The sequence below is a fragment of the Mirounga angustirostris genome, unplaced genomic scaffold, assembly GCF_029215605.1.
Source record: "Mirounga angustirostris isolate CCGP_5_RB_7025 unplaced genomic scaffold, mMirAng1.0.hap1 SCAF_13, whole genome shotgun sequence".
NCBI lineage: Eukaryota > Metazoa > Chordata > Mammalia > Carnivora > Phocidae > Mirounga > Mirounga angustirostris.
Window position 1 is genome coordinate 21,704,059 of NW_026991721.1, and position 72,089 is coordinate 21,776,147.

Below are 72,089 nucleotides of genomic sequence, written 5' to 3' on the forward strand. Positions count from 1 at the left end.
CTATATTGAAGAACTAAATATGGCTTAGGATTAGTTCTTTATATTTATGCACTGTCCTTAATTAGCAATTGTTCTTGAATCTACACATGAGCTAAATTATCACAAAAATATTTTATGTAATACACTGTAGGTATTATTTAAATTTTTTAAAGATTTTATTTATTTATTTGAGAGAGAATGAGATAGAGAGAGAGCATGAGAGGGAGGAGGGTCAGAGGGAGAAGCAGACTCCCTGCCGAGCAGGGAGCCCGATGCGGGACTCGATCCAGGGACTCCAGGATCATGACCTGAGCCAAAGGCAGTCACTTAACCAACTGAGCCACCCAGGCGCCCCTTATTTAAAATTTATAATTGATGAATTTGAGATTAAAGATCTTATTAGGTTGATAAAACTGCATGATTCATCAGTTAAAATAGGCTAACTTATCTTGAAGTAACTAAGGGTCACAAAATGTAAGTGGTGCAGAACAACTTAAGGTTTATGTCTTCTTTGAATTACACACTCATCTTGGATTAGCCATAGTCTACACCATATCATCTTCAGTTGGGATCCCACTAACGGAGCAACTCCTCCACGGAATAAGCTGGTGAATGAGGAGAAGGAAAAAAATGTGACAAAGACCATTTCCAGGAATAGCACATGGCATCTCTGCCCACATTCCTGTAGCCATATTAATCTCACAGCTGATTTTGAGTTATTCAGGGTCAAACATTATAATCTTCCCTCAGAGGGGCATTTCAAAAAAGAACCAGAGTATTTGCTGTTCAAAAATAAAATCTAGCCAATGAGTAGAAATAGGGGTAGTAGGGTTAGTATCAAGAGCATTTATACTTAATTCAGGTAATTCAGAGTGTTTTGCTTCATTATATGCCTATCTCAATATTTTAAGTATATTATTGTATATCATTTGGCTTTATTAGATGCATTTAATATGTGTCATATGAATTACAAATATATTGGTAAAGTGCACATCAATTTCATCTTACCAATTTTTTTGCATTTAAAATAAAGTGGGGGGATTTCCATTTCTATTCATGAAAGATCATTTGTAATGATAAGTACCCTCCTGCTCTAACAAATAGAAAATTGAACAAAATATATGAAACAGCTGTTTGGGGACACTGGATAACAGCCAGTGCAAGACAACAATCTCAAAGGGAAAATCAACAAATGAGGTGAACCGTACAATTTCTCTAGTTTACTGCCTGGAAGCATTTTCCAGCTTCAGCAAAACATGGGGAAGCCAAGCAGAAACCAGAAGACTCATTAAGATAAAGGTATATAGATAGGTCAGGGAGAACAAGACAAGTAGACTATTTTAGAGAGGGGTCTTTGATTGAAAATCAATATACATGTGTGTCAGAAAGGACACAGTTGGATAAGAAAAAAATGTCAAGGAAATAACAGTTACAGAAGAACTATAACTTGAATAAATTTCAGCATTTACACACATCTGGGAATCATTCAAATCCCTCTAGTAATTACACAACTATGAAACATGGATATTAAAATTATACATACACAAGCACATTCTGAATGTTTAATAAAATGTGAACACAGTGAGGAGTGAGGTGGAATTATTAAAACAGACCCAAAGAGAATATCTAGAGATGTAAAATACATATTTAAAATAAAAATATGCCAAGTGAGATTTAACAACTGACTAGAAATAGCACAAGAAAAGTTTAGTGAACTTGAATATACAGCAGGAGAAATTATTTAAAATGAAATACATTAGGGCGCCTGGGTGGCTCAGTTGGTTAAGCGACTGCCTTCGGCTCAGGTCATGATCCTGGAGTCCCTGGATCGAGTCCCGCATCGGGCTCCCTGCTCGGCAGGGAGTCTGCTTCTCCCTCTGACCCTCCTCCCTCTCATGCTCTCTGTCTCTCATTCTTTCTGTCTCAAATAAATAAAAATAAAATCTTTAAAAATAAATACATAAAAATAAATAAATAAATAAAATGAAATACCTTAAACTGAGTACCAATGACTTGTGAGCCAGTATCAATGGGACTAAAATAAATGTAACTGGAGTCCCAGAAGTAAGAGAAAGTAAATATTAATTAATGGCAAAAAAAATAATAAGAAAATAAAGCAGGAAAGAAGAAATAGAGCATATAGTATAAATAAATGAACAAACTTTGGTGTAAAGTGGCAAACTTGAACCAAAGCATATTGATAATAAAGCACAATCAATCTGTATTCTGTCTACAAGAAACATTAAAGAAAAACGCATATATAGGATAAAAGTAAAATTGGAAAACACACACCATGCAAACACTAATTTAAAAACAACTGGATTGTGTATATTAATATTGAAGTAGACTTCTGAATAAGGATCATTGTAAGCAAGTGGTAAAGAGAGATACTTCATAAGATAAAAAGAATCAATTCATCTAAGAACATTACAATTCTAAATGTGTATGCATCTAATAACAAAGCATCAAGACACATAAAATATGAAACTGAAGGAAAAATGAGAAAAAAAACCTGAATAATATTTTGAGACTTTTCATTAATTGATACGACAAATAGACAAAGAATATGAGTGCATGCATGCCATTATCAACCACTTCTCTTCAAAATTTACAGGAGGTCCTAGCACTGTAATAATAGACAAAATTTATACAAATTGGGGAAAAATAAAACCTTTTTTTAATTTATATACGGTAGCATTGTTTATGCAGAACTATCAATGAAACTACAAAAATCTTATCAGAACTAAAATATGCACTTACCCCTTCAGGATGCAAGGTCAACATTTAAAAAATCAATATTATTTATATATGGTAAGCAACGGTCATGATGAAGCTGAAATAGAAAAAGAAAAGTTGATGTCATTTACAAAAGCATCAAATACTATTTGCAATGGTATCAACATAATGAAATACAGGTAAGTTTAAGAAAATACATGGAAGATTATATCCTGAAAACTGCACATGATTTCTGGGAGAATTTACAGGAAGCCTAACTATATGGAGGAAAACACTGTGTTTATGTATTACAACACCAAAATATTGTAAGATGTCAATTCTCTCCAAAGTGATCTATAAGTTCAACATTATCTTATCTATCTAGAAAGTCAATTTTTTGTGACATATCTTTTAAGATAATTTAATGAAGAAACAATAGTCTTTTCAAACAATGTCACTTGAACAATATGCTATCCAACTCACAGCAATTATAAAATTGTTTAAATGAATTTCAATTTATTGAATTATAAATCTAAATGTTAAAGTTAAAACTAGCATAGTCTAAAAGAAAACCTTATAGGACATCTTATTAATCTTGGGTTAGCCAAAAATACTTAGAGCACCAAAATAACAAACCCTAAAGAAAAAAAATAACTTGAATTTCATCCAAATTGGTAACTTGTACACCTTGTGAAACACTGCAAAGACACCAACAATTTAAAGCACAAAATGGGGGTGAGGGACTTCTGCAAAACATAAATCTGATGAAAGACTATATCCTGAATATATAATGAATCCTTACAACTCAATAAGACAAATAACTAGATAAAAACAGGCAAAATGATTTGAACGGACACTAAACCAAAGAACGAGCAAATAAGTACTTGCAAAAATGTTCAACACCTTTAGCCATCAAATAAATGCAAATTAACACCACAAAGTAATATCAGCTAGAATTGTTAAAATTGAAAAGAATGACAAAACTGAGAGAGGGAGTGATACAACTGTATCTCTTATGTACTCCTTGAGGGGATGAAAAATAGTTCAATCACTTTTTAATCAGTTTGACAGTTTCTTATAAAATTAGACATGTAACTACCAGCAATTCTACTCCCAAGTGTTTACCCAAGAGAAACAACAACAACAAAAATACGTCTACATGAAGATTTGTATAGGAACACTTATAGCACCTTTCTTCATGATAACCGAAATCTAGGAACAACCCTCGTCCATTAACAAGGGAAAAGCTAAACGAACTATGGTAGACCCATGTAAGAATATTCTATCCATCCCAAAAGGAATGGATTATGATATGTGCAACTATATGGATGGATCCCAATATCATTATGATGACCAAAAGAAGCCAGATACAAATCAAATTCATAATGACATCAAGTAGATCTGTGATTGCTGGAACAGGGTATGATTTGCAGGGAAGGGGATGGACACTGAGTGGGAAATTCAGACACACTTTTAACATGAGAGAAATGTTCTGTATCTTCGTGTGTGGTGGTTGTTACACAAGTGTATAAATTTGTCAACATTCTTAAAAATGGATGTACGTTATTTTTCTTCAACTGTATCTGAAAAAAAAGTTGATTAAAAACAAATATTAATAACATGGGATCTAAACAGAAAGCATTTCACTTAGGTATTTAACAGTTGATTTAAGAAATACTTTAGTTCCCTTAGTGAAGGAGAAAAATCACATCACTGCACTTGCTTTTCTTCGCAGGCAGTGCAATTTGATATATTACACCCATTTAACTCATTAAGTCATATTTAGTTAAGCCACATTGTGCAGATGGAAAATTAAGCCACAACCTTCTCCACCCTAGTTTATTTGGCTATTAAAGACAATAGAGGAAATTTAAAATGAATTAAATGTTCTTATTAATCTTTAAGAACAGGATGAACTTGTTTCTTTGCAGCACAAATTCTCAAATTTGTTTTTTTAATACTATGCTACATTGTAAATTTTTCAAGTGAGAATATTATATAGAGCAGTGCTTCTCAAACTTTAATTTGCCTATGAATCAGTGGGGGATTTTATTAAAACATAGATTCTAATGTTATCCTGTATAAATATATACATATTTCTCTCTATTGACCACACTGTGAACTTGGGCATGATTTATACATTCTAATCTTTCTTACAGAAGGTCCCTGACTCATGCCAGTTCCACTTAGGATTTTTTTGACTTTATTTTATTTTTTTTTTTTTTTAAGATTGATTTATTTATTTGAGAGAGCGAGAAAGTACATGAGAGGGGGGAGGGTCAGAGGGAGAAGCAGGCTCCCTGCCGAGCAGGGAGCCCGATGTGGGACTCGATCCAGGGACTCCAGGATCATGACCTGAGCCGAAGGCAGTCGCTCAACCAACTGAGCCACCCAGGCGCCCAGATTTTTTTGACTTTAAAATGGTGCAAAAGCAACAGGGATTCACGAGAAATCATACTTCTAACTTTGAATTTTGATATTTTCCCAGGCTAGTAATATGCAGTATGATCCTCTCTCATGATGCTGGGGAATGGCAACAAGCCTCAGCTTGTAGTCAGCCATGAGATCACAAGGGTAAACAACCAATACACCTAAAACCATTCTGCTTTTTATTTTTAGTAGTGTTCAATAAATTACATGAGATATTCAACCATTGATTATAAAACAGATTTTGTGTTAGGTGGTTTTGCCCAGTTGGGAGCTAAAGTATATGTTCTGTACACGTTTATGGTGGGCAAGACTAAGCTATGATGTTTGGTAGGTTAGGTATATTAAATTCATTTTTGACTAATGATACTGACTTATGATATTTTGACTTAGGATATTTTCAATTTATGACGGGTTTATTGGGGAGGTAACCCCATTGTAAGTCCAGAAAGATCTGTATTCCTGAATTCACATCTTGTTTATTGCCTTTTCTTCTCACCCCAGAGAATTAAACCATGTGGCAGAGGCACTAATAAGCTCACCACATCTTTGACACTGGACACAGAGCTAGACCTAAGTTCCTAGCCTTCCTTGCAGTTATAAGGGTCCTGGTGACTGAGCTCTCATCAGTGGAATGTGAGCAGAAGTGATATGTATTTCACTTCCAGATCATGCATCTAAACAAATTCCTCAGCTCCTTTACGCTTTCTTTTTCCCATTCGCTGTCTGAATGCAGAAAATCCAGCAGAGGACTCCAAAAACCAAGAAGATGATGGAGCCAGGAGATAGGAGGATGCAGGGCTCTGGAATCACCCCTTAATGGAAATGCCCAGGAGACCTAGTGGAATGGGCACATCACATCACCATACGGTTTGATTGTATTGTGTTAAAATACTGAAGTTTTGTCACATTTATTGCAGTTTCTTACATACCTGATCAATAAAAACGATTCACAGTTAGGCAACATATTTTACTTCATTCTGGGTACACAATGGAACACTTCTATATGAACTGGCTTTCTCTGACAGTAATCCAGATTCCTGTTTTTTTGTGACACCAAACAGTTAAACTGGCTTCTGCTCCTGATTACACCTGTTTGATGACTTATTTGTGGACTTTTCCATTTCTTTGCCTAACTGTATAGTTGTAACTTAACAGAAAACTAAAACCATACACTACCATAAACTAAGTTTCTTCTACAACATGGGACAGAACAATGAATTTTTCTTTCTAAATAGTTTTACAACTTTATATTCACACAGTGAATTATGTTCTATGATCTTGTTCACCTAGCTGGTTCTACCATCAATACTGCATGTCCAGTCACATTATAGGAGGAAAGAGAAATCAGGAAAAATATTATTTCTTACTGACAAACTCATTAACCCTTTTTATGATGTAATTTAATATAGCCTAGTATGTATTATAAATAAATTCATCTCAAAAGCTGTCCCTTCCATGTAGGGTTACTATGTTTATTAAATCTAAATACGATGTTACAAAACTCCAGTGTAATTAGAAAATGATCCTGAGCTATTGTTCACACTTACATATTTACAAGCTTACCAAATATCAAGTATCATTCTAGCCTGTTGGATTAAATCATACTCCAATTTAACATCATCCATTACCTTCTTACACAGCATAAATGTACTATCTTTTTCTGTTAATAATTTGTTGGCTTTCACCAACTGCTAGAATCTAAATTCAGGAATTTCTGTTGCTTTTGTTCAGAGTGCCTAGAATAGCTCTCAGTCTATAGTAACAACCTAAAATGCTTGTTGAATGAATAAAGCAATGTTCACATGTTCACATGTAGACTGTATATTTCTCTTTCTAGGTAGGACATTTTTAAACAGCATATTTCTTCATGCTTCCACTTTTTCACCAAATATGTATTTATTTGGGGAAGGTATGTGTTATGGTGAGCGCCGTGAATTGTGTAAGACTGATGAATCACAGACCTGTACCTCTGAAACAAATAATACATTATATGTTAAAAAAAAAAAAAAAGATGGTAGGAAGGGAAAAATGAAGGGGGGGAAATCAGAGGGGAAGATGAACCATGAGAGACGATGGACTCTGAGAAACAAACTGAGGATTCTAGAGGGGAGGGGGGTGGGAGGATGGGTTAGCCTGGTGATAGGTATTAAGGAGGGCATGTTCTGCATGGAGCACTGGGTGTTATACACAAACAATGAATCATGGAACACTACATCTAAAACTAATGAGGTAATGTATGGTGACTAACGCAACATAATAAATGATAAAATTTTTAAAAAATAAAAAAATATGTATTTGGCCTCTTCTACACTGTAGGAAGCATGTTAGGATTGAGGTATATAAAATGGGTAGGCTAGAACACTATGTTCAAAAAGTTCACAATTGGATAATGAAGACACAAGTAAGGAAATAATAGCCAAGTGATAAAAAGGAACTGTGGTAGGTGGAACAGACCTTCAGAGATGTCCACACACTAATCCCCAGAACTTGTGAATATGGTTTGCCTCATGGATAAGGTGAGTTAAAGTTACAGATGGAGTTAAGGTTGCTACCAGCTCAGGTTAAAATAAGGAGAGTATCCTAAGTTATACAGGTCAATCAATGTAATTACAAGGGTCCTTTGTAAGTAAGAGAAGCAGAAGAGTCTGGGTGAGAATAGGAGACAGATGATGGAAACAGAGCGTCAGAGTGATGTGATCTGAGAAAGATTCATTCTAAAATCTTTTTTTTTAACGATTTTTTATTTATTTGACAGAGAAAGACACAGCGAGAGAGGGAACACAAGCAGGGGGAGAGGGAGAAGCAGGCTCCCCGCAGAGCAGGGAGCCTGATGTGGGGCTTGATCCCAGGACCCTGGGATCATGACCTGAGCCAAAGGCAGACACTTAATGACTGAGCCACCCAGGTGCCCTGAGAAAGATTCAATCTACCATTGCTGGCTCGAAGATGGAAGAACAAAGGATTTTGGGCAGCCTCTAGAAGCTGGGAAAGGAAGAACAGGATTTGCCTCTAGAGCTTACAGAGAGGAATGTAGCCATGCTGATCCCTTCATGTTACCCTGGGGTAATCCATTTCAGACTTCTGATCTCCAGAGCTGTCAGATAATATATTTGCATTGCTTTGAGCTACTAAGTTTGTGGTACAGCAGCAATAGAAAACTAATAGAGGAATCATATGTCCTAGCTAGACAGAAAGATAAGAGGAAGGGCCCGAATCTCCATTTTGTTTATCAAGCTCTTGCTCTCATATGTACTAAAATAAATTTTCAAAGAAATAGGAGTCATGGTCTCTGCTCTTGAGGAAAAAAGTTTACAAACTAGTCAGGTTTTCCAATGGGAAAACACGACCATATGGCAGAGATGTTAGAAGCACAAAATTGTGCCAACAGGATAATCAACCATCATTTAAATGGCCAGCCATCCCAGAGAACTGGCAAGGAAGGAGCATCAGTGTAACAGCTGTTGCCATGGCCCCAAATCCTATGATAGTGACTGAAAAAGAAACAAAACAAATGAGCAAATAGAAACCCTCTGAAATCTTGAACTTGTAAAATTGAGAGGGAACATGGTGTAATCAAAGGGAGCATGGAGCTACCTTAGACCATCTGGATACTGATCTCAACTCCACTCCACAATAGGTCTGTGACCTTGGACAAGTTACCTAAGCATCATCTTTTTCCTTTCTCTAAAGTGAAGTTGAACCCTTCTAGCTATCCTCTGGGAACAGGCTGAGATCACTTTCAAAATAAGCCAAATGTCCTTTCTTTACTAATTTTTTTATATAGAAGATATAATCAAGGACAATTTTAGTATCAAAGAAATGTTTACGTGTATGATTTACTTAACAATATTAAAAAATATTCATTGCCTACCTACTTTATGCCAGGTTGCCTTACCACTTTATAAATATATATATTTATACCTGCCCATATATACACATCAGCATACCATATAATTTATCTAGAGAATATGTACTTTTATATAAAAATATATAGAGAGAGAATATATATGGAGAGAATATATTTAACAAAGTACCATAAGAGTTTTATAACTAAGCCAGTGTATTTTGAAGATTCCAAATACATAATTGGAAGAATGAAATAAATTTTGACATGGCCACAGTATTGGTTAAGGTTCCCCAGAGAAACATCACCAATACTATATATATTTATGAATTATAAATATAAATATAAAAATTTAAAATATAAAATATTTATATATATATAATAGGAATATTGTGTGTGTGTGTGTGTGTGTGTATACATTTCATCTCAAATGATTATGGATGGTGAGAAGTCCCAAGATCTATAGTGAGCCAGCTGGACATCCAGGAAAACCAATCGTGTAAATCCAGTCTGAGTTCAAAAGCTTGAGAACCAGGTGAGCTAATGGTATTAAGTTCCAATCCAAAAGCAGTCAGGCTAAAGAGCCAATAAAAACTTATGTTTTAATTTGAGTCCAAGGGCAGGAAAAGACCAATGTCCCAGCTCAAGGCAAGTCAGGCAAGAAAATTCTCTCTTACTTGGGAGGCCATTAGTGACCAAAAGCTATTAATTTCATGGAACTATTAAGGGGTCTCAAGAATACTCAGGCAAGAACTATTCATGGTACAATAATCCTCTTCCATATTGACCCTAACTCTGGTGGCCAATTATCCATAATGATGAAAAACATTTGCTTTATCAGGTGGACCAGATGGTGGAATTCGGAAAGGGTGGATAGGAGATATAGTACCTAAACAGTCTTTGTCAAAATTAGATGTAGCTTTATGAATGGACATTTTTCCAGAGAAGATATACAAATGGCTAACAGACACATGAAAAGATGCTCAACCTCACTCACCAGTAGGGAAATGCAAATCAAAACTACAGTGAGATACCACTTCACACCAGTCAGAATGGCTAAAAATAACAACGCAGGAAACAACAGGTATTGGCAAAGAGGCAGTGAAAGGGGAAGGCTCTTACACTGTTGGTGGGAATGCAAACTGGTGCAGCCACTTTGGAAAACAGTGTGGAGTTTCTGCAAAAAGTTAAAAATAGAACCACCCTATGACCCAGCAATTGCACTACTAGGTATTTACCCAAAAGATACAAAAATAGTGATTTGAAGGGATACATGCACCCTAATGTTTATAGCAGTTTTATCAACAATAGCCAAATTATGGAAAGAGCCCAAATGTCCATCAACAGATGAATAAAGAAGATGTGCTGTGCATTTGAGGAATATATGGAATATTACTCAGCCATCAAAAAGAATGAAATGTTGCCATTTGCAATGAAGTGAATGGAGCTAGAGAGTATTAAGCTGAGTGAAATAATTCAAAGAAAGACAAACACCATATGATTTCACTCATATGTGGAATTTAAGGAACAAAACTGATGAACATGGAGAAAAAACACAATACATGACAGAGTGTTTAATAATGCCATTCAGTAAAGAATAATAATCCTCATGCTTCCAATCAGAATAAAACACTAGTACTGAGGAGCCTTTGAGATATGGATATTTTAAGTACTTGTTATTATTTTACTTAGTTTCTGTAAAAATATGTTCTTTTTTACTTATTGCTTTAGCCAAAGTACAGACACAGGTATGGAGTTACATTTTAAAATTTTTATTCAGAAGACAAGGGAACATATGCTATAATTGAGTGATACTTTAAGCTTTATTAAACTCTATTTAAATTCCATTAGAAGGAAAGCAACAATAGCTAAACTATTTTTATTCATTCATGTTGTCAACAATCACTTGTTGTCAACAACTCATGTTGTCATAATTTCGAAAAAAAAAAATCTGATTTTACCAGAAAAGTACTAGAAAAGCACACTATGCACATATCCTTGCAGAGATGCAGTAAATGCTTATTTATTTTAAAGAGTATTTCCTTTTTCTTAAAGAAAATTTTGGTCCTTGTAAGAGTTGCTATAGTTTTTGATGACCTGCAGTTTTTTATTATGCAATATTCTCATTTCTTCTCCTTTAGAAATGCATCATTTACAACTTGTAATATTTTTAAAGCTACATGTGGGTTTTTTCTTAAGATTTTATTTATTTATTTGACAGAGAGACAGTGAGAGAGGGAGCACATGCAGGGGGAATGGGAGAGGGAGAAGCAGGCTTCCCTCTAAGCAGGGAGCCCAATGCGGGGCTCGATCCCAGAACCCTGGGACCGTGACCTGAGCCGAAGGCAGACGCTTAATGACTGAGCCACCCAGGCACCCCTACATGTGGGGTTTTTTATGTTTAATGCCTCTTTCCCTCCCCCACCCAAGTTTTTATTTAAATTCCAGTTAGTTAACATACAGTGTAATGTTAGTTTCAGGTGTAAAATTTAGTGGTTCATCACTTATATACAACACCCAGTGCTCATCACAAGTGCCCTCCTTAACCCCCATGACCCATTTAACCCACCTCCCCACCCACCCCTCCAGTAACCCTCAGTTTGCTCTCTTTAAAGTTAGCCTTTTTAAAAATATATTATTTTATTTAATAATCACAAAAGTCCTATTGATTAAATATACTGCCACATTTGAAAAGTAATAAATTTATATGAGTTTAAGTATCTGGTGATGGAAATAGGAATGTAAACTCAGATCTGTCTTATTATAAATCTATAGCCTTAAAAATTCACTCTAAGTTTTTAAGTGATGTAACTTTTGAAAGTCTTTGTTTTCTCATCAGCAAAACTGGAATAATAATGGACTTGTAGGTGTGTATATGGGTATGTATGTGCAGGAGGCTAAAGAATATGTAATTAGGGGGGCGGAGCAAGATGGCGGAGGAGTAGGAGACCTGGATTTCGTCTCCTCTCAGGAATTCAGCTGGATAGGGATCAAACCATTCTGAACACCTACAAACTCAACAGGAGATCGAAGAAAAGAATAGCAACAACTCTCTCATCAGAAAAGCGACCACTTTCTGGAAGGTCTTTTCTGATTTGTTTAGAGTATATTTTCTGGGGACTTTATTACTCTGCTAGCATTTTGTTCTCTCATTAATCTATTCTCCTCTGCACAAAATGACAAGATGGAAAAAATCACCTCAACAAAAAGAACAAGAGGTAGTACCAACCGCCAGGGACCTACTCAATACGGACATTAGTACGATGTCAGATCTAGAGTTCAAAATCATCACTTTAAAGATACTAGCTGGGCTTGAAAAAAATATGGAAGCTATTAGAGAAACCCTTTCTGGAGAAGTAAAAGAACTAAAATCTAACCAAGTAGAAATCAAAAAGGCTATCAATGAGGTGCAATCAAAAATGGGGGTGCTCACTGCTAGGATAAATGAGGCAGAAGAGAGAATCAGTCATATAGAAGACCAAATGATGGAAAATAAAGAAGCTGAGAAAAAGAGAGATAAACAACTACAGGATCACGAGGGCAGAATTCGAGAGATAAGTGATAGCATAAGACGAAACAACATTAGAATAATTGGGATCCCAGAAGAAGAAGAAAGAGAGAGAGGGGCAAAAGGTATATTGGAGCAAATTATAGCAGAGAACTTCCCTAATTTGGGGAAGGAAACAGGCATGAAAATCCAGGAAGCACAGAGAACCCCTCTCAAAATCAATAAAAATAAGACAACACCCCGACATCTAATAGTAAAACTTACGAGTCTCATAGACAAAGAGAAAATCCTGAAAGCAGCTCGGGAGAAGAGATATGTAACCTACAATGGTAGAAACATTAGATTGGCAACAGACCTATCCACAGAGACCTGGCAGGCCAGAAAGGACTGGCAGGATATATTCAGAGCACTAAATGAGAAAAATATGCAGCCAAGAATACTCTATCCAGCTAGGCTGTCATTGAAAATAGAAGGAGAGATAAAAACCTTCCAGGACAAACAAAAACTAAAGAAATTTGCAAACACAAAACCAGCCCTACAAGAAATCTTGAAAGGGGTCCTCTAAGCAAAGAGAGAGCCTAAAAGCAACATAGACCAGAAAGGAACACAGACAATATACAGTAACAGTCACCTTACAGGCAATACAATGGAACTAAATTCCTATCTTTCAATAGTTACCCTGAATGTAAATGGGCTAAATGCCCCAATCAAAAGACACAGGCTATCAGATTGGATTAAAAAACAAGACCCATTGATAAGCTGTCTGCAATGGACTCATTTTAGACCCAAACACCCCCATATTGAAAGTGAGGGGGTGGAAAACCATTTACCATGCTAATAGACACCAAAAGAAAGCTGGGGTGGCAATCCTTATGTCAGACAAATTAGATTTTAAACCAAAGACTGTAATAAGAGATGAGGAAAGACATTATTTCCTACTTAAAGGATCTATCCAACAAGAAGATCTAACAATTGTAAATATCTATGCCCCTAACATGGGAGCAGCCAATTATATAAGGCAATTAATAACAAAAGCAAAGAAACACATTGACAACAGTACAATAATAGTGGGGGACTTTAACACCCCCCTCACTGAAATGGGCAGTTCATCTAAGCAAAAGATCAACAAGGAAATAAAGACTTTAAATGACACACTGGACCAAATGGACTTCACAGAACTATTCAAAACATTCCATCCCAAAGCAATGGAATACACATTCTTCTCTAGTCCCCATGGAACATTCTCCAGAATAGATCACATCCTAGGTCATAAATCAGGTCTCAACCGGTACCAAAAGATTGGGATCATTCCCTGCCTATTTTCAGACCACAATGCTTTGAAACTAGAACTCAATCACAAGAAGAAAGTCGGAAAGAACTCAAATACATGGAGGCTAAAGAGCATCCTACTGAAGAATGAATGGGTCAACCAGGAAATTAAAGAAGAATTAAAAAAATACATGGAAACCAATGAAAATGAAAACACAATTATTCAAAATCTTTGGGATGCAGCAAAGGCAGTCCTAAGAGGAAAGTATATAGCAATACAAGCCTTTCTCAAGAAACAAGAAAGGTCTCAAGTACACAACCTAACCCTCCACCTAAAGGAGCTGGAGAAAGAACAGCAAATAAAGCCTAAACCCAGCAGGAGAAGAGAAATAATCAAGATCAGAGCAGAAATCAATGAACTAGGAACTAAAAGAACAGTAGAACAGATCAACGAAACTAGGAGCTGGTTCTTTGAAAGAATTAATAAGATTGATAAACCCCTGGCCAGACTTATCAAAAAGAAAAGAGAAAGGACCCAAATCAACAAAATCATGAATGAAAGAGGAGAGATCACAACCAACACCAAAGAAATACAAACAATGATAAGAACATATTATGAGCAACTCTATGCCAGCAAATTAGATAACCTGGAAGAAATGGATGCATTCCTACAGATGTATCAACTACCAAAACTGAACCAGGAAGAAATAGAAAACCTGAACAGACCTATAACCACTAAGGAAATTGAAGCAGTCATCAAAAATCTCCCAAAAAACAAAAGCCCAGGGCCAGATGGCTTCCCAGGGGAATTCTACTAAACATTTCAAGAAGAATTCATACCTATTCTTTTGAAACTGTTCCAAAAAATAGAAATGGAAGGAAAACTTCCAAACTCATTTTATGAGGCCAGCATTACCTTGATCCCCAAACCAGACAAAGACCCCATCAAAAAGGAGAATTACAGACCAATATCCTTGATGAACATGGATGCAAAAATTCTCACCAAAATACTAGCCAATAGGACCCAACAGTACATTAAAAGGATTATTCACCACGACCAAGTGGGATTTATCCCTGGGCTGCAAGGTTGGTTCAATATTGCAAATCAATCAATGTGATACAATACATTAACAAAAGAAAGAACAAGAATCATATGATCCTCTCAATAGATGCAGAAAAAGCTTTTGACAAAGTACAGCATCCTTTCTTGATCAAAACTCTTCAGAGTATAGGCATAGAGGGTACCTACCTCAATATCATAAAAGCCATCTATGAAAAACCTACAGAGAATATCATTCTCAATGGGGAAAAACTGAGAGCTTTCCCCCTAAGGTCAGGAACGCGGCAGGGATGTCCACTATCACCACTGCTATTCAACATAGTATTGGAAGTCCTAGCCACAGAAATCAGACAACAAAAAGAAATAAAAGGCATCCAAATTGGTAAAGAAGAAGTCAAACTCTCACTCTTTGCAGATGATATGATACCTTATGTGGAAAACCCCAAAGACTCCACCCCAAAACTGCTAGAACTCATACAGGCATTCAGTAAAGTGGCAGGATATAAAATCAATACACAGAAATCAGTGGCATTCCTATACACCAACAACAAGACAGAAGAAAGAGAAATTAAGGAGTCGATCCCATTTACAATTGCACCCAAAACCATAAGATACCTAGGAATAAATCTAACCAAAGAGACAAAAGATCTGTACTCAGAAAACTATAAAATACTCATGAAAGAAATTGAGGAAGACACAAAGAAATGGAAAAACATTCCATGCTCATGGATTGGAAGAACAAATATTGTGAAGATGTCAATGCTACCTAGAGCAATCTACACATTCAATGCAATCCCCATCAAAATACCACCCACTTTTTTCAAAGAAATGGAACAAATAATCCTAAAATTTGTATGGAACCAGAAAAGACCCCGCATAGCCAGAGGAATGTTGAAAAAGAAAAGCAAAGCTGGCGGCATCACAATTCCGGACTTCCAGCTCTATTACAAAGCTGTCATCATCAAGACAGTAGGGTACTGGCACAAAAACAGGCACATAGATTAATGGAACAGAATAGAGAGCCAAGAAATGGACCCTCAACTCTATGGTCAACTCATCTTTGACAAAGCAGGAAAGAATGTCCAATGGAAAAAAGACAGTCTCTTCAACAAATGGTGTTGGGAAAATTGGATAGCCACATGCAGAAGAATGAAACTGGACCATTTCCTTACACCACACACAAAAATAGACTCCAAATGGTTGAAAGACCTCAATGTGAGACAGGAGTCCATCAACATCCTAAAGGAGAACACAGGCAGCAACCTCTTTGACCTCAGCCGAAGCAACTTCTTCCTAGAAACATCACCAAAGGCAAGGGAAGCAAGGGCAAAAATGAACTATTGGGACTTCATCAAGATAAAAAGCTTTTGCAAAGCAAAGGAAACAGTCAACAAAACCAAAAGACAACTGACAGAATGGGAGAAGATATTTGCAAATGACATATCAGATAAAGGGCTAGTATCCAAAATCTATAAAGAACTCATCAAACTCAACACCCAAAGAACAAAGAATCCAATCAAGAAATGGGCAGAAGACATGAACAGACATTTTTCCAAAGAAGACATCCAAATGGCCAACAGACACATGAAAAAGAGCTCAATATCACTCGGCATCAGGGAAATCCAAATCAAAACCTCAATGAGATACCACCTCACACCAGTCAGAATGGCTAAAATTAACAAGTCAGGAAACGACAGATGTTGGCGGGGATGCGGAGAAAGGGGAACCCTCCTACACTGTTGGTGGGAATGCAAGCTGGTGCAGCCACTCTGGAAAACAGTATGGAGGTTCCTCAAAAAGTTGAAAATAGAGCTACCATATGATCCAGCAATTGCACTACTGGGTATTTACCCCAAAGATACAAATGTAGGGATGCGAAGGGGTACATGCACCCCGATGTTTATAGCAGCAATGTCCACGATAGCCAAACTGTGGAAAGAGCCAAAATGTCCATCGACAGATGAATGGATAAAGAAGGGGTGGTATATATATACAATGGAATATTATGCAGCCATCAAAAGGAATGAGATCTTGCCATTTGCAACGACGTGGATGGAACTGAAGGGTATTATGTTGAGTGAAATAAGTCAAACAGAGAAAGACATGTATCATATGATCTCACTGATATGAGGAATTCTTAATCTCAGGAAACAAACTGAGGGTTGCTGGAGTGGGGGGTGGGGTGGGAGGGATGGGGGGAGTGGGTGATAGACACTGGGGAGGGTATGTGCTCTGGTAAGCACTGTGAATTGTGCAAGACTGTTGAATCACAGATCTGTACCTCTGAAACACATAATGCAATATATGTTAAGAAAAAAAGGAAGAGGAAGAAGAAGGTAGCAGGAGGGGAAGAATGAAGCGGAGGAAATCGGAGGGGTAGATGAACCATGAGAGATGATGGACTCTGAAAAACAAACTGAGGGTTCTAGAGGGGAGGGGGGTGGGAGGATGGGTTAGCCTGGTGGTAGGTATTGAGGAGGGCACATTCTGCATGGAGCACTGGGTGTTATGCACAAACAATGAATCATGGAACACTTCATCTAAAACTAATGATGTAATGTATGGGGATTAACATAAGAATAAAAAAATAAATAAATACATAAAAAAAGAATATGTAATTAGATCAAACAGTGTATGAAACCCCACAGTGCGGTTTCTGGCACAACTAGGTACCCCACCCACACTGGCATCTCACCAGAGAATCTTGGACACACACTACCCATCCGGGTCTTAAATTTTTTTATCTCCAGAAATGGAGCAATACACTTTGCTATGTTGAAATGACCAGTACTTGCCATAATGCTATGGAATTCCTGATGATGCATAATGTGTGTGTATATATATATATGTGTGTGTTTTTGTGTGTGTATACACACATATGTACAATATATATGTATAATCCATGTGACAGCCTTTATTAAAATCCTTTATAGTTTTCAGTTTTTAAAGCACCCTGGAAGTGTTTAGTAGTAGTATAATTAATCTTTCATGTTTTATTTTAGTTTTTTAAATAAGCATTAAATATTGAGCTGATACATACTAAGCTAGTTGTCCTGCTTCTTTAAAAATGGCACTTCCAGGATGTATTTTTTAATTTAATTTAATTTTATTATGTTATATTAGTCACCATACAGTACATCATTAATTTGTGATATAGTGTATTTTTTTTTTTTAATGAAGAAAGAGATGATACCTCCATTCCTTTCTAGGCATGAACTGCAGCACCAGTGATTCTAGTATGTGTGGTTCACAAGTAGTCTCTTCAGCTTCATTCAGAAGTGTATTAAAAAAAAAAAAAGGAGCATTCTGTTACTATAAGAATATTAAAGGAGAAATGTCTGTCCCAGCAAAATGGAGGCATTTTTTGCTTTGGTTTTTAAGTTAGTGGTAGGGATTTAAAACCTTTATTATCAAAGACAATAACTTCAGAGTTCTAAGTTCCAATCCAATCAGACACCATTCGACATTGAATCTTTTAAAAAATAGTGTTTTTTTCCTCAAGAATATTAGGTACTATGTTGACACAGACAAATCAGTCTTACCTAATGATAAGTAGGAGCTCAAATATTAGAGTCAATGATTAGATTTTTAAAAAGAATATCAAGTGCTAAGTGCTACAAATAAACATAAAAGATGGACATTCGTGAAAGTAAAATAATCAATTGGTTTAGATTAGGGATTTTGGATCTTCAGAAAAGACATTAATAAGGTCAAAGAATTTTTTGAGATATGCATGGGATAAAGAGTAGGTTTGCATTGTCTTAGCATAAATTGCTAAGGAAAAACAGTACAAAGCTGCTTTATGCTTTAAGTAGAATAACCCTCTTAGATATTAAGTAAAACTCTAGCTCTTAACTTATGAATGAATTATTAAAGCTCCAAACTAAAAGAACTCCAAGAGTCTATTAGAATCCAGGCAAATTGGCATTTAAAGATTTCTGCTGTCATTCTCCAATAGTGACAACTTAAAGACCGATTACTGCTTATTTGTATTCCTTGACATTTCATATACACTGCACTTACCAAATGCATTGCCAAATACTTCTTTAAGCTAACTTCCTTTTCCCAAGCATATATGAAAGTATACCACACATAAACAGAACACAAAACTTAACTGTAAATGCCCATAAATTATCAAAACATGGACACTTCTGAAACCTCAAAATAGGGCAATAAATAAAACATGGCCAGCATCCCAGATGCACCCGATGTCCTGGTCTTACCTCATTCACTACCTCTCCTTCTTCCTATAGGTACTTAAAGGTTAACACAGTAGATTAACTTTCCAGTTTTATGAGACTGAAGCGCTGCCTACTGTGCTAAGGAGGCACCTAACTTAACAATTTTAAATGAACCTTATATAGGATTCTTGGATAGATGATGATAGATAGATAGATAGATGATAGATAGATAGATGATAGATAGATGATAGATGATAGATAGATAGATAGATAGATAGATAGATGATAGATAGATAGATGATAGATAGATGATAGATGATAGATATTACATTATGTATATTTATATTTATATTTATGTTTACATTTTTCCTTATTTATCCTATAGAAATGGTGTCTTGTACCATTCTTCCACAATTAACTTTTCTGTTATGCTTTTGTCTCAAGTACCCCCCAAAAGTATATTTTTTGAGATATGCATAGGTTCAAATATAGTAGATGATTCCAAAATGTCCTACAAGTATTTTCATTAGCCGAAACTTTATATAGACAAGTAATCAGCTATAGAATATTTAGGTACTCCTTTTAACTTTAAACTAGTTTAAGTAGTATGACACAAAGTGGGAAAGTGAAAACATTAGCATAGTAACATTGATAAACAACTCTGTTTACTCCATAAATGTTATAGATACACTCTTTGCACTGAGTACAACTAAGTCTCATGGGTCATAGTCTGATGTTCCAAATCAATGGAGGTATTCTAGGGTTATCTGCCAAGTGTGGATGTTTTTCAATTGGTATAATTTTTGTTCAGATCTAACACTTCTGGGTGCGTATTTTTCCTTTTGAATTTTATCAGCTACATAGGGACTGTGTGGTTGTTAGAACCTACTTCTAGTTTCTGTTTGTTTGCTTCTTTTGTTTGCTCTCTGCTAATGTTCAAAGTAGCTTTCACAGACCTGGGTGCTTTTCTGCCACCTGTAATTACTTCTATTTTGGGCATGTAAATTACTAAACTTACCCTATTGTCTGAGATTTTCTAGCACAGCTGCTTTAAGGTTTGATTTCAAGAGGAAGTACAAGCTGAACCGACTTTCCTTTGGCCATTATACACATATAAGTTGACTGCACATCAACATCAATTACCTATACCTACAGACAGCAAGATCCAGGATGATCTGGTTATGTCTTTCATCATCTTTCACAGAGAAGTCAAGTTTGGGTTCATTTATTTTCAGGGCTTTTCCATCTTCACTGATCAAAGTTCTGGTAGTTTCCCTTTCTTCTTTGTAGCACTTAATTTTTCTTGGTCTTTCCATTATTTTTCCATCTGTCTAAGAGTTTCCAGCGTAGATTCAGGAGTAAACTCAGAGAGGTTATGCCAGAATGCTAGGTCTTCTTTGCTTTCATCTGACTTCTTTTGATTGAGTTCCGTTTCTTGTATTTCTATCATCTGGCGGTCTTTGTTCTCTAAAGATGATAGGATAGTAGTGATATCTGTGTACCAATGCCTGGCAAAGCTTTGTCTGTTTTTATGCTATTTTTGAAGTCCCCTCTGAGCCACATGTTTCTGTCTTTGGCACATTTGAGACAATATGTTTTTTCCGCCTAATTACTGACTAATTCTGCCATTCTTGAATCCCTTCTGAGCTCCCTTTAGGAGGAGTGTCATCCTGCACTTTGTTGAAGAATTGCCACCACCAACCTCCTGCATCATTCAAATTCAGCACTCGAGTTACCCATGCAAAGAGCTCCTTCAGACAGATGCTGTGCTGTGGGGTTTACTGTTGTTCAGCTCTCCAACGAAACATACAGTCAAGCTAAATTTTGTCAGCCCTTCAGATCCTTCCAAATTTTCCATTTTTTTTCAGGGTTGTTAAAAGCTAAATTGAAATATTCGTGTTTCTTGAGTTTGCTAACATTTTAAATTTCCCCAATGGTATTATTTTGAAGGTAGATAATTTTTAAATCCTTACACCATTGGTCAATGTGATCTCTATTTCTTGATGATGCAAGGAGAGTTCCTCCAGGGGGGAAAAATTACACAGTCACTGCATTTGGCATTCTGGCTTTCTGTCTAGTTAAGATCTGTGATCCAGTCTATGGCACCTTTCTGGTTTGTGGGCCTGGGAAGCCTACTGAGACCTCAAAGATCATTGGTAATAATTTATACTTTAATCTTTAATACATAAGAGTTCTGTTTGTGTCATGTCCTTGCCAGAACTTTGTACAGTCAATCCTTTTTTGTTTGTTTGTTTTAATTTTAGCCATTCTGGTGGGTATGCAGTGGTATTTCACTATAATTTTAATTTACACTTCCTTTATGACTACTGATATTGATCTCCTTTCTTATGATTATTGGAAACTGAATGTCTTCTTTTGTCTAGTATCTGTTCAAGTCTCTTAGCCATTGTTCTCTTACCTTTATGTCCTACAGGTTTATAGGGATTTTTTATCAGTTCAGGATATGAGCTCATTGGCAACTACATGTGTGGCAAATGATTTTTCCTACTTTGTTGACTTAAGTATTTTATTGTGAAAATTTTCAAGCATGTAAGTGAAAATTTGCAAAAAGAGCATAATGAACCTATGTCTATCATTATCACAAGAATTATTGTTCCATGGACAATCTAATTTCATCTCTACCTCATCCACTTTCACACACAATTGGATCATTTTGTAGTAGAAATTCCAAGATATATATTTATATATTTTTTACTTGTTAAAAAAAATCAGCTTCCATTTCTAAAAGATCAGAACTAATTTCCAAAATGTAACTAAAACATCCTTATTAGATAAAAGGTATCTAGTGGACAAGATCATTTTATACAGTCTTATTTGTTAATCTTCTCCATTATGAACAGTGCTTTCTTTCTCTTGTTAAATTATTTCCATCCTTGGGCGCCTGGGTGGCTCAGATGGTTAAGCGTCTGCCTTCGGCTCAGGTCATGATCCCAGGGTCCTGGGATCGAGTCCCGCATCGGGCTCCCTGCTCCTTGGGAGCCTGCTTCTCCCTCTGCCTCTCTCTCTCTCTCTCTCTCTGTCTCTCATGAATAAATAAATAAAATCTTTAAAAAAAAAATATTTCCATCCTTTAGGAGTTAAAAAATTTTCCTATAGAATTCTTTAAAAATTTTACTGTTTTTTTTCCTTTTATCTTTGAATTTAAAATCAATCTGGGCTTGATATTCATGTGTTGAAGGCGTCAAGTTTTTTTTTTTATGTATTGATATCTATACAGCAAGCATCTTGACTTTTTTTAATACAGTGCTCTATATTGCTAAATTACTGTATATCAAATTTCTATATATAAGTGAGTCTATTTCTGAATTTTCTATTCTGTTCTCTGTATTTGTCTAACCTAGCAACAATATCACATTCTTTTGATTATTACAGCTTTTAAAATAATTCCTGCTAACTAGTAGACCAGATATTCCAATGATGTACTTCTTGAAAGATATCTTGTCTATTCCTGGACCTTCATACATCTCAATGTATTTTAGAATCAACTCATCAACTTTTACAAATGAAAAACAAAAGCCTTGGGAATTATTAAGATTGCATTTTGTCTATAAATTAATTTGGAAAGAAGTGGAATGCTTATACTAGTCAATCTTGCAATCCATGATCATGTATTATCTGCTATTTATCCATCTATTTTCTTTAATTATTCTCCATATTTTTCCCCAAACAGAAGTCTTGTGTAATGTTTGTTAGATTTATTCCTATCTGCATGATATATCTTTGTGTTTTTATAAATGGTTTTATACGATTTTTATTTGCTTGTTATTATTTTATGGAAATACTAGATTTTTTTCACTACCTTTGTATTGCTTTATCTTGTCTAATTCACTTATATGTATATGCAGATTCTTTTGGATTTTCTATATATTCTACGTGTTCAGTCATATAATCTGTAAAACACCTATTTTGTTCTGACTGTTTTAGCTTATATTGCTTTTTTTCCTGGATCAGGGAGTATTAAAAGGAGGGGTTATTTACTCTATCAGAAGCAGATATGAATGACTATGAGTTCTCTTTTACAAAAACACCTCAAACTTCTAATCCAACTTGATATCAAGAGAAGCATCTAAAAATTTTTGTTTTTCTTTACTCAATTAAAAAAAATAATTTATATTATAAAATAGCTCTATTACCTTTTCTCTAATGGTATTCACTTAATTTAGTTTTCTGTACTGAGGTAGTAAGCATAAACCCCTCTATCTTCTCATTTTTTGACTGTCTCTCTTCACCTATCAACCATTCAGTCTGTAAATGGTTGAATCAAAAACCACTGGTAATAATTTATACTTTAATCTTTAATATCTAAGAGTTCTGTTTGCAATCACAGGAAATAGTCAACCTTCAGGGAGTACTTTCTACATAGTAGAAAATATGACCATCCCGAAGATGTTTATATATATAATATGTATGATATATATGTGATCTCACAGGATGTTTATTTAAAAAAAATCAGTGTAGTTGCCATCATACTCCAATTTTAAAAATAAAATAAAACTGAATGTTGGAGAATTCAAAGTATGTACCCATGGAAACCCAGTAGTAAAGAGTGTATCTCACATAGAAAATATGATTTAGCTAGTCCTCTAGTCTTCGTCAGTTTATATATTCATTGCATGTTTGTTACTGTTGTATAAAATATAGAAGAAAATTCAGCTAATATTTGTTGTTTTAAAGCATGAGATAATATGCCTTTTCCCACAAGATGCAAAGAATAAAATCTGGGCCTTTAAAAATCTTTAAGAATAATAATTTAAAAATCCTGTTAATTATATCTACTTTTTGAAGATGGAAACATTGACACAATGACCTGTATATGTAAAAAGTCTTTTAAATCTAAATTGTTAAAATTTTATGAAGATTTTTATGTTGATGTAATTTATTGAGCAAAACAAACAAAAAACCCCACAAATGATGAGAACTATTATCTTTCCAACAAATGACTTTATTTTTTTTTAAATAGTCTTCTTTAAAAACAAGGATTTAATTCACATAATGAAAACATTTGTTTCAACATTTTACCTTGGGTTCTCCCTTCCTGACATATACCTTGTATTACTGGGCATATAGAAAATTATAAATCCCCTATTATTGAATTCAGCCTTGGCTAAAATACAGAACTGGAAGCCAGAGACTATATAGGCTTCTATATAATACTATTTCTTTGAGAAGACAAATCACTCAACTAAGAAGCGGCATGCAAACTGATCTGTGTTTGCTTCTTGCTTTCCTAATAGTTTATATGTGACTTGAACACTTTCTTTTTTATTCTTTGTGCTTCAGAATTTTGTACCTAGTAACAAACCAATAATCTAGATCAAGGACTAGCAAACTATATGGTCCAGGAACCAAATTTGGCCACAAACCAAGAATGTTATTTACATTCTTAAATTGTTCATTTTATGTTATGTTTTATTTATTTATTTATTTATTTTATTATGTTCAGTTAGGCTAACTGAACATAATAAAATGTTCATTTTAAATGACTATATACTTAAATGATATCCTTGATTCTACCTCTTGGCCCATAAAACTTAAGAAAAACTTTGAGAAAGTGTTTACTAACACTAATCTAGATAATTTCTAAAATGTTTTCTTGATTAAGAGTCTTTGACCCCAAATAAAGATATATTTGGTTCATTATCAGATAGGATTAAGTAAAACAAAACAAAACAAAATCTCTAAGTGTTTCCAATTGGAAGCCAGCTAATAGAAGGAATAGAGCTACAAAAGTGTTAAAAGATTTGGGTTTCCAGATCAGTTAAGCTTCTGGTAGCATTCTGATTATTAGAAACCCAAAGTTATGGGGTTAGTTGTATTCCACCAAATATTTGAAATTTATATATTCATATATTGAACCTTAGACTGTGACTACATTTGGAGATAGGGCCTGTAGGTATGATTAAATTGAAATTAGGTGCTTAGGGTGCGTGCTAATACGATTTGACTGTTGTCCTCAATAGGAAGAAAAATCTGGGCACAAAGAGAGGGACACCAGGGATATGCATACACAGAAGAAAGACCATGTGGATACACAGCGAGATGTGGGCATTTGCAAGTCAAGGACAGAGGCCTTAGGAGACACCAAACCTGCCAAAACCTTGATCTTGGGATTCCAGCCTTCAGGACTGTGAGAAATTACATTTCTGTTGTTTAAGACATCCTGTCTCTGGTACTTTGTTATGGCAGCCCTAGCATATTAATACAAGAAATTCAAGAAACTACAACACAATGAACTCTGGTCCTCTGGGAACAACTGTGTGATTTTCAAGAGGACATCCAAATGTTTCCATCAAAACATAATGTTTGATAAATATGAAGTACATTATCCTGCAAATAACCATATTTGCTTCTCTTCTACTTTTCTCTTATTCTGTGAGCACCTCTTTTTAGTATAACCTAAATTTGAATCTGCTGGCAGAAGAGACTGGGTAATATAGTTTCTAGCACCTATGATTCTGATGAGTGCAAAAAAAGGAAGGTGAACAAACAAGAGGAAATTAATTATTATGGAGAGCAAAATAAGTAGAGGTACCCTCTCCTACACTCATCTGTACTGGGTCTAACTATAATTAACTCTTGAACAATATAAGAACAGCATCGTGCTTTCATCAAACATGCTATAACTGTCTCATACTTAGATGTGCTCACTTTCTCTCTGCAAAAAGAAGCATAAAGTCTGATTAGTCACTATATTCATCTTTTTGATACTCATTTATTTTAATTCACTTATAATTCCCTTCAGATATATTGAAATTAAATAAATATTTTCAAACGCCATTTTCAGTTAGGAAGTGTTAGCTAGCAGACCAGTGCGTCCTCAAAGAACATAGGACAGATTACATCAGTGATCTATTTAAGGGCAGTGGGAAGCTTCAGAGATAACTAAAGGGCTTAAGACACTGGAGTGGGAAGAATCTCAGAAACTCAGAATCTGAGAGGGGTGAGCAGTCTGTAGCACCTTCTACCCTTAGGACACTTGTTGGTTCTGGGCTTGGACAAAATTCTGAGAACTGTATATAAAACTTGAAGAAAATTCCCAGGGGAATTATGAGGACAGAGAAACCAGGAGAGTTTTTTTTTTTAATAAATTTGGAGTAGTTTCAATTACATAACAGGTTTCCAATTTAGGACATTTATCAAATGTAAATGAAATTACTGATTTAGAATTTAGGATCCATTAGGAAGAAGAACCCAGACAAATACATCAGGCTGTTAGTTGGAAACCCTGGAATGCCAGAGTAATGCAGAGGCAAACTGAGTGAACTGAGCCTACCAGAGCTATACCCTAACCTGACTTAGCATAGCTCCTTCTTGAATTGTCCACTACTGCATTTTGCTAGTGGCCAGTAAAATGAACTCTTTTTAGAGGAGTTAAATCATCTGGAGTGACTATCCTTTTCACACTCAATATCGGGATTCCTTTAAAAATTATTACATATAAAACAAGACAAAACACCCTGACCAAAAGTGAAAAGGAAAAAAAAAAATCAAAACAGAAGGGAAAATAGGAAGTGCCATACAAATGGTCCAAATATTGAATGAACTGATGAGGACTTTAGACATTTATGATTATTATGTTCAGGAAACAGAGAAAAACATGGAGAAAAGTGATGCTGATTGAAGAATCTCACAGGAGGATTGGAATTGATAAATTAAACAGGAATGCAAGAAATTGAAAAGTAAAATATTTGAACTTAGAAACACATCTGATGTGTTAGACACAGCAGAATTTATTAGAGGCTGCCACTGAGTCCGGTTTATAGTCAACCCACAGATAAACTACTAAAGCCATTGACAGCTACTCAATCTAACACAATGAATCCAGACTGATAAGTGTACCCACATTGATTCATTTGGTCCAGTTCCATGTGATGTCTCTTATTCCTTAATATAAACCCTTAAAATTTATTCAGTCAATCCCTAAATATATTCCCCAGGTTTTTCTCTCTCCCTCTCTCTCTTTCTCTGTGCATATGTATGTATATATGTGTGCATTCTATATTTACCTAATCCAGACTTTGTTCTTACCTGCATGAGGGATTCTGATTGCTGCTTTCTGACTCTAGATATGTGTCTGGATTTGGTTGTGGATCTTGGGAAGAACAATTTCCTCTTAAAAAGTTTCTGCCTCAGGGCGCCTGGGTGGCTCAGTCATTAAGCATCTGCCTTCGGCTCAGGTCATGATCCCAGGGTCCTGGAATCGAGCCCCACATCGGGCTCCCTGCTCAGCAAGAAGCCTGCTTCTCCCTCTCCCACTCCCCCTGCTTGTGTTCCTGCTCTCACTGTCTCTGTCTCTGTCTCTGTCAAATAAATAAATAAAATCTTAAAAAAAAAAAAAGTTTCTGCCTCAGATGAAAACATTATAGTCTCTACAAACAGAAACTTAAAGATATAATGAAAGGCTGCCCAGCTAGTAAGGAAGTCTCAAACTGTTTCTGAGTTTATGATTTTTCATTCATGTCCATTCACTCAAATATCCCTATTATAATGTCCTGAATTCCACTCTCACTTTCACGTATCATTTTTAATGAAGTTAGGAATTTAACTTACGTTTTAATTTAAGGAACGGAACTATTTGCTTATGGCTTACAGATAATTGACACTGTTTATATAAGATAAGCAGTTATTTTAGTTTGCTGATTCTCTAATGGGAACGGAGCCAAGATTTTTAAGCTCTAAAATTGTTATTTTATATCTGCAATATCTTTAGTGAGGTCAGAGGCAGCCATTCAGTCAGCTGTCATTTGGTCTAATTTCTAACCTAAAATTCTGTTGGATCAGCACCTTGGTCTCCCAAACTTCGACTTCAGTAGGTATGCCATTCTAAACAACTGTGTGTTACAAGTTACTTTGTATCCATTGCATGGTAGTGACTATTAGTATCACATGTTCTCACTCATATAAAACTAATCTCAGATTCCCATTATTAAGAATCTATTTTCTAAAACCATTTCTAGTAGCAAATATAATATCAGTCTTTAATTGGTCAGGAAAACAGAAACAACTATATATTATAGCAAATGCTTTAATAGAGTGAATTAAAGATTTAAAAATCCTTTGGAAACTGTGAGTGAGCAAAGATTACTAGAGCTGTTTCTGGAGCTTAGGAAATCAGTAAATGCAGAAAATGCAGGATATTGCCTTTTTTAAAATTTAAGGTAATTATTATGAATGTTCAAAATAAATCAAGAAAGGATAAATTAACAATGGATAAAATAGGGAAAGAAAACTAAGCTTTGGCTGAAAGTGAAATAGTGGTAGTCAAAAGTGCTTACCAAAACAATTATTCAAACAACCAACTAAAAATGAAAAACCTAAACATCACCATATAATTATTGACAGAACAATGTGATTAAACACCACCAAAGAACATAAGTTCCTTTAACACAGGATACAAGAATTTTAACTGTTTCAAACAGTTGCATACATCAGGAAATACAAGGATAATTTCAGTCAGAGAGGTATAACTTCTTGGCCATCAGATGTCCACAAAGACACTCAGCTGAATTAATTAATCATCACCTGATTTAATTCAGAATCCTGTTTAATGCTTTATGCAGGTATCTATGATGTCAAATAAAAATACTAAAAGAGAATATGAAGGAAAAAATATGTACCATAAGATAAAGAGTGATCATAATAATAAAGAGAAACACTTTATAATGATAAATGGGTCAATTTACAAAGAATATTTAACAATTTTAAATGTGTATGCACCTAGTAACAAAGTTTCAAAATACAGGAAGTAAAACTGACAAAAGTATAAGGAGAAAGAGAACCACAGCTGGCAATGTGAACATCTGCATCCATTGACTGATAGAGCAAACAGCAAATCCACAGACCATTTGTGAGAATATACAATACTTGAAAAACTCTACCAAGTAACTTGAGGTAATGGATACCTAAAAATGGCATAATAACTTATCTTTTCAAGTGCATATGAACATTCACCAGGGTAGATCATATTGTGAGCCATAAAACAAGTTTCAAAATATTGACTGCTTGAAATAACACAAAGCATATTCCACAAGTACAACCTTGATAACAAAACCACACAGAAACTATAAAAGAAAGCCAAAGACCAATATTCCTCAAGAAAATAGATACAAAATTATTTTGTAAAAGTGTAATCATTGATATATAAAAATAAATGTTTCATGACTAATAGGGGTATATTCCTGATACGCAAAATTGACTTTAAATCCATATATCAATCTGTGTAGTTTATCATATCAAAAATATAAAGGGGAAACAGGACATGATTTTCAAAAGATGAGAAAATATTTTTGACAAAATGATGACTCAGTATTAAGATGTCTATTATTCCTAAATTGATCTATAAACATATTGTAACTCTCATTAACACCTGTTACATAATAGAAATATATTTTTGGTCTCTTTCCCCAAGTTACTGACACAGTGCTCCTAAACTGTTGTAATTTCCTGAATAATAGGGGTGCCCTAGATTCCTGACACAAAACTCCTAAAATCCTTGTAATTTCCTGAATGACGGGAGTATCTTTTATGCTAATGAGGCATCTCTAGGTGGGCTTCTGGATGGAGGCTGGTCACCAGAAAGACCAAGTCATTATTAGAAGCTTAGAAATTTCATCTCCAGCCCTCATCTTCCAGGAAGGAGAAAGAGGCTAGAGATTGACTTAATAACTGACCATGCCTGCATGCTGAAGCCTCTGTAAAAATCCATAAATTATAGGGTTTGGAAGTTTCTGGGTTGATGCCAGGAGGGTGGCACATCCCAGCTTCACAGAGACTGAAGATTCTGCACCTGGAATCCTTCCAGATTTCTCCCTATGTACCTCTTCATCTGGCTGTTCCCCTATATCTTTTATTATATCTTTTATAATAAACTGGTAAACCCAAGTGTCTCCCTGAATTCTATGAGCCAAGAAATAGTGTTTTCTTTTAATATTCCACCATGCTTATTTGTAAAAATGGCAACCTATTTATAAATAAATAAATAAATATATATATATATATATACACTGCAAAAACTCTGTACTAGCAGGGTAGGGAGTATACGAGAAATCTCTGTACCTCCCTCTCACTTTTGTTGTAAACCTACACCTGTTCAAAAATAAAATAAAATAAAATAGTTGTCAAAATAAAATAAAATAAAATAAAATAAATAAAATAGTTGTCTTAAAAAAAAACACTCTGTAATAGCCAAAACAAATTTGTAAAGAAAACAGATGCAAATAACTTAAACTACTGGATTTCAGGATGTACTAGAAAGCTATAGTAATAAAGGAAGTGTGAGGTTTTTTTTTTAAATATAGTGTGATAATTGTCTAGAGATGGACATATAGGTCAGTGGATAGATTTTAAAGTATCTAGAGATCAACTCACACATATATAATAAATTCATTTCTGGCAAACATTTCAAGGAATTCAATAGGGACAGGATAGGTTTTCGTCGTTATGTTTGTAAACAAGCAGTGCTATAGAAAGAATAGTGAAGAAGGCGTTATTTGAGCTAAAGGTAAATATACTGAATAAGAGAAAAGAATGGAGAATCCAGAGAGAGAGTTCTACACACAAATGGCCCATAAACAATGGTTGCCAAGGTAACTCAAACCAAATTTATAATATAGTATAGTATAGTATAGTATAGTATAGTATAGTATAGTATAGTACAGTATAGTATGGTATAGTATATCCAGAAATTAACACAAAATGGATCATGGACCTACACATCAAAAAGTACAGCGATATGATTTTTGCAAAAAAATATACGAAAAGAGATCTATAAATTTGGGATAGGCAAAGACTGCTTAAAGAACATAACAAACATAAAAATAATGAAAATAATAATAATTTGGACTTCATCAAAATAAAATTCTGGTCTTTATAGGATATGATAAATAAAATATCATTAATAAAATGCTATTAATAAAATGAAAAGGCAAACAACAAAAAATACATATACATATATGAGAGATACATGACAAAGACACATCCATAATATGTAAGTAAAGAACTTTTTAAACTTAAGAAGAAGAAAATAATAAAAATGGTTACAGGATTTTAAAATATAAGAATATTAAAGAGGTCATGAAAAGATGCTAAACATCATTAATCATCAGGGAGATGGTGGTTAAAAGCCCAAGAAGATAAGACTACTTACATAAAGAAAAGATAAAAATTTTTAAAAAAAGTTGTTAATAATAAATTTAGGCAAGAACGAACAACTAGAACTTTTATTCATTGCTGGTGGGAGTGTACAATTACAGTCATTTTGTTTCAAAATTTACCAGTTTTCTTTAAGTTAATTATACATTTATCAGAGACCCAACAATTTCACTACCAGGTATACCCAAAGAGAAAAGAAAAAAATAATATGTGCATAAAAAGACTTGTTCATGAATGTTCATAGCAGCTTTATTCTTAGTAGATCCAAACTGAAGGTACTCAATGTCTACCAGAAAGTAAACAGGTAAGCAAATCAACAGGTACATTCATATAATGTGTACTATCCAACAATAAAAAGGATAAACTACTAATTACACAAAAGGAGTTGCTGAATGAAAGAAGTGAGACATAAAATAGTACATGTAGGATTCTATTTATATGGGATTCAGTATAAGGCAAAATTAATCTATGTCAGTAGAAATCAGAATGCTGGTTTCCTATGTGGTGGGCATTAAAAGGGATTTATACATAGAGGATTATTCTTAGGTATTGGGCATGTTCTATTTTAAGATGGGAATAATTATCAAAAACTTAACAACTATACACTAAAAATGAATGGATTTTATTTTATGGAAATCATCTCTCAGTTAAGATGATATAAATAGCAAGAAGAAACTGGTTTATATAAGTTATGATATATTAATTACAAGACCTATTATAGAATCGTATTGAATTCTGAATACAATAACAAAACTAAAAGCTCAGTACTAGTATTAGCAGAACTAGAATTTGGTCAATTGATTTCAAAAGGGATCAAAATATGCTATCACTAAAAAGAACGCATATATACTTCAAATATCTTGTTACTTAAAATACATAAAGAGTCTTTCATTGGACAGTATTTTTTAGGGACAAGACCTTTCTGGTGCACATGGTACTTCTGACTTAAGTTTGACTTTACTTCCTTGCATGTTTTAAATTTGTAATGTATCATAAGATTATTAATTTCACTTTTTTTAAAAGGTAGTAAGAATTTAAGGATGTTAAAAACTATGGAAGGATCCTTCCAAATTTTTATATTTCCATTCAGTATTTTACATTTACTTCACCCACATCTAATTTGTAAGCTTTTCTTTAAAAAAGCTCTTTATTTTTAACTTGGTTTTCATAGAAACAACAGAAATTAAAACTCTTGACACAAATAATTCAACACTGTGAATAATATTTTACCAATTATCTAATTATAATGAAAAGTTAAACATATATTAACTTGTTCAGAAATTAATGGAGTTTTTTTTTTTTTTTTTGGAGGAAACAAAAGTACATACACATACTAGAATTCCGGTTTTCATACATTTTAGTCTCAAGATCCTTTACAGTCTTAAAATTGATTATGGATCCCAAAGACCTTGTCTTATGTGGTTATATCTACCAATATTATCTGTATTTGAAATGAAAACTGAGAATTTTTGAAATACTAATTGATATATCTAAAATAATAAGTCCATTCATGATTAACATGTTATATTATGAAAAATACTTGCATTTATAAAACAAAAATAATTAGTGAAAAGAGAGACATATTTTCTTTTTTCTTTTTCTTTTTTACAAATCTCTTTAAAGACTTACTTTTTTAAATTTTTATTTTATTTTATTTTATTATGTTATGTTGGTCACCATACAATGCATCATTAGTTTTTTATGTAGTGATCCTTGATTCATTGTTTTCATATAACCCCCAGTGCTCCATGCAGTACATGCCCTCCTTAATACCCATCACCGGGCTAACCCATCCCCCCCAACCTCCTCCCCTCTAAAACCCTCAGCTTGTTTCTCAGAGTCCATAGTCTCTCATGGTTCATCTCACCCTCTGATTTCGCCCCCTTCATTTTTCCCTTCCTTCTCCTAATGTCCTCCATGCAATTCCTTATGTTCTACAAATAAGTGAAACCATATGATAATTGACTTTCTCTGCTTGACTTATTTCACTTAGCATAATCTCCTCCCAGTCCCAACCATGTGGATGTAAAAGTTGGGTATTCATCCTTTCTGATGGCTGAGTAATATTCCACTGTATATATGGACCATGTCTTCTTTATCCATTCATCTGTTGAAGGGCATCTTGGCTCTTTCCACAGTTTGGGACATTGCGGACATTGCTGCTATGAACATTAGGGTGCATGTGGCCTTTCTTTTCACTACATCTGTGTCTTTGGGGTAAATACCCAGGAGTGCAATTGCTGGGCCATAGGGTAGCTCTATTTTGAAATTTTTGAGGAACCTCCACACTGTTTTCCAAAGTGGCTGTACCAACTTGCATTCCCACCAACAGTGTAAGAGGATTCCCCTTTCTCCACAACCTCTCCAATATTTGTTGTTTCTTGCCTTGTCGATTTTTGCCATTCTAACTGGTGTAAGGTGGTATCTCAATGTGGTTTTGATTTGAATTTCTTTTTCATGTGTCTGTTAGCCATTTGTATGTTTTCTTTGGAGAAGTGTCTGGTCATGTCTTCTGCCAATTTTTTGACTTGATTATTTATTTTTTGGGTGTTGAGTTTGAAAGTTCTTTATAGATCTTGGATACCAGCCCTTTATCTGTAGTGTCATTTGTAAATATCTTCTCCCATTCTGTGGGTTGCCTCTTTGTTTTGTTGACTGTTTCCTTTGCTGTGCAGAAGCTTTTTATCTTGATGAAGTCCCAAAAGTTCATTTTTGCTTTTGTTTCACTAGCCTTTGGAGCTGTATCTTGAAAGAAGTTGCTGTGGCCGATGTCAAAGAGGTTACTGCCTATGTTCTCCCCTACGATTTTGATGGATTCCTGTCTCACATTGAGCTCTTTCAGTCATTTTGAGTTTATCTTTGTGTATGGTGTTAGAGAATGGTCAAGTTTCATTCTTCTGTATATAGCTGTCCAATTTTCTCAGCACCATTTATTGAAGAGACTGTCTTTTTTCCATTGCATATTTTTTCCTGCTTTGTTAAAGATTATTTGACCATAGAGTAGAGGGTCATATCTGGGCTCTCTGTTTTGTTCCATTGGTCTATATGTCTGTTTTTGTGCCAGTACCATGTTGTCTTGGTGATTACTGCTTTGTAATATAGCTTGAAATTGGGCAATGTGATGCCCCCAGCTTTGTTTTTCTTTTTCAACATTTCCTTGGTGATTTGGGATCTTTTCTGATTTCATACAAATTTTAGGATTGTTCCAGCACTTTGAAAAATGTCATTGGAATTTTGAACAGGATGGTGTTGAAGGTATAGATTGCTCTGGGTAGCAAAGACATTTTAACAATGTTTATTCTTCCAATCCATGAGCATGGAGTGTTTTTCCATCTTTTTGTGTCTTCTTCAATTTCTTTCATCAGTGTTCTGTAGTTCCTAGAGTATAGATCCTTTACCTCTTTGGTTAGGTTTATTCTGAGGTATCTTATGGTTTTTGGTGCTATTGTAAATGGAATTGTTTCTCTAATTTCTCTTGCTACAGTTGCATTGTTAGTGTATAAGAAAGCAACTGATTTCTGTGCATTGATTTTGTATCCTGCCACATTACTGAATTGCTGTATGAGTTCTAGTAATTTGGGGGTGGAGTCTTTTGTCAACTGCGCAGAGAGAGGGGGTAGAGTCTTTTGTCATCTGCAAAGAGAGAGAGTTTGACTTCTTTGCCAATTTGAATATCTTTTATTTCTTTTTGTTGTCTGATTGCTGTTGCTAGGACTTCTAGCACTATGTTGAACAATAGTGGTGAGAGTGGGCATCCTTGACATGTTTCTGATCTTAAGGGAAAGGCTCTCAGCTTTTCCCCATTGAGGATGATCTTCGCTGTGGGTTTTTCATAGATGAATTTTATGAACTTGAGGAATGTTCCCTCTATCCCTATACTCTGAAGAGTTTTAATCAGGAAAGGATGCTGTATTTTGTCAAATGTTTTTTCTGCATCAATTGAGAGGACCATATGGTTCTTCTCCCTCCTCTTATTAATGTGTTCTATCACATTGATTGATTTGCGAATGTTGAACCACCCTTGCATCCCGGGGATAATTCCCACTTGGTCATGGTGGATGATCCTTTTAATGTACTTAGCAGAGGATAGCTAGATTTTCATATTTGCCTATGCATGCAATCTGTTGTGTTGTGCTACTTTAGTTGAGGTCAAAAAAACAAAAATCCAGCTTTACATGCAGATATATAGTTGGAAAGTACTTGAAAACCTGTTAATATAATTTTGGATGTCATTTTTTATGTTACAATAATACACATCAAGGGATAGTTTCTTAAAGTTCATTTCAATGTGGAATCTCAGTGAACTTTTCTTACTATATTACATTAGAATCTATTGAACAGATCTCTTACTTCTGAATGGATTTGTATCAACATGAATCCATCAATTGAAAAATATTGGTTCATTAAGTTATGCAGAACTTTCAAATGATGATCCAATTTATTGTATCGAAAACTGCATTTGTTTAAAAGCCCACGGATATTGTCAGACACATATTTAACTGAATTGTCAATCTCGCATGGCAGATATACGTCTTTCAAAATCCTAATTCTCACTTGAAATTATCAAATTCTATCATTAGTAACAAATTATCTACTTTTCTTTACAGTAATAAGCTTACATTGTTTCTTTTGGGGTAAAGTCGACAAGTGCCTGTCTTAATATCATAGTTCATCTGACAAGACACTCTTTGAAATAAAAATGGTATTGCATGAAAAAAAGCAGCTAATTGAGCACAAATCAACCAATTATACAAGCTTTTTTCCTAGAGACAACAATTTACTCTCATTTGCAGGATGAGTGTTTCCCATTTTGTAACACAGAATGTGAAGTAAAAGTGTACTAAGGGATGGAAATTTAATAAAGTTAATATTATCCACTATTTCATCAAGGACATTCTTCTGTATAACTGTTACTGTTTTTATGGTCAGTGTGTGACAGTGAAGGACACGATGATTACTTAGTGCAGGCTAGTGTCACTGCCTTGATTCTTTCTATGGCACTAAGAATTTTACTACATTCGCTTTTGTAACATCAGTATAAATGCCAACACAGTGAAAAAAGGCCATTAATGTCTTAATATTATTATGAAAATAGTTTGACCTCAGGGTGCCTGGGTGGCTCAGTCATTAAGTGTCTGCCTTTGGCTCAGGTCATGGTCCCAGGGACTGAGCCCCGCATGGGTCTCCCTGCTCCGCGGGAAGCCTGCTTCTCCCTCTCCCGCTCCCCCTGCTTGTGTTCCCTCTCTCACTATGTCTCTCTCTGTCAAATAAATAAATAAAATCTTTAAAACAAAAACAACAACAACAACAAAGAAAATAGTTTGACCTCACAGAAGCTCTGCAAGTGTGTTAAGGATGTCCAAAGCTTCCTAGACCACAGTCTGAGAATCACTGTTCTAAAGGGTAATCAACATGTAACTTGCCCTAAGCTCTCATTTTTCAACTAGACTTAGGTTAAGAGTCTCTCCTACTTATACGGCAATATAGAAAAGCATATTTTCTTCTTAAGTGTGATTATTTACAAATTCATTATTAATTCTCTGTGGCATTTGCATAACAGTTTAAAGGATAAGTATTATTGGGCGCCTGGGTGGCTCAGTTGGTTAAGCGACTGCCTTCGGCTCAGGTCATGATCCTGGAGTCCCGGGATCGAGTCCCACGTCGGGCTCCCTGCTCAGCAGGGAGTCTGCCTCTCTCTCTGATCCTCCCCCCTCTCATGCTCTCTATCTCATTCTCTCTCTCTCTCAAATAAATAAATAAAATCTTTAAAAAAAAAAAAAGGATAAGTATTATTAACCTCACTTCACAGATTAAGAAACTGAGACTATATTTGGTGGAGACATAATAGACTTCGGTTCGTGTGACTAGAATTTTTTTTAAATGTTTTAGTCTCACATGGGAATTGAAATTCAGGGAATATATATAATATATTTATTAACTCATTATCTTTTACTGAACAAGACTGATGTCAGTAAAATATCTAAGAGACCTCAGTTCAAACAAATAACTAACTCCATTTAACTGAGGGAGGTTATAGTTAATCCTAGTCAATGAGGCAGCATTAGCCCTTTTTAAAGATAACCAACTCAAATTCAGTCTGAAATGGCATTTTCTCCTGAAAATCTATAAAGACCAGAGAAGAAAGCTTTAAAAAGTATTTTTCTTTTCTTTTAAACTTAATGTAACCAATTCTGTTAGTTTCTTTAATGTAATTTTCTCCAATACAATGCATTACTTCATTAATCTCATTGTTTAGTATTCTAAACCAATATTCTATTATTAGGTTTATTTGTTTGCTCTGGTGCCTGCTTTGGGTAGAAAATTAGTTTTTAAACAAATTCAATATATCTGGAAAAAAAATTAAATGTCATGAATCACCATTGGGTTATTCTTGCGAATTTTTTTTTTCTGCAGATGAACTTTTTAAGTGTCAATGTCCTGGATGTAGGGGGCTGAATCACAACCCCTTCAACTGGAAAGTGATAGTTCATAGAAATATAAGTGGTTCTTCATTGGTTAGAATTTTGACGTTTTGTTTTGTCCTGTGTTATATTCTGAAATGCAAACACAGGATGCCAAACTAAAAGTTTAGTTCTTTTATTTTTTTATTTTATTATGTTATGTTAATCATCATACATTACATCATTAGTTTTTGCTGTAGTGATCCACAATTCATTGTTTCTGTGTAACCCCCAGTGCCCCATTCAGTACGTGCCCTCCTTAATACCCATCACTGGGCTAACCCATCCCCCCACCCCCCTCCTCTCTAAACCCTCAGTTTGTTTCTCAGAGTCCATAGTCTCTCATGGTTCGTCTCTCCCTCCAATTCCCCACCTTCATCTTCCCTTCCTTCTCCTAATGTCCTCCATGCTATTCCTAATGTTCCACAAATAAGTGAGACCATATGATAATTGACTTTCTCTGCTTGACTTATTTCACTTAGAAGAAACTTTTGCATTACACTCTTGATGCCTGAGCTATTGCCCTCCCCCCAAAATCAATCACATGGGCTACAGAACATCCTGTGAATAAAACAGCCAACTTGCTTTTCTGAACATCTCATTGACTAATTGTTGTCTTGGCAGTCACTGAAACAGACACACACTTTATATGTAGAGTCACCCTTGAATTAAAGTGTAATCAGAACACTGGCATTCATGTGAACATTAAGTTGTTCTAAAAATCAGAATCTCCTCACAACTTTATGGAAACAAATTGTTCTTTAATGTACTGAGAGTGGGATGTTTTCAATTATATAAAGAACATTAGACTGCTTAAAAGCCCTTTATGTTGACTAGTCTTAGTTATCTTGAAGGGCCAGTCCCAACATCCTCCAAGTTTTGTCTAGGTCTTCCTTTTCTTCCCATTGCCTTTTACCTAACAGGTTTTGTTTTGTTTTGTTTTTAATAGAAAGAATGTTCCCTCAATTTTCTCTATGCATCTTTCTGTAGGAAAAATACAACTGTCTCCTTCTCTGAAGCATTGGAAGTCACACCTGGAAGGCAGCTTGGATAAAACCTTAAGATTTCACCATTAACCAATGTAAAATTTTGAACTATGAAATGAGAGAGGCAAAGTCACAAAGCAACAGCTGCTAATTACACCAGAGAAGTAGTAACTGGATGATCATGCACTGTGTGCTTTGCTAATGTGCAGTAACCATTGAAGATACCCTGACCAGCCCTAAAGCATAAAAAGGTGCAACTGACAAAAGCTATACCACTGTCCATTTCAGTGGTTTTTATCTACAATAACAACCTCATCAAAATTCAATGTCAATTCTTAACATTTTACTAGGAAATTAAATTGAAGACCAGGTAATTTGTTTCAATAAATCAGAAGTTGTAACAGTGCCATCAGTTTATTTCCATTTCTCTTGGATTCATTCTGCTTTGTTATTTTTTTTTCCTGCTTTGTTATTTTGAAGTTAAAATCCTTTGTTCCTGGGCACCTGGGTGGCTCAGTCATTAAGCGTCTGCCTTCGGCTCAGGTCTTGATCCCAGGCTCCTGGGATGGAGCCTCACATCAGGCTCCCTGCTCGGCTGGAAGCCTGCTTCTCCCTCTCCCACTCCCACTCCCCCTGCTTGTGTTCCTGTTCTCGCTATCTCTCTCTCTGTCAAATAAATAAATAAAATCTTTAAAAAAAAATCCTTTGTTCCTTTTTAAAATTGTTTCATTCACTTATCTGTTATTTTTCAAATGTATCAGACACTAAAACCTATGGATATAAGAACTAATAAGATCAGGCACCTGCCTTCAAAGAGTTTTAACCTAATCAGGTAATCCATAGACAGTATAAGGGCTATATGAAAATGTAATTGTGCCAGATAGCATCTTTTTGATGATTTTTGTCAGATGCAATCCTTAGTACATCATGTCTATAAATTTACCTAATTGGCTTGTGTGGGATAAAGAAATGAAATTTCTAAAACATTAATGTCAATATATCCACAATAGCAGATTTAGCCCCCTGAAAGTACTCTCAGTTTTTTTAAAAACCTTCTGAAATGCCTCCTTTTAAATCATTCATTCAACCTTGCCTGTCCCATCTCCACCACCTGAAAAAATACAGGGAAGCAAATTATTGAACAATCTCCTTGACAGTTCCATATATTTTCAGTGAATGGATGCTTCCAAATCCTCATTGTTTGCCATCTCCACAGACAAGACTCAGTTAATGAAATGGCTAATTAGATTTCTGTAATCCTGTAGTCATTGTGTCTGAGGTGACATTTTGTCAGCATTTCTCTTGTGGTTCCTTTAGTGTGATAGGGAACATTTTCCCTTAGCCAACTTGGTTTTTGTTATTTTGCTGGAATGACAGTTCCCCTGGTTGGTGTAATGAAATCGTTGCCCTCCCAAATACAGCTCTGCCACACAGCATTTAAATAGAAAAGAATAGGAAAATGATCATCTGATTAGTCAAACAGGCCCATGTTCAAAATCCATTTCCAAAATCAAATAATAGAACTGGACTGTGTTCAGAGTGGAGGAATGACTTTGGTATTATTACATACTGTAGTACATATTCATTGACCAACAGAATGTGGAAGGGTAAAACTTCTAAATTCTTTTTCTTATGATCCATAAGAATTAATTATTCAAAAAAGTGGGAGCGGGGGGCTATTTTAGGCAACTTTTTGGGCCCCTTTGATGGTATTATAGCCAAGAAGTGAAAAATCAAGACCAAAGCCACAGTTCAAGTACCAAATAAAAAGTATTTAAAATATCAGAATGATAAGTAGGATTACAATTCATAACTTGATAATTATTAAATAGAATAATCAAAGAGACTAGGTATTTGAATTTTAATTTATATAGGTTTATTTTCTATAAGTTCTACTCATTTCTATTTTGAACACCTCTCTATCAGGGTGGCAGAAATTTGGTATTAATTATTTTGACAGTCATTCCCACACTTTTCCAGGAGATTGTGTCTAAGTTTATACTTTTTAACTTGATTTGGGGCTGTAGGTTGGTTATCATTCTCAAAGCCAAAGACTAACTCAAACTTCCAAAGATATCTTTAATCCATCAAGACTTTAGGCATAGGTCCATACAGGTCATACCTGAGATATTCCTTCAGGTCCAAGAATGTCTTCTACTACTTCTGTGTTGTTCAGGTGCATGGGGGTCATCTACTCATTTCTAACCAGGAATAGGAAATATCTTTGGTTATAAGAAACCATATCTACCTAAGTAGATATACAATAGAGTGCTTTCCCATCTCAGATGTTTCAATTCTTCTGTATAGCATTATCCTAACTTGAAGCTAGATTTCATCTTAAATTCATGTGGGGTTAGGCCAGCTTTTCAGTGTACTATTCAGCACACCTCCTGTCCTGCAGTCACCTTGCTAACACATCTATCACTTCCACCTAGTCTCTATTTCCATCTCTGGTTTACCCCCCACAAATGATCTACATTCTAGCCTGAAGACAGAGGTAATAGACAATAATGAAGACTTGATCATACACATGATATCTTCTCTAATATTACTTGTGTCTTCTGTGATGCTTTTCATTCTCCAAAGGGCCTAGGGATTTGGCCCAATAATCAGGAGTCCTGGAGTGTAAGTCCGAGGTCAACTCTTTAAGCCCAAGAACCAGGAGCACTGATGTCTGAGTGCAAGAGAAGATAAATATCCCAGCTTAAGCAGAGAACAAACTTCCCTTTCCTCTGCCTTTTTGCTCAATGTAGGGCCTCAAATGATTAGATGATGCCAACTTACACTGGTGAGGGTGATCTCCTCTATTCAGTTTACAAATTCAAATGCTAATCTCTTCCAGATACACCCTCACAGACACACCCAGAAATAATGTTTGCCAGCTATTTGGTCATATATTAGCTCAGTCCAGATGACACAAAAAACCGATTGTCACATGTCCTTCCCTTGTCTACCTATGTATCTCCTTAAACAATAATCTTCAAATAAATACAGTAATAAGGTCATAATTTCACATAAAACAATACCACTGCCATGCATATATACTAATTCTTTCCCAAGAAGAGAAGGTAAGGTCCCTGAGTGATGTTTATTGTTCTTTTAATATCACCTAACTTAAAAACTATGATGTAAAATTACCAATACTTAGTACTGATATAAAGTCAATTAATCTTACATTACATGGTGAGGGAATAAGAGAGGCAAGAAAACAAAGAGATTTACTTATTATATGTACATATTCATATGTATATACACAAATGTATTCATAAAGGAAATAAGGAGGAGATATTCATGACAATTACAGTCTTTTTTTTTTCTATAACTGATCACACGATCATAGATGGTATTTCTAACTACATTCTACTACTCATTCTGTTTTCCCTTTACCTTCAGCAAGCACCTAAACTGGTCATGGTCTTTACCTGGTAGCATGACCCAAATCCTCCTTCCTGAAGGGTCTGGGCCATTACTAATCCTGTTTGGATTGGGTTATTACAGTTTCCCATTAACCTTAATCACTGGACATGTAATACAAAAAGATTACCTAAGGAATCTCCTGTATTCTAGACATACCCTTCCTTATCCCCATTGTGGAGTAGTATTTCAATTTTCTCTTGGTACTCAGGATCACTCACCTCAGCCAACACTGTAACTCCTTTATTTGCTTGTTGATTAAGGGGCAAGAGGAAGTAAATGGGTGACACTTCTAAATTCCACCCCAATAAAATCATTGTTGTGTCTCGTAGCAGAAGCATCCCTTCCACTGCAACTAAGAACTCTAGGTAGCAAAGCATAAAGTCACAAAAACAGGAAGCACAATTGTGCCAATGGATCACTAGGGTAATAGAGAATGGTACCACTTCCATTTTCATCTCTTAAACCATGAATCCCAACTACCAGAGAAATAGCGCCATGCTGGATGTTGATTCAGAACATATACAGCCTTCTGGAAAACCTTGCCCCAGCCCTACAAGGTATTACTGCCTAGATCATACTGTAACTGACTCTCCAAAGGCCATTCCACCATGCTGTCAAGCCAGCTGCTTCAAGATTATGAAGAACATAGTAACACTAGCGAATCTATGAGCATAAATCCATTGTTGCACCTTTTTTGCTGTCGAGTTCCTTATCATGAGGAATGTAATGTGGAAAACTGTAACAATGAGTAAGACATTCTATAAGTCACAGACAGTAGTTTTGACAGAAGCATTGCATGCAAGGAAGGCAAAACCATATCAAGATTAAGTGACTATTCTAGTAAGGACAAATGTTACCCCTTCTATGATGGAAGCTGTCAAATCTAATCAACTTGCCACTGGGTAGCTGACTGATCATCGAAGGGAATGATGCCATATTGGGGGCTGAATGTTTATCTCTGCTGCTAGTAGACTGGGCATTCAGTGGTGGCTGTAGCCAGGTCAGTCTTTTTGAGCAGAGGTCCATATTGCTGAGTCCATATATAGCTTCCATCCCTGTCTCTATGGCCACTTTGTTCATGAACACATTGGATAATGACAGGGGGAAGTTAGGAAAAGCTGGTATCCATAAAACAGGCCATCCTATCCACTTGGTTATTAAAACCCTCCTCTACTGAGGTCATCCTTTGGTGAAAACTGACATATCAAAGGGGCGCCTGGGTGGCTCAGTCATTGGGTGTCTGCCTTCGGCTCAGGTCATGATCCTAGGGTCCTGGGATCAAGCCCCGCATAGGGCTCCCTGCTCGGCGGAGACCCTGCTTCTCCCTCTGCTGCTTGTGTTCTCTATCTCTCTGTCAAATAAATTAAATAAATAAATAAATAAATAAATAAATAAATAAATAAATAAATAAAAAAACTGACATATCACACAAATATCTTCATGTTTTTTTTCCCATTCAGGGAGGTCTATCTACATATCTCTTCCCTACATTTCTTTATTACCAATTTTCTAATAATATTCTTTACAAGCCCATGGCTAACAGCAAACAGTGGCCACAGCCCATGAATCAGTATATAATCACATATCTGGCCATTTCTCCTTCCAAGCAAAGTGAACCAGGTGCAGGTCCAAAAATTCTGCCCCAAATCACTGTCCTTCAGGGATGTCCCAGAGAGGGGTTGTAGTGGTCCAGTTGTATACTTTTAGGTGGTACCTACATGTTCTACAGAATCATCTATAAACTAGGCCTTCTCTTCCTCTGTCAAGTGATCATAGGGAATTTCCCATAAGACAATAGGAGCAAGCTGGGAGAGAGAAGCAGGAGAGGAGTGGGGATCATAGGCATATGGGCCACTTTTTCATGTAACTAAACTTGTGCCTTTAGAGACTACTCAGACCTGTTCATTATAAAGGCCAAAAAGTTCCATATCTGGAAGCTAGAGAACCAGGAAAACCGGGGCTATAATCACTCTGAGTCCAAAGGCTAGAAGACCAGGAGAGCCCAATGGTATAAGTCCAAATCCAAGGTGAAGGTCTAAGAACCAGGAATGCTGATGTCTGAGATGGATATCCCAGCTCACACAAAGAGCAAATACACTTTTCCTTCAACGTAGTCTATTCAGTCTACCAATTCAAATCCTAATCTCTTCCAGAAACATCCTCACGGACATACCCAGAAATAATGTTTTACTAGCTATCTAAGGATTAATAAGTCCAGTCAAGTGAACACAAAATTAACTATCCCAACACATAAGAGTGTATTTCAAAATCCAGCCAGTTCTCATAATCTGCATTGGGTAATCCATGTTGTCTGGATTACAACCTACTTCAGGTCCATTATTTGCCCAAAAATGTTCTTTGTGCTCTTTCTTAACATTATTGAATTTTTAACTTTATCCATATATTTTAAGACTTAAAAATGTATTTGAAATAATAGTGTACATTTAATTAAGTGAATTCTCACAAAATATTTATCTGTTATTATTTTCTTATATAGTTACCTACATACACATATATAAGTATATTCTTGATAGGATGACTTAGAAAATTGCTGAACCAGCAATGAAGGAAATAACCCATGCAAAGTGCCTTAGAAAAAGGCCTAGAAGTAATAATGTAATAAATTTTAATGGGAAAAAAAGCTACTATACTCTGTATGTTGACAGAGAAAACTCATTGAAAACTTTCTACTTTACACTGACAAGAAGAAAGACAAAGAATAACACTTTTTTTTTTAAGAATGCCTATTTAGGGGCACCTGGGTGGCTCAGTTGGTTAAGCTGCTGCCTTCAGCTTAGGTCATGATCCCAGAGTCCTGGGATTGAGCCCCGCATCGGGCTCCCTACTCAGTGAGAGCCGCCTTCTCCCTCTCCTTCTGCTTGCAGCTCTGCCTACTTGTGCTCTCTCTCTGAATCTGTCAGATAAATAAGTAAAATCTTAAAAAAAAAAGAATGCCTATTTATTTTAAGAAGGCCATCAAAATTGCTTTAAAGTCCAAGTGGAATTTTCAACATTAGCAATGAAGGAAAAGTATCCATTTTACTTTAGAGGGGAGTAAATATAATGTCAGAGACACTTGAGAAAGATCATTTCAAAATTCTCGTATGCTATTTTAAAATCACTCTTCAAACTACAATCACACTTAAGGAGAATAAAATTTGAAAAAAAATAAAAGACTTCAATTAAGATTCATTAATATTCTACTCAAGTTTAGTAGTCAACAATCACTTCTATTTTGATGTATTTAGTCCTTGATTCACTTGTAATATTTCTAAATAAGCTGAAATAGACCTGCAAATAGCACAAAAGAGAAGTTAATTTAGTATCTGCTGAAGGAAGAAATTTTTTAAATGCCCAATTAAATGATTATTAAATGTTTTAATTTCCCTGCAATAATTACAGTCTCCAATTCATATAAGAGAGAGTGAATAATAAAGCCATTTCACCATTTGACATTTTTTTCTAAGCCATTAACACCATTTTTTCCTGTTGAGATTACTCCCATCACACTGGGGAAAATACTATTTGCAAATAAATAGCATGTCCTTTAAACCTCTATTGCTAGGCAATTTAGGATAAGGAAATAAAGAACTTTATCTCAAAAAATATTAATGGGTCTCTACTAGATCTTATTTCAGATAAATTCCTATTACTTGCAAAGAGTTTTCTGATTTCTCCTAGGATAGTTTTAAAAAAACATGATTATCTTTTTTCTTAGTGACAGATTCATCTGTCAAGCAGTATCCCCAGCGATGGCATGTACCCTGAATACCTTAAAAATAGACAAGAAGTAAAATCACATGCAATGCCTTTTTTGCAAACTGGGTTCCTTTTAACTAACTTTTCTTCCTTCCCTGATGTTGTGGCTGTTAAAAAGCTTTATAAAAGCAAATAATTGGTCTTATACTTTTTGAGATTTCTTAAGAGCATTAATATCTCTATTAGGCTCATGCATAAGACTTGGGTATAAAACCATGCTAATGTAAAAATAAGTCAAGTTATTCACATAATTTTTGCCCTAAATATAGAATAATTTCAGGTATGACCACTTTTATGATTTAAATGCTCAGGGTATGCATTAAAATTCTTAACTTTTTTTTGCATTGATCCAGACCTAGATAAAGATTTAAAATAAGAGAGCATAAAGGAGCATAAGAAAATAAGAGAGATGGGATGTCTGGGTGGCTCAGTCAGGTAAGTGGCTGCATTCAATACAGGTCATGATCTCAGGGTCCTGGGATCAAGTCCTGAATCCTGGCTCCCTGCTCAGTGGGGAGCCTGCTTCTCCCTCTGCTTCTGCCCTTTCCCCTGCTTATGCACACACTCTCTCTCTCTCTCTCTCTCTCACAAATAAATAAGTAAATAAAAATAAAAATTAAAGAAAAAAGTAAATAAGAGAGAAAGGAAGAACAACTGCACTGGCATTAAATAGTGTTGAACTCATTCTAGTCATCATTTTTCTGTGTATTCTACCCAAACTCTTATGTGTAAGTGTTTTATTTTGTTTCATGGAATGAGCAGAGGCTATGGAACAATGTGGAACTGAATTTGAACACAATTTGGTCAGAGGCTGAGTAAAGTAATTATCCTCTAAAAACTTAGGTTTTCTTATCTACAATATTAGTGTAATGTGGCTATTTTATAAATAAGCATACTACTCCTTTAATAAGATTAATGGAATAGAATAAAGAGCCCAGAAATGACCACATAATATAGCCAACTGATACTTAACAAACAAGTAAAGGAAATGCAACGGACAAAAGATAGTCTTCTCAATAAATGGTATTGGAACAACTGGACATCCACTGCGAAAAAAAAAATCTGGACATTGACTTTATACCTTTCATAAAATTTGCTCAAAATGGACCATAGACCTAAATGCAAAATGCAAAACTATAAAACTCCTAGATTATAACAGGAGAAAATATAGATGACCTTGAGTTTGGCAAATAATTTTTAAATACACACCAAAGTCATGATTTATTAAATAAATAATTTATAAACTGGACATCATTAATATTAAGGACTTCTGTTCTGTAAAAGGCACTGTCAAAAAAATGAGAAGATAAGCCACAGACTGGGAAAAAATATTTGCAAGAGACATATCTAATAAAGGACTGCTATCCAAAAATATACAAAGAACTCTTAACAACAGGAAAACAAACAACTCAATTTAAAAAAAATGGGTGGGGGTGCCTGGGTGGCTCAGTCAGTTGAGAATCTGAATCTTGATTTCAGCTCAGGTTGTGATCTCTATGTCCTGGGATGGAGCCCCGCATCAGACTCCCTGCTCAGTGGGGAGTCTTCTTGAGAAGTCTCTCTCTCTCCCTCCCTCTCCCTCTGCCCCTCCCCCAATCACATGTTTGCTCACTCTCTCTCTCTCAAATAATCTTTTAAAAAATAAATAAGAATAAATAGAAATTTTTAAAAAGGGCAAAATATCTGAATAGACATCTCACCAAAGAAGATATTCTCGTGACAAATAAGCACATGAAAAGATACTCCACATCATATATCATTAAGGATTTAAAAATTAAAACAACAATGACACGACACTACACACCTATTAGAATGGCCAAAATATAAATCACTGACAACACCAAATGTAGATGAGGATGTAGAACAAAAGGAATAGTCATTCACTGATGGCTAGAATACAAAATATAGCACAGACATTTCAGAAGACAGCTTGCAGTTTCCTATAAAACTAAATATACACTGACCAAACAATCCAGCCATCATGCTCCTTGGTAAGTACCTAAATGAGCTGAAAACTATGTCCACACAAAAACCTACACACAAACATTTATAGTACCTTTATTAGTAATTTCCAAAACTCAGAATCCAAGATATACTTCAGTAAGTGAATGGATAAATAAATGGTAGTACATCCAGACACCTGAGTATTAAACAGTGCTAAAAAGCAATGAGCCATCAAGCCATGAAAAGACATGAGGAACTATTAATACACATCAGTAAGTGAAAGAAGTCAATCTGAAAAAGCTATATACTGTATGATTCTAACTACAGGATATTCTAGAAAAGGCAAAACTATGGAGACCATAACAAGACTGGTGGTTGCCAAGTGAAACTATTCTATATGACGTTATAATAGTGGACACATGTCAAGATACATTTGTCAAAACTCATAGAATGTAAAAAAATGAACTTTACTGTCAATTATGGACTTTGAGTAATAATGATGAATCAATGTAGGTTCATTGATTGTAAAGAACATACCACTTTGGTATAGGATATTGACAGTGGGGAAGGCTGTGTATGTATGGGGACAAGGGGTATATGAAGACTCTCTGTTTTTATGTGGATATATAGAAACTTTCTATTAGAAGGTATCATTTGGCTTGGGAAGTAAGAGATTCTGATTTTCTCTAAAAAAGACCACAGACAAGGATCATCTGTCCAAGTTTAGGAAACCTTTGCAATCTCTAATATCAAAAAGGCATTATGAATTTTCTGTTGATTATTATTTGTATGGTTTGAATGGGCAACTGGCCTTTTGCTGATATGCCTCCAAGTGTTAGTGTGACAAGAAAAAAATGTAGAAGAGTGCCGTAAATATTTGTTATGATGAATAATGTGAATGGGAAGCCAAGGGAGGACAGGGAGAAAATGGAGGGAACAAAAAGCAATGGTTTCTGAGCAAGAAGATTACCCAAGCAAAAAATCTTTGCCCAAGTGGGGCTGAGTAAGAATACTAAAATATTGGGCGCCTGGGTGGCTCAGTCGTTAAGCGTCTGCCTTCGGCTCAGGTCATGATCCTGGATTCCCAGGATCGAGTCCCGCATCGGGCTCCCTGCTCAGCAGGGAGTCTGCTTCTCCCTAACCCTCTTCCCTCTCGTGCTCTCTGTCTCTCATTCTCTCTCAAATAAATAAATAAATAAATAAAATCTTTAAAAAAAAAAAAAAAAAAAGAATACTAAAATATTCCCATGTACAGCAGTATTTAATATGCCCACGGTGTAGTAAAATTGAAGTCCTCACTAACCACCTGTCCAATACATAAACTGGGGCATCTTACTGTGTCCAGAGCTCTCACCTGATCATCAGTTTCCCCAGGAGTGTGATTCACGTCCAATAGCCTTACTTTGTAACTGTCTGCCAACCCCTAAGAAGCAATGTTTCTTACTGTCCTCCTGTCAAGTATAAGATCAAGGGCATCCATGAATAGTAAGTGACAGAGCCCATACCTGTCAATGGGAGTTCACCTGAGAATTCTAGAGAACTTTATACTGTCAGTATGAATACAGAAATCAGGTGAATAAAGCACAGAACCTAGATGAGAGTTCACGTAACAAGGCCAACTTTGCACAGGGCAGAAACTAACTCCAAAAACTGGTGATGTAAACATGGAATAAGAAAATGTGCTCTTTGGGAAAGGAGTACCATATATCTACTGGAATTCCTGCTCTGAGACTTATTAATTGATGTCTCTATTTATTCACTCAGTCAAGAAGGTATGTTCAATATCCTAGCCACTGGATTATATGACTTTGAGCTAATATCAATAATATTTCTAATCCACAGTTTATAAGAAGGTGTTAATAATAACTACATACCTTAACTGGTATAGTTGAAAAAATTAAGTGATATAATATGTTGTCAATCTTTGAAAAATACATATCATGAACATGATAGTTATAATTAAATAATAAGAGCCAGGCCCTTTATTGTGGTACAGACAACCCACATTTAATCTTTGTCTTTCTTAACCTGTATAATACACATACAATCTCCATTTTTTCCTAGTGAAATCACACTCTTCCTCAATCACCTGAAATTGAAAGAATCTTACTAGATTTTAATACTCAGAGTTAGCAAAAGTTCTTTTAGTTTTGTGTGGGAATAAGGTGGGGTCAGTTGTTTATTAGCATCCAAGACCACCAAATTCCATGTTATCAATGCCACAGTTGGAAACTAAAGTCCCAACTCCAGGCTACTTGGAAACAAAAGGAAGTGAAATTAAGGATTAAGGGCTGCCTGCTTACTAAACTGCAGAACATTCCTTGTACTAGAGATGAAATGATTCAATTCAATTCCACTGCAGAATGATGTGAAAATGAAACTGATGGGAAAGCAAATGGAAACAGCTGTGTTTTACTGCAACACAGGCAGTCTGCACATTTTGCTGCTTATTTATAATGAAAACGGAAATTGTAAGTGACAGGCTGAGGGTAGTTTATAAAGCAAACATTTTGAAGCCTTGGAGGTGCTATTGCTTTATGAAAGGCAACCAGCTGACCCACCTTTTCCATTATGCATGGTCACTGAACTCTCTTACAGTGATGGAAGCACAACATTTTCATATCAAAAGGAAAGTGCCTGGATCTATAGTGAAACAAAATTTCAGAGAGCCCAATATGTATGTTATGATTTTCTAAATTTTAATCTAGAAGAAGTTGTTGATCAGAACATATCTGGTTTAGAAGCTTTAGGAACTAGACCTTGGACAATAGGGTGTCTTCTGCCCATGTAATGAGAAGTCCAAAAGTAAGCATAACAATGCTGATGCCATGGTTCAACGATCTGGACAGTGATATAGGATCCTTCTGTGTTTTGCTCTTCCCATGTGTATTTTATCCTCATGTTCCCCCATTTGCTGCTGCACCTTCAAGCTCATGCCCCAACTGACTATGCCTAAGTAAAGATGACTAAGGAGAAAGGGTTGAATTTGGGTTGAGTCGGCAATAAAACAGGATTAACTTTCCATCAACAAAAGTAAAAATATATTCTGCATCTCAGAGGTATTATTCATATGCATAAGGAACACTGGCATATAAACATTGTGTTCTAATGGCACATCTTTGTTTCAGTCTGATAACAAAGTATTTTCTGCTATCATAGCCCTATTATTCCAAGGATACAAAGGAAATTTGGCTCAGAGGTTGGTGAACTACAACCTTGCACTGCAATTGCCAACCATTTTCTCTAACAGTCAGGCTTGCAGCTGAGTGTGCATACATGATTGTTTTACAAAGGCCTGTTTATTCCTTCCTGTTCTACTAAGAAAGGTAGGGGGCTTTTCTGACAGTACACATACACACACACACACACACACGATCTAGGTGGTGATATCTACTCACACAGTGACACAATCTTAGCCTACCTTGTGACACCCTGCAAAAGATTTGTTCTAACGAATTTAGTTTTCTTTCTGAGCTTATGTAGAAGATCTGTTATCTTGGCCTTATGATAATTTAAGCCTGGCTCATTACAAGTGTCCACATGGGATTCCTTTTCATACTTAAAAGTCAACTGGCAAAAAGGTATAGCAAGACCAGTTGGAAAGGAGAGTTTATTCATCCAAAAAGAAAGTTTTGTTTTGTGCCAGGCTAGAAATTGTGATAGGTGAAGAACAAGTATTTCAAAATCTTAAGCAGGAGGCAGACTCACATGGAAATAATTACAACTTAGGGAGATGATAGGCTAGATTATCATCATGAACAAGCTAGGATGGGAAAAGAGAAGACATAATGAGTAAGTATGCCTAGGAGAGGAAAGGGATCTTTCATAATGGAGAGTACACTTGAACTGAATCTTGGAAGAAAACTAGAATCTAATTATTAAAAAAAAAATAGAGGTGGAGAGGAGTGACATTAGCAAGATGGTGGAACAGGAAGTCCCAGTTATCATTACCCTCACAGAAATGCCAATCTAATAACCATAAACAAATCAAAACACCTTTATGAGAAGTTCATACTCAAGTTAAGAAGTTGCAGTAACCTAGGCAAGCACAAAACTGAGAAAATGAATAGGAAGAGCAATTTCACTTTACCCTTGTCAGTCTAAACTGACTCAACAGTTAATCCACTAATTAGGAATGTATATGCAAAAGTTCAGAGAAGGCAAGTTCATAGGAAATGTTTGAAAGGCTCTCAGCATCTCCAGCCAGGCTAAATGGGGAAGATATTACCCTGTCAAAGCCAGTCCTTAAAGACTGGGGAGAGTGAATGTTTCTTCAAATGCCTGGATACAAATGCAAAGTTTCAAGGAACATGAAAATAAGGAAAAGATGACATGATCAAAGAAACAAAATAAATCTCCAAGAACTGACCCTAAAGAAATGGAGATATATGAATTTCCTGACAAAGAATTCAAAATAATCATCTCAAAGAAGCTCAGTGAGCTAGAAGAGAATATGGATAAACAACTAAACAAAATCCAGAAAATGAAATATGAACAAAATGAGAATACCAATAAAGAAATAGAAACTGTAACAAACAAACAAATAAAAACAAATTCTGGACCTGAAGAATATAACTGAAAAATTCTTCAGAGGGGTTTAACAACATACTTGATCCAGCAGAAGAGGGAATCAGCAACATGAAGACAAGTCATTTGAAATTATCCAGTTAGGGAAGCAAAAAGAATAAAACAATGTGAAGAAAGTCTAAGAGACTTATAGGACACTATCAAGCAAATTAATATATGCATATGTGAGTCCCAGAAAGAGAAAAGAGAGAGAGCAAGTCAAAAACCTTAATCAAAGAAATAATGGTCCCAAATTTCCCAAATCTGGGAAGGGAAAAGAACATCCAGATTCATGAACTCCAGAGGATCCCTCAAAAAGATGAACAGAAGGAATTTGCACTGAGCTATATTTTAATGAAATTGTCAAAAGTCAAAGACAAAGAGAGAAGTTTGAAACCAGCAAGAGGAAGGCAATCATCATGTACTAGGGAGCCATCATAAGACTATCGGTGAATTTCTCAGCAGAAACCTTACAGGCGTGGGATAATACATTCAAAATAGTGTTCTTCAAGTTGAAATGAAAAGATCTGAAGCAGTATAAAATTTACTAGTAAAAGTAAATAATAGACAAATACAGAAAACTCTAATATTGTATTGGTAGTATGTAAGTCACCTTTAATTTTAGCATAAAAGTGAAAAGACAAAAGTGTTATGAGGAACTATACTTATAAACACATTTTAATGAATATGTAATATAAAAGATGTAAATTTTACTATACAGTATGTATTGTACAATAAATTGTAATACATTATAATCATAATGAATACAAAAAGACATAATCAATAACATAAAGTATGATGGGAGAGAAGTAAATGTGTAAAAATTTTTATGCAATTGAATTTAAGTTGTTATTATCATAAAAGAGATTGTTACGATTATAACATGTTTTATGTAAGCCTATGGTAACCACAAAAAAATACCCACAAATGATAGTCAAAAGAAGAGAAAAAAAGTCAAAACATATCACTAAAAAATCAGTAAAACAAAAGGGAAAACAGCAAGACAGGAAAAGAGGCACAAAAGAACTACAAGATAGAAAACAATTAACAAAATGGCAATAATAGATCCTTACTTATCAATAATGACTTTAAATATAAATGGATTACACTCTCTAATTAGAAGACATAAGGTGGCTGAAGGGAAAAAAAATTAAAAGCTCCAACTGTATGCTATCTATAAGAAACTTACTTTAGATTTAATGGCACACACAGCTGAAAGTAAAGGGATAGAAAAAGATATGGCATGCAAATGGTAACCAAAAGAGAGCAAGGGTAGCTATAATTGTATCATACAAAATAGATACTAAGTCACAAACTGTCTCAAGATCCAAAGAAGGATGTTATATAATGATAACAGAGTCACTTCACCAGAAAGATAGAAAAATTATAAATATATATACACTCAACATCAGAGCATTTAATTCCATAAAACAAACATTGACAGATCTGAAGAAAGAAATAGCCATATAATAACAGTAATACCCACTTTCCATAATGGATTGAGCATCTAGATGGAAAATCAATAAGGAAACAGAACTATAGACAGATGGACCTAACAGATATATACAGACCATTCTACCTGAAAGCAGCAGAGTAGAGTCTTCTCAAGTGCCATGGAATAGTATCCAGGATAGATCACATATTAGGCTTCAAAACCAATCTTAACATATTTAAGAAGACTGGAATCATATCCAAAAATCTTGTCAGACCACAGTGGAATAAAACTGGAAAACAGTGACAATAGAAAACTGAAAAATTCACAAATACATAGAAATTACACAACACTCTCTTGAATAAACACTGGATCAAAGAGGAAACCAAAAAGGAATTTTAAAAATATATTGAAACAGGGCACCTGGGTGGCTCAGTTGGTTAAGCAACTGCCTTCAGCTCAGGTCATGATCCTGGAGTCCCGGAATCGAGTCCCACATCAGGCTCCCTGCTCAGCAGGGAGTCTGCTTCTCCCTCTGACCCTCCTCCCTCTCATGCTCTCTGTCTCTCATTCTCTCTCTCGCAAATAAATAAAAAAATATATATATTGAAACAAATGAAAATGAAAATACAATTTACCAAAACTAATGGCAAGCAGCAAAAGAAAGAAGATTATGCTATAAATGCTTGCCTTAAAAAAGAATAGCTCAAACAACCTAATTTTACACATCAAGGAACTAGAAAAGGGAGAGCAAACTAAGTTGAAATTTAGCAGAAGAAAGAAAATAACAAAGATTATAGAAATGCATGAATAGAAAATACAGAAAATCTAAGAGTCTGAGTTGGTTTCTGAAAAGATAAACAAAATTGACAAAACCTTCTAGATGAAGATAAAGAGGGAGCAGACTCAAATAAAATCAGAAGTGAAAGAAGAGGATATTACAATTGATACCACTGAAATTAAAAGGACCATATGATGAAGAATTGTATCCCACCAAACTGGACAACCTCCAGGAAATGAACGAATTCTAGAAAGATACAACCTGCAAAGACTGAATTATGAAGAAACAGAAAATTTGAACAGACCTCTAAATAATAAAGAGATTGAAGCTCTAATCAGACATCTAATAACAAAGAAAAGCCCAGGACCAGATGGCTTCACTGGTGAAATCTACCAAACGTTAAAGAATTAATGCCAATCCTTTTCAAACTCTTCTAAAACTGAAGAGGGAGGAACACTTCCAGACTCATTTTATGAGCCCAGCATTATCCTGATAACAAAGCCAGATGAAGACACCACAAGAAAAGACAACTACAGCCCATTACCCCTGATGAACACAGATGCAAAAATCCTCAATAAAATACTAGCAGGACAGATTCAACAGCAGAGTAAAAGGAGCATATACCATGACCAAGGGGGATTTATCCCTAGGATGAAAGGATGATATCACATGAAAATCAATTAATGTGATATATCACATTAGCAAAATAAAAGTCACATGATCATCTCAATAGATGCAAAAAAAAGTGACAAAATTCAACATCTTTTCATGATTAAAAGTTCTCAACAGGGATAGAAGGAAATTACTTGAACATGATGAAAACTATATATGGCAAGCCCGTAGTTAACATCATATTCAAGAGTAAAAAGCTGAAAGCTTTTCCTGTATGATCAGAAATAAGACAAAGATGCCCACTCTTGCCACTTCTAATCAACATAGTACTGAAGTTCTAGCCAGAGCAATTAGGCAAGAAAATAAATAAAAGACACTTATATTAGGAAGGATGACTACACACACACACACACACACACACACACACACAATGTTGGAACTGATCAATAAATTAGTAAAGTTGCGGTATACAAAATAAGCATACAAAAATTGTTATTGTCTATACACTAACAAAAAACTTTCTAAAAGGGAAATTAAGAAAACAATGCCATCTAATATGACATTAAAAAGAATAAAATACTTAGATATATACTTAATTAAGGAGGTAAGGAAGACTTGTACATTGAAAACTGTAATACACTAATGAAAGAAATTGAAGTCACCAACAAGTGAAAAGATATCCTGTGTTCATCAATCGGTAGACTTAGTATTGTTAAAATGTCCATGGTACCCAAAGCAATCTAGATTCAATGCAATTCTCTTTTTTTTTTAATGCAATTCTTATCAAACTCTCAATGGCATGTCTAATAGAAATAGAAAGTGCAATCCTAAAATTCATATGGAGGCACAGAGGAATTCAAATATCCAGAACAATTGAGAAAGAAGAACAGAGCTGGAGGTATCTCACTTCTTAATCTCAAATTATTTTACAAAGCTATAGTATTAAAATAGTATGATACTGACATAAAGACAGATATGCAAATCAATGGAACAAAATAGGGGAGCCCAGAAATAAAATCCATATACATATAGTAAACTGATCTTCAAAAGGATGGTAGGAATACATTGTGGAGAAAGACTAGTCTCTTCAGCAGATGGTGCTGGGAAACCTGAATATCCACATGCAAAAGAATGCAATAAAGATCCTTACTTTACACAATACACAAGAATCAACTCAAAATGTACTAAGTATTTAAAGACCTGAAACTGTACAACTCCTAGAAGATATTGGTCTCAGCAATGATTCCTTTGGTATGACACCAAAATCACAAGCAACAGAACAAAAATAAATAAGCAGGACTATTTCAAACTAAAAAGCTTCTGCACAGAAAATAATAATCACCAAATGAAAAGGAAACCTACAGAATGGGCAGAAATTGCAAATCATCTATCTAATAGTTTCCAGAATACATAAGAAACATAAAGTTCAATAGCAAACATATATATATATATATATATATATATATATATATATAACTTGATATAAAAATGAGCTAAGACTTTGAGTAGACATTTCTCCAAAGAAGACATAAAAATGGCCAACAAGTATATGAAAAGGTGTTTAACATCACTAATCATTAGAGAAATGCAAATGAAAATCACAATGAGGTATCATCTTACATCTGTTAGGATGGCTATTATAAAAACAAAATTAAAAAATGACAAGTGTTGGGAATGTGGAGAAATTAGAATTCCTGTACATAATTGGTAGGAATGCAAAATGGTGCATTTATTATGGAAAACGGTATAGAGGTTCCTCAAAAAACTATAAATAGCTAACATATAATCCAGCAATCTTAATTCTAGATATTTATCCAGAAGAATTAAAATTAGAATCTAGAATCTTAAAATTAGAATTAAAATTAGAATCTTAATTATAATTAGAATTAGCACCCCCATTTTCATTACAGCACTATTCACAATAGCCAAGATGTGGAACAGCCTTAATGTCCATAAACAGATGAATGGATAAAATTGTAGTATATGCATACAATGGAATATTATTTAGCCTTTAAAAAGGACATCAGGGGGATGGGGATGGATTAAATAGGTGAAGGGGATTAAGGAGTACACTTGTCATGAAGAGCACCAGGTGATGTATGGAACTCTTGAATCACTAAATGGTATGTATACCTGATTTTTCCTTTCTTCAAAGATTCATCTTGTTTTGTTTTGATTTCTAATCATAAACAGTCATGTGCACCAATTTGCTATACTGCAGGCATTTTTCTTCCAACATATGGTATAGCATTTAATTATCAAAAATGTGAGGTAGAAGAATGCTTATAAGACAGATACTAGAATTCCCATCAGTGGCCATGATAGTGGGTATCTGTGTGACTTTTCTACTATCCAAAACCTGTCTCAAATATTAAGCCATCTATAATTTAGACAAATCATTTCTACCCTATCAATACAAAACATGCAGGAGTGAAAAGAAAGGGTAGAGGAGCCTGAGGATTATGATGTTTGTTGCAGAGAAAGGAGTATATTTCTAAACCAGCTAAATTAGTTTGGGGTCATGAGTGAGTTATATCACTGCCAAAAACTAGCCATATATTAAAATATGGAGCAATAACTGGTTTAGCAACAGTGGTTAAAGCTTTAAAACATTAAGAATATAAGCCAGAAGTTCTCAGTGGAGAGATAATTTAAAAATCACCTAGGCAATATTTTAAATATGTTTTCTAAAACATATGTGTTCATATAATTATGCTTAGAATTAACTATGATAAACTATGTTGTACTGCGCTTGGGTGAAGCTATCCACATTTTTTTATCTATGTCATTTTTAGGTCTCTGTATCCAATTTTACCCACTGAATTGACAAAGTCAAAGGATTAAATCTTCATAATTACTGTGTTTTGCTTAAAGCATAGTTTATTGGATTTTTTGTTGTTGTTTTTGTTCAGGGCAATTGAACTTTCTCTCTTACAATCACCTGTACCTACTATGTCTTGTCTTTGCAATTACGATACATTTTTTTTAGTGGAATGGTGAAAATAAAACACATTAAATATGCTATCAGGATCTATTGAGTAGTGACTATCTTAACACTACTGCAAAAAGAAAAAGAAAAGGAATGGCAAATGAGAGGCATAAGAGCAAGATATAGTAATTAATTCAAGTTTTGAAGTTAGATGTGTGTGGGTTCTAACTTCTGCTCTATTACTTATTGATAGTATGATTGAACTAATTACTCAAACATTCCAAATATTAGTTTTCCCCTCTGTACATGGAGATAATTATATCAACTCCATAAAATGTTTTGTGAGGTCTATATGGTAAACTAGGCATAAGGTATTAATGCAGTACACATCCTCAAGAGGGGCTATTGTATAATACCCTCCAGTTCCATCCACGTCGTTGCAAATGGCAGGATTCCATTCCTTTTGATGGCTGCATAATATTCCATTGTATATATACACCACATCTTCTTTATCCATTCATCTGTCAATGGACATCTAGGCTCTTCCCATAGTTTGGCTATTGTGGACATTGCTGCTATAAACATTGGGGTGCATGTACCCCTTTGGATACCTACATTTGTATCTTTGGGGTAAATACCCAGCAGCACAATTGCTGGATTATATGGTAGCTCTATTTTCAACTTTTTGAGGAACCTCCATACTCTTTTCCAGAGCTGCACCAGCTTGCATTCCCACCAACAGTGTAGGAGGGTTCCCCTTTCTCCGCATCCCCGCCAACATCTGTCATTTCCTGACTTGTTAATTTTAGCCATTCTGACTGGTGTGAGGTGGTATCTCATTGAGGTTTTGATTGGATTTCCCAGATGCTGAGTGATGTTGAGCACTTTTTCATGTGTCTGTTGGCCATTTGGATGTCTTCCTTGGAAAAATGTCTGTTCATGTCTTTGCCCATTTCTTGATTGGATTATTTGCTCTTTGGGTGTTGAGTTTAATAAGTTCTTTATAGATTTTGGATACTAGCCCTTTATCTGATATGTCATTTGCAAATATCTTCTCCCATTCTGTTGGTTGTCTTTTGGTTTTATTGACTGTTTCCTTTGCTGTGCAAAAGCTTTTTATGTTGATGAGGCCCCAATAGTTCATTTTTGCCTGTGCTTCCATTGCCTTTGGCGATGTTTCTACAAAGAAGTTGCTGTGGCTGAGGTCGAAGAGGTTGCTGCCTGTGTTCTCCTTTAGGATTTTGATGGACTCCTGTCTCACTTTGAGGTCTTTCAAACATTTGGAGTCTATTTTTGTGTGTGGTGTAAGGTAATGGTCCAGTTTCATTCTTCTGCATGTAGCTGTCCAATTTTCCCAACACCATTTCTTGAAGAGACTCTTTTTTCCATTGGACATTCTTTCCTGCTTTGTCGAAGATGAGTTGACCATAGAGTTGAGGATCCATTTCTGGGCTCTCTATTCTGTTCCATTGATCTATGTGTCTGGTTTTTTGCCAGTACCATACTGTGTTGATGATGACAGGTTTGTAATAGAGCTTGAAGTCCGGAATTATGATGCCACCGGATTTGCTTTTCTTTTTGAACAGACATGTATCATATGATCTCACTGATATGAAGAATTCTTAATCTCAGGAAACAAACTGAGGGTTGCTGGAGTGGTGGGGGGTGGGAGGGATAGGGTGGCTGGGTGATAGGCACTGGGGAGGGTATGTGCTATGGTGAGCGCCATGAATTGTGTAAGACTTTTGAATCACAGACCTGTACCTCTGAAACAAATAATACATTATATGTTTAAAAAAAGAAGAAGAAGAAGAAGAAGAAGATAGTAGGAAGGGTAAAATGAAGGGGGGGAAATTGGAGGGGCAGATGAACCATGAGAGACGATGGACTCTGAGAAACAAACTGAGGGTTCTAGAGGGTAGGGCCTGGGGGGGATGGGTTAGCCTGGTGATGGGTATTAAAGAGGGCACATACTGAATGGAGCACTGGGTGTTATACACAAACAATGAATCATGGAACACTACATCAAAAACTAATGATGTAATGTATGGTGCTTAACATAACAAAATAAAATTTAAAAAAAAAAGAGTAGCTATTGTAATCTGCCCTCCAATAATGCACCACCCAATAATGGAAATCTAGATATAACACAAATGGCATTTGGCTTTAATCCTCTGTGGTTACTCAAAGTGATCATTTCATCAATCCTGACAAAGCATGGTATATTATTGAATGAACATGAATCATAGCCCATTGGCAGCATTTCATTCCATGCTAGATCCGCTGAGTTTTTGAAAAGAGCCTTCACTGCTGTAGTCAGGAGGCTAAAATCACTTAGATCTGTCATGAGCAATGTATTTTTGGGCAAAATACCTAGCAATTCTGATATTGTTTCTTCATCTGCAAAATGAGAATGATCACACTTACTAAACTGAAACGGGCTATCCAACAATTGATATAAAGATATTCCACCAACAACTCTAGTTTAGAGCAAATGGACAATAACTTTCCAATATCATTTTTCACTATAAAAAGACTGGATTCCTGGATTTACAACATAACTAATTAGTCATTTAGCACATAGGGAGTGTTAACAAGTTAAAAGGACACTATCAGCATTGTACCTCATTTAGCAGCTGCTCTATTATATATACATACATAGGTATATATATATAGTGCATATATATGCATATGTATATGTTTTAGCTTTGCTAGCCTCTCGAGCAAATTTTGTAGATCCAGTTTGATTTAACTTTCCCTGAAGTTTCCTCTCCAGATGAATGAAAGTTGACTTATTCAAAATACCTCTTGAGTATAGCACCATGATTTCTGAAGCCTTCACATTAAAAAAATAACAGCACTGGGTGTTATATGCAACTGATGAATTGTTGAACAGTGTATCTGAAATGAATGATGTACTCTGTGTTGGATAATTGAATTAAAAAAAAAATAACAGGTAACATAAGTCTGAATCAACCAACATGGCAAAAAAAAAAAAAAAAGCCAATTGGTTAGGAAGTTATTCAGTCTTTGAACAATATATAAGTCTGAATCAACCAATATGGCAAAAAAAAAAAAAAAAGCCAATTGATTACGAAGTTATTTAGTCTTTTAACAATATATTTTTTTCTATAACTTCAGGCCAGACATATATTTTGACAGATTTTTTAGTGTGTCTCTCCATTTTTCACATATTCACTAAGCAATCAATATCCCCCCATTACTTTTTCTTCTTGATTCCGTGCACTGACACCATACCCACAGTGGATATATCAGGTTGACGAGGTCAGCTGTGGCAAACCACTCTCTATTTCTTTCTCATTTTAAATTTACTGATTCAGCCAACTGCACTGTATGATTTAGAAAAGAAAAATACCCTACAATGGGTCTAAGAGTGCTTAACAAACATCACTGCAATTCTGAAAATGCTTTTACTGTCTGTTTTATATCAGCCTCTGCCAAGAATCCCTATAGAGCAGGTTTAATACATTACAGTATTATCTTAAACCTCGACACAATGGGAGAAACACTGCAGCTTATTATTGAATGAGGTAATATTGAATTCTTTGTGCCTGTTACGATTCACTTTTCTACTGATACATGCCTCATAAGTTTCATTTCATTTTTTGGCCTTTAACAAAAAAGGGATTTTGATTGTTTCCCCCTCCAAATGCAGCTGCGTTTTTACCTCAACTCTACTAGCAAGTGATTCAGAATATTCCTCAAAAGAACTGAATCTTTCAAAGGAAAAAATGGGAAATTCAAGAAAAGGGGAGTAATAACTGAAGTTAAGCACAACCCCATGCACACGTGCGTACGCACGCACGCACAACACAAACATACAATTTTTTGCTTTATTAATGTTCTGCACAAAAGATTCACAACAGCCATGCTTCGGTTTTGAAAAGGAAAGAAAACTTTATTATGATTATTACAGAAACCTAATAGAAACAGAAAAGGAATCTACACATAGATGAAGATAAAGGTAAGCAATAAATGAGAATAAGGCAAAGCTATGTCAAATCAGGTACTTACAACATCAAACCTCATCAGCTGGGGAAGCTCTGTGGGAATAGCTAGGCTGGAGTCCCAATTGAGAGGCCTGGGCAGAGCATTCTCCCCTCAGGTGAGACTTCCAACTGACCATCCCCATAAGGGCCAAAATTATAGGGCAAAGAATCCGGTTTTGAAACTGAATGTCTGTTCACCTATGTGCAGTTTGGAGCAATCTGCATTTCCATGTTATCATGTTTCTATATTTTCAAGGACCTTGGGCTATGTGTGTCTGCCTCCCCTCCCGGATTCCATTCCAGGGGGCCAGCCCAGCCTGGAGCAGGAGGGGACGTCAGACAAGATTTGTAACTCTTGGCATCCAGACTGGAAGGGCCAGTTCTGATCTGGAGGCCAGATAATATACTTCAAACAATCAGGTTCCCAAGGCTATTCACACAACACAAGTCTCACACACAACGTTCTTTAGCCTGCCTGTGTACATGCAGGCCCAGGTGGTCAGTTATGAGGGACAAATCACAAAAACATCTGTCCATACAGAACAACTGATAAACCCTACTCTTCAACATCATCAGGTGTTCAATTTTCTACAGATATATTCGTGGACTCAGAAGCTTCACTATTTATGCAAATTATGATATTAAGAAGGCAATATTATTATGATACAAATATGAAAGCTACTGCTGATTAATATTATCATTATCTCTGCCTAAATTTTCCCCTTGAAATGTCTACTCATTTTTCACTCATTTATTCACTTAATAATTATTTGTTCAATGCCTAGTCTGTGTTAGGTGCTACACAAGATCCTGAGCATAGGTAAGAAGCAATAAGGGAAATATTCTTCATATTCTCCTGAGGTCTTATTCTTCGGTAGGGTACACAAATATTAATCTAGTAATCATAGATATATATAAGTACAGATGGTAGAAAATGCTGTGAAGGAGGGGTAGTCAGCTGTATAGGAGGTTTTAAGAAAGGAGCCTGCCTAGGGCATGACAAAGTTTACTGAAGAAAAACAAGGAACTATCAAACGAAAGAAGTAGGTGCTAATCAGAAGAATGGGAAGACTACATTCTATGTGCAGAACTCCTATAGACTTGTATTTTTAAATGTCCTATAGAAGAGTATTGATAGGTTTGAGAAAATGATGGCTAGAAAATGATGGCTAGCAATGATGGCTAGGGGCTTGAGAGACAGGAAGACTACCCATAATGGAGTTTGAGAAGGTAAGAGAAAGCCAATTACATAGAAACTCATAGGCCATGGCAAGAATATTGTGTTTATCCTGTAAGTAATGAGAAGGTATTGAGAGGTTTCAATCTGAGGGTCCAGTTGGGGTGATTTATATGTGCATATGTATTTGTATGTGTCCATAATATTTGTTTTATGCAAAATATATTTGTTTCAATGGGGGGATATGGTTCTTCCTAATACATTCAAGAATAATGATTTTTTTTGGTTTCTGTTCACATTTTAAAACTCCATTATAATTACTTTCCTATTAGAAAAGGTTTTTAAAGTGTGATATACTTCAAAAGTATGAATTTGTAGCAATATGAATCAATACATAATGACTTGCCAAGACAAAGCACCAGTCCCATATGGTTTCAAGGTGAATTTTATCATGTAAGGAAGGCAATATCAATTTTTTACAGAAAATGGAACCAGAGGGAATACTTCGAACTCATTCTATAAAGCCAGCATTAACCTAATGCCCAAACAAGGCAAAATGTTACAAGAAAGGAACTACAGACCAATATCTCTCATGGATATAGATGCAAAAATCCTCAAAAAATATTAGCATAATTCAGCCCCACAATGTACAAAAATAATTATACTCAGTGACCAAGTGGGATATATTCCAGGTATGCAAAGCTGGTTTAACATTTGAAAATCAATTAATGTAATCCATCACATCAACAGGTTCTAGAAGAAAAATCTTATAATTAATAGGTGTTTTTGTCATGAATGGGTACTGGATTATATCAAAATCTCTCAGCAAACTAGCAACAAAGGCAAACTCCCTCAACTACATATACGACATCTATAAAAACAAAAACCAAAATGATGCTAACATGATACTTAATGGTGAGAAAGTAGATGCTCTTCTCCTGAAACTGGGAAAACAGGGACAATCACTCTCACCACTCCTATTCAACTTTGTACTGAAAATTCTAGCTAAGAAAAGAAAAGAAATTTAAACTGACTGAAAAATAAATAACATGGCTTATCTGCAGATGACATAATTGCCTATGTGGCAAAACCCAAGGAATCAAAAACAAAACAAAACAAAACAAAACAAGAAAACAAAAACACACTTTTGGAACTAATATGTAATAAGAGCAAGTTTGTAGGATATAAGGTTAATATACCAAAAAAAAAAAAAAAAATGCTTTCCCGCATACTAGCAATGAACAATTGGAATTTGAAATTAAAAAAAACCATAATTCCATTTACATTAGCACTCCAAAAATTTAAAACTTACATAAAAATCAAACAAAATATGTACAAGATCTATATAAGGAAAAATACAAAATGTTGATGACAGAATCAAAGAAGAACTGAGTAAATGGGGAGGTGTTCCATATTTATGGATGGGAAATAACAATATTGTGAACATGTCAGTTTTTATCACCTTGATCTATAGATTCTATACATTCCTAATAGAAAAACACAGTAAGTTACTAAACGGATTCTAAAATTTATATGGAAAAGTAAAAGACCCAGGATAGCCAACATGAAGTTAAAGGAGAAGAACAGAGGACTGACATTACCCAAATTCAAGACTTAACTATAAATTTACAGTAATCAAAACAATGTGGTGTTGTTGAAAAAACAGACAAGCCAATGGGACAGAATAGAGACCCAGAGTAGACCCACACAAACATAGTCAACTGATCTTTGAGAAAGGAGAAAAAGCAATGCAACATAGGAAGAATAATCTTCTCAATAAATGTTACTGAAACAAATGGATATTCACATGTTTAAAAAAAAAAAAAACCACGAATCTAGACATTGACCTTATACTCTTCACAAAACTAATTCTGAATGCAAAATTTTAAAATTCCAGAATATAACATAAGAAGAAATTTAGGTACACTTATCTGATAAAGAATTGGTATTTGAAATCTACAAATTACTCTTAAAATTTAAAAATTAAAAGACAAATAAACCAATTAAAAATTAGGCAAAATGTCTGGACGCTTCACCACTGAATATATTTAGATGCAAATACAGCATATGATAAGATGTTCAATATCATATGTCATGAAGGAGCTGCAGATAGATACAATAATGACATACCATTGCACACCTATTATAATGGCTAAAAGACAAAATTCTGGCAATACTTATCCAATAGCTAGTGGGAATGCCAAATGGTACAGCCACTTTGGAAGACAGTTTGGCAGATTGTTTTTCTTATTTGAGAGAGAAAGAGCATAAACGGGGGGGGGCAGAGGGAGAGGGAGAAGCAGGCTCCCTGCTGAGCAGGGAGCCCCACATGGGGCGGGGCTGGGCTAGATCCTAGGGCGCCGGGATTATAACCTGAGCTGAAGGCAGAGGCTTAACCGACTGAGCCACCCAGGTGCCCCCAGTTTGACAGTTTCTTACAAAATTAAACACACTCTTACCTTATGATCCAAAAATCACATTCCTTGATATTTACCCAAATGAGTTGAAAACCTGTCCAGGTATATTGATAGCAGGTTTATTTGTAGTTGTCAAACATTGGAAACAACCAAGATTTCCTTCAATAAATAATTGAAAAAAAATGTCATTTATTCTCTCCTTAAAGAGAATAGAAAAAACATTACTTAGATTTTGAAAAAGGAGCAAATATCTTAAATCTTACCACTATAATAAAAGTACTTAATAAATAAATAAATCTTTTTTTTTTAAAGGGGGGGCACCTGGGTGGTACAGTCGGTTAAGCAACTGACACTTGGTTTTGGATCCCATCGTGATCTCAGGGTCGTGAAATCCACCCTAGGCTCTGCACTCTGTGCAGAGTCTGTTTGGGATTCTCTCTTCCCCTCCCACTTGTGCACTCTCTCTCTCTCTCTCTCTCTCTCAAATAAATAAATAAATAAATAAATAAATAAATAAATCTTTTTTTAAAAGTACTTAATATGCTAGGGGTTTTCTGAAATATGAAAATTCAAACTTGAAATTATTTTTTACAGAGAATACTACTTTGTTTAAAAAATATAAAAATTTTATGATTTATCAGGTATGAGCAAAGATTTTTTTTTATTATGTAAATATATAATGTCCATTATCTTCAGTTTTCTAAGGAGATAATAATATCTACTTCTTAGAGTCACCTTAATGAATAAAGGGGAAACAGTATATCTCAATAGTATGTGGTAAGGTGATCTGCCTTGCTTTCTTTCACTGCTCCTCTGTATATTCAAACACACACAGACAAGAACTTTCACACCCAAATCCAAACTTCTATGTCTTACAGTTTCAGCACTGTGGTTAGGGGAAAAAAGCACAGTCCTTAGGTGAAGTGGGGATCAGATCAATATGAAAGTGCTGGTAGTTAGACTCAAAGTTCTCAGTTCTTAGACAATCAGCTGTAACAGGAGGTTGTAAACCAGGCACTCTGAAAATGCGAACACCTCACAGTTCCACTAGGTGTGAAAATCGTGAAATCAGCTCCTGCTATTCTTCTATTCCCAGCGGCTTCAGAGAAATGGAGGGATGAGTGCTGAGGATGACTGAGAGCCTGCGAGAGGCGAAGATCTACCCGGGGGTGGTCAAACACTTTCATTTCTGGGAACAGTGTAAAAAGATTTTGCAATCTAGATAAGCTTCTTTTCATAGACTGAATCCTCTCCAAAAGGCATGTGAGCTGTTGATAGCCATCGACTCCTCGAGCCAGTTTATTTTCTAGATTCCCATGCTTTGTGCATCTAATATCCACTTTCATTTTCTGCTCTTCACGGAAATAATGTTGATATTGTGGTGCTGTCAGTAAAAATGTGTAAATGGAAACTTACAAGGAAATTTGTTCTGACACTACAAGTAGTAAATAATTTTAGTCTGTTTATACTGATAAGGAAACTGGTGTGTCTTCTTTGCCATTTTCCTCTCTCCACTGTTATTACTGGAATCTACTTTTCAAAGCACAGTCGGTGAAAAATGATAGCAGTTGCCGGCGTGTTTTATAGGCAGGTCAGTTTTTCATTTTGAACTGGGCATGGACACTAGATTTGCAAATAGCTTGTTGGTACTGCAAGGCACCACCCAGCCCTCCGTCTTCTGGGATGTTAAACAGCAGCCCTCTCATTTGTAAATCCAATTGTTTATTTTATTTCATACTCCATCTGTGTAGATCTCTTCTCTCACTGTCCCCTAGCCCCACATATTCAGATAAAAACGTTGCAGGAACTTCACTTCAGGATGAATACTGCACACCCTTTGCAAGATCCATTAATTTTTTCAACACTCAAAAACAATTTTAAGATTTTATTTATTTATTTTAGAGAGAAAGAGAACACGTGGGAGTGAAAGAGGGTATGTAGATGGGGAGGGGCGAGGGAGAGGGAGAAAGAATCTGAAGCAGACTCCAGGCTCAGTGCAGAACCTGATCTCACAATGGGGGGATCCTGAGCCAAAACCAAGAGTCCCACAAAACTAACTGTGCCACTCAGGCATGCCACCCCCCCTTTTTTTTTTTTTGGTTCAACTACCAAATAATCAATGAGGTCGGCATAAGAGCTACAACAATGAATAAAACAAATACAATCTAACCATATAAAGTTTACATTCTAGAGACAAAAATAGAAGATAAATGAATAGATTATTGATACAATGATTACATATTTCACAAATATTACAGAGAAGAAAACAAAGCACTAGGGTAGACAATAATGGCTTGCATTGGGCAAGATTTGATTCAGATAGGGGTTCACTAAAAGTTTGTTAAAGGTAACGTTGAAGCAGATAGAGAAGAAAGAGCAAAAAAAGGCTAACGGGGGGAGTGGGGAAATCCTTCCAAACAGAAGTAACATCAGGTAAACAAGTGCTGAGTCAGGAAAGAGCTTAGGTATATTTCAAAAACCGAAAAAAAAAAAAAAAGGCCAACAAGGCTGTGGTCCTTGAGTGAGGAGGGAAATTCTGTACCATGAGGTTGAAAAAATAGTGGGTCATGTCACAAAGGGCCAGCAACTTGAAGGTTTAGGAATGAAGTTTCAAACTTATTATGCTTGTTGACAAAGGAAATATTTTTTTTATATCCTTTTTTTAAATTTTTTAAAATCGTTTTATTATGTTAATCCCCATACATTACATGATTAGTTTTAGATGTAGTGTTCCATGATTCATTGTTTGTGCATAACACCCAGTGCTCCATGCAGAACGTGCCCTCCTCAATATCCATCACCAGGACAAAGGAAATATTTAAACAGGAAGTGACACTTCCATTTAGTTTTTAAAAATTCTCATGGCAAGTAGATTAGGGTGAGATTTGGGTAAGAGTAGTTCAAGTGTGAGAAAATGCTGGCTTGCGTTATGATCCTAGTGGACATGCAGAGAGGAAGACCCATTCAAGACCTACTTTGGAAAGTGAATTGATAAAATCACTGCTGGATTGGATGTAAAAATGAAGAAAATAATGTGATAAATACTAACTAAATACATAATACATAAAATGATAAAAATTTGAATGAAAGTCCAGAAATAGCAAAATCAAAACCACCAAATCTGGTGCCTGCCTGGCTCAGCCAGAGGAGCATGCAACTCTTGATCTCGGGGTAGGGGGTTTGAGCCCCATGCTTGGTGTAGAGATGACTAAAATAAATAAACTTAAAAAAAAAAACACCAAATCAATAAAGAGTATTTAGTAAGAATTTATTGTGCATGTAAGAACAGTTTGTGAACTCAGAGTTTAGCAATTTCAAAGTGATATGAAGCTCACCAGCAGGACTTTACAGGATGGCTTAGAAGGTGAAAATGAAGATCTTTAACCTTTACAGTGATTGGTTATTGCAATGGGGGTTTAACCTTCACAGTGATTGGTTACAGTTTCTGCAGATGGCAGGGGACTGGTTAAAAGTGTTGATCTCCTAATATCTTTAGGAAGATGATTTAAGTTTCTTTATGATTATCAGAGGCATTTATAAGAGATGACCTAAGTTAAGTTCTGACTATGTTCATGAAATAATCTAGATTTAGCTTTGCTTATATGGCTTAGATGGTTTTGTCTCCTCAGGGAATTCTCAAGTCCAGTCTCCATTTTGCATTTAATTCTAACAATGTCTAGATTTCTGGCATATGTCGTTCAGATACGGTGGCGCCATTTCCCAAGGTTGGAAAGCTTAAAGCAGAGCCAGTAGGAATCAAAGTCATTTTACAGTCCATTTAATTTTGAGATGACTCTGAAACATCAACTAGAATAGTGTAGAGTTGCATATCTTTGTAACTCAGATATAAAGTTGAGTAACATGAGTTAAAGAGATTATTTATTCACGAGTAGAAGAGATCACTTTGAGAAGGGGTAGAAAAAGAAAAGCACATGATGACACTCTGAGCAACTCAATGTTAAGTGTTTGAAAATAGTTTAAATTCTCTGTCTTATTGATTCATCCAGGTACAGAGAATGCTTTTGTATATGTGTTTATGATAAAGCACCTTTTAATTCAGCTCATGTTTGTCTTTTACTGCTGTTCAAATGTTACAGATACCATCCTAAGTTTAAACCCATATTACTTTAAGGAAAAAAAAAAAAAAACAACCTTACGTTTTATGAAATCATGGCACTGTCCAGCTTTTTCTATTCAACACTTGCATTTTCACTCAATAATTGCACAGTGTTTAGTTTCCTTTGGCTAATGGAGGCAAAAATTGAAATTTTAAAAGCTAGGATACAGGGGAAGGAAGGTGTTCTTTCTCTAGAAAAATATGCATAAACCTAATTTTGCTTTGCAATTTCTATTTGCCTCTGCCAAGGGCATACTTCTCAGGAATAATTCTGTATATAAATCCCTTTATAATGCTAGTGCTTGAGGTAAGGATGTTCCAGCCAGATAAGTAGCAGGAGCCAAACTTGTTAGCAGATCAATGTGTTATAACAGATTTTAACTGAATATGGTAGTGTGTTTGGGGGGAAAAATAGCATCTGAGTGTTTTTTAAGCTAAAAAGAAATTTGCAGTCCATCTAATCTCAATTTTACAGAAGAAGAAACTGAAGTTTGCCAAGGTTAAGTCCGATTTTCAAGGTCATACAGCTAGCTGTAGATTCGCTGTAGAACTTGAACTCAAGTCTCCAGACCGGAACCCCTGTAGCATACAAGCTGATGTGACCCAGCATGCGAATGCATCTGATGGAGCAGCTGTTTGTACTGAGACTGTCTGTCTTCCGGTGATATTGTTGCTTAATTAAAGTTATAATCCTTTTATCTCTTAGGGGCTATAACCAATTATCTCTTAGGGGCTAAGAGAAGTCTCTTCAGAGTCCGAGAACATAGGATCATCTTTGGGAAAGAGGCAGATCCAAAAGTATATTTACTTTCTTCTACTTCACTAGCTGCCATTCCTTCCAGGTTTTGAGTAGGTGTCCCTTTGATACTGTAACACTGAGGTTAAGAATATCAGGGTTTAGAAAAGCACAAAATCAATCATCTCTACTTCACACATTGCTGAGAATGCTCTGTTACAAAGAGCTTTTTAGAGTTGGGTTTTGTTCTTCTTTCCCTAAAAAACCTAGAATTCTTAATTTCCTGAACATTTAACTCATTCATTCATTCATTCATTCATTCATTCATTCATTCATTCATGTGTTCAGCCTTCTTTCATTTAACAATTATTGTTAAGCACGAATTTTGTGGTAAATTTAAGACAGAGAATACATGAATGCAGAAGGGAACAAACCAGCCCCCATGTAGCTTATAGTACAGAATATAAAAGAGAAACTCACAATTAAGTGTATAATTATAAATTCATAATTACAAATTGTGATATGTGCTCTTTGAGAAAGACCCAAGTGCTATGAAGAAGAATTACATTGGAAAGTATATTTAGATGGTAGGTTAGGGACATTCTAAATACAAATGGGGCTATAGGAAAAAAAACACTAAGTATTCAGGCAATTGATGAAACAAATTATTTTGAAGAAAATACGGAACATTCATTCTTAAGGGTAATCATGTTGTAGCATGTCATAAACAAATGTACGTTTTATAATCTGGGTAAATTTTTAAATTATTTTGTAGACATGCAAATCATCAAATTATAAACTTCTTACAAGCAACCACACACACTGTTAGTCCTTCCCTTATGATTTATACAGTTGTCTGAAACATTAGTGAGTTGTCAATTCCAGAGTATAACACAGTTCACTGTTGCAAACAGTTATATATTCATATAATTTCAGCTGTCAAAGTTTGGGTGATGTTTTTCTGGAGATTTTTTCCTAAATCTGCATATTCTATACTTCTTGAATCATGAATGGGCGACTTTCCTAGATACAAGGACTGTTGGATTTGAAAGAAAAGAAGAACCAAGCCTACTTTAACTGTGACCACTTGTGTGATATATGGCAGAATATTTAAACTTTTTCAGCCTAAGTATCCTTACATTTATATAAAAAAAAATGCATCCATCTTATAAGGCTCTTCAGAGGATGATATAATGAATAAAACAATGAACGTGGAGGCCAGCACAACATAAGCATGAAACATATAACAACTAATATCAAATCACCTCTGTCAAAGAATTATTATATTGCATTGTAATTGTTCACTTATTTTTCTCCTCAACTGGTCTGTGAATTGCTTGAGACCTGGAGCAACTTTTTCAGTAGGGATTTACTTCTTTACTTTTGAATTAAGTACCATAAATTTTAAAATTTTAACCATCTTAAAGTTACTAAAAGAAAAAAAAAGTTACTAAAAGATATTAAGCATTTTTCTGCTTTCTTATATAGAGTACATTAGACTTAATGAATCCCACTCGGAATTCTTCCAGTCTTTTGTGAAAGTCTGTTTTTTCTTAATATGTTTAATATCTCCATGCTCACTGAGCTC

General features: G+C 35.3%; 1 pseudogene; it reads right to left on the minus strand.

Annotated features, from left to right (window-relative positions):
- Positions 1–19,709: 19,709 nt before the first annotated feature.
- Positions 19,710–43,047, minus strand: LOC123857993 (dynein axonemal assembly factor 11-like; annotated as a pseudogene).
- Positions 43,048–72,089: the final 29,042 nt, after the last annotated feature.